The 67,608-nt window shown below is 42.0% G+C and overlaps 4 protein-coding genes and 1 pseudogene across 4 annotated transcripts; 3 read left to right on the plus strand and 2 right to left on the minus strand.

Moving 5' to 3' along the window:
- Nucleotides 1-10,934: 10,934 nt before the first annotated feature.
- On the minus strand, nucleotides 10,935-12,245 carry LOC122428090 (annotated as a pseudogene).
- Nucleotides 12,246-28,391: 16,146 nt separating this feature from the next.
- On the plus strand, nucleotides 28,392-29,330 carry LOC122437113 (olfactory receptor 2A12-like). The gene has a single exon (XM_043461652.1). It carries the CDS (start codon nucleotides 28,392-28,394, stop codon nucleotides 29,328-29,330), a length of 939 nt encoding a protein of 312 aa, XP_043317587.1.
- Nucleotides 29,331-40,332: 11,002 nt separating this feature from the next.
- Nucleotides 40,333-41,310, plus strand: LOC122437110 (olfactory receptor 2A5-like). Its single transcript, XM_043461648.1, has one exon. The coding sequence runs from the start codon at nucleotides 40,333-40,335 to the stop codon at nucleotides 41,308-41,310; it is 978 nt and encodes a 325-aa protein (XP_043317583.1).
- A 10,952-nt stretch (nucleotides 41,311-52,262) lies between these two features.
- Nucleotides 52,263-53,210, plus strand: LOC122437112 (putative olfactory receptor 2B3). Its single transcript, XM_043461651.1, has one exon. The coding sequence runs from the start codon at nucleotides 52,263-52,265 to the stop codon at nucleotides 53,208-53,210; it is 948 nt and encodes a 315-aa protein (XP_043317586.1).
- Nucleotides 53,211-57,737: 4,527 nt separating this feature from the next.
- Nucleotides 57,738-59,197, minus strand: LOC122437109 (corepressor interacting with RBPJ 1-like). Its single transcript, XM_043461647.1, is given in 2 exon segments — nucleotides 57,738-58,229; nucleotides 58,232-59,197. Coding segments are annotated over 2 exon segments (1,263 nt in total). The 5' UTR covers nucleotides 59,127-59,197; the 3' UTR covers nucleotides 57,738-57,861.
- Between the last annotated feature and the right edge of the window lie 8,411 nt (nucleotides 59,198-67,608).

Below are 67,608 nucleotides of genomic sequence, written 5' to 3' on the forward strand. Positions count from 1 at the left end.
GAGTGGTGTTCACCAAAGCGCTATGTTCTGCTTCTGATGAACACAAAGGATGCTCTTTCCATATTAAAGTGCCACTTGCATTGAGTAAGTAATATCTCATGGCCAGGCTCCAATAACCTGCAGGGCTCAGCCCCCAGTTAGCTCCTCTACTTCACAGTTCAAGGAGATTTACAAGATTAGAGGTACTACCATTTTGGTTAAATTCACCTGGTTTGTGGTTTCCGACAGGCAGAAGAGGTGACTGGTACAAGGCCATGTCAGGCAGGCTAGTCCTGCGCAAGTTTCCTATATGTAGCAGTCAGAGTTCACTCAAGAAAGCTAACTTCTGAACATGCTATGGATAAAGAGCTTATGTTAGGAATTAGACCTTACACAACTGTGCCAAGAACTGGGGAAGTGTCATTGGAGGATCAGAGTAAAATCATCTTGAACCGCTGGTAATGTTAGACAAGTCAGAGCTTGTAAGAAGATCTGAGAAGCTCCAGATCCAGTCACTTAATAGATCATTAACAGAGGTCTTAAAGAGGCTTCTGGAAACCTATTATTGCCTTTGAGTGTCCATAGCCAAGCAATCAGTTGTGGTCCTGGGGTTCCTGTTGGTCCCAGGGCCAGCATTTAGTAAAATAAGCTTACCAAGGAAAACAAGGACAAACTAAGACCCAGTGATCTTCAGTGTCTAGCCATCACTTTATCTGATCATGAAGACTTTCACTCCAACATTAAGAACTGCTACTTCACTTCTTCAGGCCAAATCCTAAAACATACAAAGAAGAGGATTCTGGAAAACAGGACCCACCTTTACCAGTTAAGGATTATTTTAGGAATAATGTATGTATTTTAGGAACTGAACCTTACACAATTGTGGGAGGAAGTGTGACCCAAGTTGACAATACCACAATCCAGTCGCCCTTATGGCAAAACATCTTTATTCTATATTTTTCATTATAGTTTCCTCTTTTATTAGGAATTATTGGGAGTAGTTTTCAAATTTCAAATATGAGGAGGGACTTTTGTTTCTGGACATGATTGAGTAAAACGTATTAGAACTACCTTCCCATTATTAAAAAAAAAAAACCAAACTATAAAACACAAGAAAATCTGTAAAGCAATGCTTTTCAGACATTGGACAACAGACAGTATATATTAGTTTACCGGGGTTGCCATAACAAAATACTATAGACTGGGTGATTTAAACAAGACAAATTTATTTTCTCATAGCTCTGGATGCTGGTACAAAAGTAATTGCAATTTTGGACTGTGATTTTTAAATCATTATAACTAAGCTCAAACATACCTTTATTAATCAAAATATGAACCATTACAATCAACACATTTCTGCCAAAGAGAAATAAGTTTGCTTATTCCTGTGGCATAAAAATCCATGCCTCAGGATTCAACAAACTCTTGGAAAGCATTTTCTCTCTCCTGCTGGTTGTGGAAGCAGTCTCCCTGCAGAAAGTTATCGAGATGCTTGAAGAAGTGGTAGTCATTTGGCAAGAAGTCAGGTGAATATGGCAGATGAGGCAAAACTTCATAGCCCAATTTGTTCAACTTTTGAAGCATTGGTTGTGCAATGTGCTATTGGGCATTGTCGTGGCGAAGAATCGGGCCCTTTCTGTTGAAAGTGCTAGCTGCTGGTGGTGTAGTTTTCAGTGCATCTCATTGATTTGCTGAGGATACTTCTCAGATATAGTGGTTTTGCTGAGATTCAGAAAGCTGTAGTGAAACAAACCAATAGGAGACCACCAAACAGTGACCATGACCTTTTTTGGGTGCAAGTTTGGCTTTGGAAAGTGCTTTGGAGCTTCTTCTCAACCCAGCCTCTGAGTTGGTTGTCACCGTTTATCATATAAAATCTGCTTTTCATTGCACATCACAATCCAATGGAGAAATGGTTCTCTGTTGTTGCATAGAATAAAGAAGACGACTCTTCAAAACAATGGTATTTTTGATTTATGGACCCCTGATGAGGCAGCCACTTATCAAGCTTTTTCACCTTTCCGATTTGCTTCAAAGGCCGAACAACCATAGCATGGTTGATGCTGAGTTCTTTGGCAACTTCTCAGGTAGTTGTAAGAGGATCAGCTTTGATGATTCTCTCAGTTGGTGGTTGTCAACCTCTGACGGCTGGCCATCTTCAAGGCTCTTGTCTCCTTTGCAAAACTTCTTGAACCACCACTGCACTGTAGGTTCTTTAGCAGTTCCTGAGCCAAATGCATCGTAAATGGAACAAGTCCCTGTGCTGGGACTGAAATTCCTTCCCACTGAGACTTAGTGGAGAGAGGAGTCTTATGGCTGAGTGGCCACATCACTGTGTGACACAGTGACAATACTAATACAGTGTGTTTGTTTCCGTCCAAAGCGCTTTTATGTGCCTTTTATGTGCTTATTAATCTTATCCAAGGCTACTTATGGAGCAGAGATAAAACTGAGGCTTGGATATAGATAATATAAATGCTGCTAATACCTATTAGTGCCCTCGTAACTATCCAGGAGCTTCCCTGCTGGCTCAGTGGTAAAGAACCCACCTGTCAATGCAGGAGATATGGATCTGATCCCTGGTTCGAGAAGATCCCCTGGAGAAGGAAATGGCAACCCACTTCAGTATATTTGCCTGGGGAATCCCATGAACAGAGGAGCCTGGTGGGCTACAGTCCGTGTGGTTACGAAGGGTCGGACATGCGTTAGCGACTAAACGACACTATTTTGAAAGACCATGTACCTAATTATAGTATAAATGCTACTAAATCTATTACTATAGCAACAACCACATATTATTGAACACTTACTCTTTTAAAATTTTTTAATTGGAGGAAAATTGCTTTGTAATGTTGTATTGGTTTTTGCCTTACAACAACGTGAATTAGCCATAATTATACATATTGAACCTCCTTCCCCTCCCTATGTCCCACCCCTTGGTCATCACAGATTGCCAGGCTGGGCTTCTTGTGCTATAGATAGATAACTGATGAGCAACTTCTCACCAGTTATCTAGTTTAAATATATTGATGCTACTTTTTCCATTTGTCCCACTCTCTCCTTCCCCCACTGTGTCCAAAAGTCCATTCTCTACATCTGTGTCTCCATTCCTTACCTGCATATAGGTTCAACAATACCATTTTTCTAGATTCCATATGTATGTGGTAATATGCAATATTTATTTTTCTGCTTCTGACTTATTTCACTCTGTATAACAGGCTTTAGTTTCATCTACCTCACTAGAACTGACTCAAATTCATTCTTTTTTATGGCCAAGTAATATTCCATTGTATATATGTACCACAGCTTCTTTACCCATTCATTTGTAGATGGATATCTAGGTTGCTTCCACGTCCTGGCTATTGTATAGTGCTGCAATGAGCATCAGGGTACATGTATCTTTTAGAATTGTGGCCGTCTCAGGGTATATGCCCAGTAGTGGGACTGCTGAGTCATGTGATAGATTTATTCCTAGTATTCTAAGGAATTTCCATACTGTTTTCTATAATGGCTGTATCAGTTTATATTCCCAAAAATGGTGTAGGAGGGCTCCCTTTCTCCACATCCAATCCAGCATTTATTGTTTGTAGATTTTTTGATGGTGGCCATTCTGACTGTGCGAGGTAATACCCTACTGTAGCTTTGATTTGCCTTTCTCTAATTATTAGGAATGTTGAGCAGCTTTTTATGTGACCACTTACTCTTATCAGATGCTACACTGGGTGCTATACATAATGTAATTAATCCTCAGGACAAGGTAGGTAAGTCACTTGATTTGTCAGCAGACGTAGAGAGTTTAAGAGAATTAAATGACTTATTCATGCCACATAGCAAATAAATTGTGTAGTAGGAATTTGAACTTGCATCTTCCAGATTCCAAGTCACTCTACTATAGCATCTCTGTTGCAATACTGAATTTACAGGCTATGGACAGTCAGATTATAGAGTGTCTACAAGGCTGGGTGTAGGAACCAGGTGGTCAGAGGCCAGGACAGAGGCACAGTCTTCCTTGGATCCACTGGAAGGATGCTCCCCAACAAGTACCCTCTTGGGTCCTAATGGAATTCTAGGAGAGAAAGGCATCAGACTAGACTGCCTTTGTTAACTGCTGTAGTTTTCTATTTTACACATGATGCCACTCTTTCTTGTGCAACACAGAAAGCAAAAGACCAGACAGCCAGGCAGACTGGTGGCTGAATGCAGTCTCACTGGAAAGGAGCCTATTTTGTGGGTGGGAGGCAATGACCAACTGTGAGAGATGATCTAGTCCTTCAAGGTAGAATTCAAATTCTGAAGGGTGTGGTGATGAAGGTGAAATTCAGGGCAAGGTGAAGTACAGCTTGGGTACTGGGGGACTTAAGGCCATGCGGAATACTTTTACTTTGGTAGAGGTCAGTGGTGAATCCAGGTCAAGTGACACTTAGTGGTAAAATGGTATCTGACTGCCGGAGAATGGCCTGAGCCACTGCATGGGAACTGAGCACAGAACTGGATGGGTCCTGGTATGGGAGGGATTCTGGAAAAAGCATGTCATCTTAAAGGATAGGTCCCCAAGGCAAAGACCAAAAAAGTCCTGTTAGCATCCATATAACTGGAACATGAGGTTGAACAAACCAGCAGCTGAGCATGCCTGGATGTTATCTCAGAGTAAAGGGCCGGAATGCTTAGGTCCCCAGAGAAATAGCACATTTATTCAGGTAAGATGAAGTTTAGGGCTAACAAGTATCAACCATAGTGCTTGGTTCCAACTATGAGGAGAAAGTAGGCTAGCCAAAGATGGGATTGGATAGGGTGATCTCATACCCTAGTTTTTATGGGATGGTTATGGTTTGTGCCTATTATAGATCAATTAATTCCTGTAATTAATTAAAACCCTCCCTTTCACTCTCAAAATGTGTCTGAATTTGAACATTGTATGGTTTCGAGATTAGAAGGCCATGGACCTGGTAATCACCTGATATGGGATAGCCCTGCCCATGGAACATACAGTAGATATTGTGTAATATACTCAAAAATTTAAAAAAAAATTTTAATTGAAATAAGGAATCAAAAATTTTATATGGAATCACAAAAGTCTCTGAATTGCTAAAGGAATATTGAGAAAAAGACCAAAACTGGAGATACTACACTCTCTGACCTCAGACTATATGTGAAGAAGATAAAAATACTAATTCTGAAAGATACGTGAAACCAATTTTTTATAGCAGTATTATTTATAGTATTCAAGATACGGTTGTAGATCTTGATGTATTTTGTCACTTGACAATTTGTTCAATTCTCTGGATATGGTTCTGAAGCCCCAGAAAATACAATGCCTCTCTTTCTTTTGCAACACAGAAAACAAAAGACTAGACAACCGGACAGACTGGTGGCTGAATGCTGACTCCACTATTTCCTAGCCATATGGCCTTGTGCAAATCACTTCCCCTCTCTGAGCCTCGTTTTCATCCTATTTAGAATAGAAAGCAGGCTGTGACTGTTAAGAAGGTACCTGTAAGATGCTTAGCACAGGTTATGGTACACAGAAGGGGCTCAGTCAGTGGTATGTCTTCTGACAGCAAAGAGTGAGCAATATTAAGGGCCAGCCCTGATCTCTGGTGTGACACCCAGATATCCTGTGGTAGGGACAGGAACCTGGAAGCCTGCATCCACAGTGGAGGACCCCTGCCCAGGCCACACATTTCTCTAGCTAGTGGGAGGAGACACTGCCTGTGTGGTGGCAATTTCCCTCCTCCCTTAAAGAGAGTAGGCCTCATGAACGTGACATTCTTGGGATTTCAAGCAGAGATTTACTGTTCAAGAGGGAACTGCACCTCGTTAAACAGATAAACAAGTAAGGAAGTTTGTCTGATGTGACAGGCAGTGCTGTGTCAACTGTTTAGTGTTGTTGCCTCACTGAATCCTGATCTGGGTTCAAATCCCCGTTTGGTCTCTATTAGAAAATCAGGCAGCACCTGGGCTGCTTCTAAGGTGCTGCTTGAGTAAGCTCCAAGGGCCACCATCATCCCATTAAGGCTCAGCTGCAGGACTGGGTCGTCTTTGCATCTCAAGGTCTAGTCCTCTTCCCAGTCCTGGCCACCCTAGATCCGTTGCTGCTTGTGGCATGGGGTGAGTGGGGCCAGGTTTCCCTTGGCTCCAAATGGGGCGTTGTGAAGCTGTCTTGGGAAACCCAGCAGACACTTACTTAAGCAGACTTCTCTCTGCCCTGTCTCAGGGGCAAGCCTGTGGGCCAGCACTCCTCAAGAGCAAAGTCCAGTTTTCCCCAGTCTTTCTGCCTGACCCAGCAAACCCCCAACCAACCAAGAGAGCTTGTCTTCTCCATGTAGAACCCCAGGACTGGGACATCCAGTCTGTGTCTTGACCTGCTCACTCCCCAGGGTGGGTATCTGCAATCTCCCCTTTCCCAAGTCTCCTCTCAGGAGCACAGGTCCTGACCTAATTGTTTTTCTTCTATTTGCACCAGTTACATGTGTATCTTTCTTAAAGACCTGGTTGTACAGGAGTCCTTCTGCCAGTTTCCAGTTCATTCTCAGAAAGAAATACTCCATATATAGATGTATTTTTGATGTGTTCATGGGGATATGTGAACTCCTTACCCTCTTACTTTGCCATCTTGATCTCCTCCATCAAAGACTATTCTTTCTTCATGTTTATTTATTTCCATTCTCTGTTGTGATCCTCCATCTATCCACTTACTATGTCCATATTTTTCTTTGACAATTCTTTAGTGTGTTTATTAGACAAACTGTTTTAAAGTCTTTCTGTTAATTTCAATATCCACATCATCTCTGTGTATGTTTCTGTTGACTGTTTTTTCTCTCATTATGAGTCACTTTCTCCTGCTTCTTTATATGTCTAGTAAAATTTGATATTTTGTAGGACATTATTTCAACTTACAAGATGCTACAGGGTTGATAGTCTACATTATGTTGTTTCCCTTCAAAAAATGTTGAATGTTGTCTGACAAAGTGCTAACTTATTGTCATATCAGTTTGATCCTATTGAGGCTTTGCTTTTGGCTCTCACAGTAAATCAGGAGTAACTCTTCCTTTAAGACTGAATAGCTCTGCTTCTAAGATAGAGTTATTTTGGGAGCCTTGAGTATACGGTGAGTTATCTCCACTTTGGATGACAACTTCAGTGTCTCCCTGCATGGTACAAGCACCTGAATTTTCATTCACTTCACAGACCCAAGTAGCTGTTTCTTCCATGTCTCATTTCACCCTGTGTGTATGCATGTCAGTGACTGGCTAATGGCTGAAGGAGGCCTCTATGTAAATTTCCGGAGTTCCTTTTCTGTAAAGTTTCTCCTTCTCTCAAGCTTGTGTTTCACAAATTCCTCACTGTCTCAACAGCGCACAGTTCTGATCTTTGTTTCACCCAGTGTGGGGATTGCTGCTCTCTGCCTGGTTTCCACTTACTTGTGGCCACTTACCTGTGGTACTCTTGGCCAAAAGTCTCTTCTGCATATCCCCTTTTTTTCAAGAATGACTGACTTACTCTGTATTTTGGACTGAATTGTGTCTGCTCCCTACTGCTCCAATTTCATATGTTGAAGTCCTAGCCCATCAGTATCTCAGAATGTAACCATGTTTGGAAATAGGACCTTTTAAGAAATGATTAAATTAAATTGAATTAATGATTAAATGATTAAATTAGATTAAATTAAATTAAGTTAAATTGACTTGACTGTGGACTGTCAAAGGCAACAGGTTCCCAAGGAGCTTTTTAAGCATTCCCGTTATGGCCTGTTAAATGACTGGATCTGGGGCTTCTCAGATCTTCCTGTAAGCTCTAACTTCTCTACCTTTGCCCAGTGATTCATGATGAATGAATAATGATTTTATTCTGATCCTCCAATGCCCCTTCCAGGTCTTTACTTCCCCAGTTCTTGGGACAGTTGTGTAAGGGCTAATTGTTAAAATAGACTTTTTTTACCCATAGCATATGAAGTGGCTCTCTTTTTTAAGGGAACAGTGACTGCTACATATAGCAAGCCTATGCAGGGCTAGCCTGCTTGGCACGGCCTTGGAGCAGCCACTCTTCTGTCTGGTGCAAACCTTGAACCACCTGAATTTAACCAAAATGATAGTACCTCTGATCTTGCAAAGCTTCTTGAACTCTGAACTACAGGAGCTAACTGGGAGCTGGTCCTTGCAGGTCATTGGAGCCTGGCTATCAGATACCACTTACTCAGTACCAGTGACACTTTAATGTGGGGACAGCATCTGTTGTGTTCATCAGAAGCAGAACCTAGCACTTTCTGTGATCGCCACTCCCATCACCTGCTAGTAGCTAGGAGATAATTATGCATCCCATTAAAGACACAGAGGAATCTATAACTGCAACCAATTTTGATAGGTACCACTCTGGGGACAGGTGAGGACTCCCTGTAAGAGGAAAGTAATGGAGGTAGGGGTGATGTGCCTGGTGCTCCTGCTCCGCAAATCTCTAGTAACCATGACCCTCAGAGTTGGAGATAGTGTTAGAGTCATCCAGATTGGTCTCCTGGGCTCTGTGGGCCTCACCTCTGCAGCCTTCTTGACCAGGTTCAGACTGAAGGACTGTTTCCACGACTCCATTCGGTAGCCTTCTGGTGAGCATGAGTAGATCTGGGATTGAGTTGAAATCTAAGTTGCTGATTTTTCAACAGTCAGTTGACTTTATGTTTGACCACACATTCAAACTGAGTTGAACTTAGAATACAAACCTGGCTGACTGCATAGAAATAAACTTTTTACTTTTTTCCTGCAATGCTCTGGCCACAGACTGGGCCTTGGGAAAGTCCTGGCTGCCATACAATCAGGGACTCAGCTAATTACTATCACATGGTTGTGTGAAATATACATGTGCTTTTCAGGTCAATCTGTACTCCCATTGTGTTATGTTCGTCGCTCAGTTGTGTCTGACTCTTTGCGACTGCATGGACTGTAGTCCACCAGGCTCCTCTGTCCATGGTATTTTCCAGGCAAGAATAGTGGGCTGGGTTGCCATTTCCTTCTCCAGGGGATCTTCCCCAAGCAGGGATTGAACTTGTGTCTCTTGCGTCTCCTGCATTGGCAGGCAGATTCCATACCACTGTGCTACCTGGTAAGCCCTATTTAAGTGAAGTGGAAGTCGCTCAGTCATGTCTGACTCTTTGTGACCCCATGGACTATAGAGTCCATGGAATTCTCCAGGCCAGAATACTGGAGTGGGTAGCCTTTCCCTTCTCCAGTGGATCTTCCCAACCCAGGTTCAAACCCAGGTCTCCTGCATTGCAGGCAGATTCTTTACCAACTGAGCTATCAGGGAAGCTCATACTCCCATTAGAAATGTATAAAAACCAGTGTTTTGTTGTTTTCTGGCCATCTCTGGCTATTGTTTAAAAATTCTTCCAGTTTGTAAAGGTGAAAAAGTGGTATCTCATTGGTATTTTAATTTGCATTTCTTTGGTGTCTACAGTGGTATGATTTTCCCATATGTTTATTGTTACTTGGGTATCTTTTTAATAATGTGCTCATATCTGTTTCCAATTTCCCTGAGCATTTTTTTTTTTACCAATTTGTTAGAGCCCCTCTGTGTTAATGATTTTATTCACATGTCTGTAAATATTTTGCATCTATATGCCCTGTCTCATTATTGTCCCATAAATTTGCTTTATTATTTATGCAACACTCTGGCTCCTGGATAGAAGGGTTAAGTAATATCTTTAGGGACATTGTGAACCTGCACCCTTGGCATGGAACCTGGCCTCTCATGGAGGGGACAGACATTCACATTATATTTTTTGGCCAGCCCAGCTGATTTTTTCTGAAAAGAGTTTCATAGGCAGTGTACGTCAGCAAGAAGCTAGGAAAACAGAACCCAAAGGGTCTGCATGTTAGTTTATGGGACATGTTTCTAGAACCACATGGGAATTGCTTTGTTGTGTGGAGAAGTTCCTGTGACAGCAAGTAGTCAGTAAATATGGGTGATGCCCAGACTGGTGAAGCCTAGGGAAGAAAGCAATCATGTTTGTAAACATTCTATGAAAAATAAACAGATTTTCAGAGAAAATCCCTTAAGAAAAATGGGAACCGAGCAAAAATTCCCCACCTAATTTTTAACTGAACTTCCTTTTTTTTTCATTGTCACATTATAGTCATTCCTCTCCTCTCTAATTTCCTACATTCTTAAGTGGACAGAATCCCTTTTCCTACAGATTATCTAAGAGAAACTATAGTTTTAAAAAATGGACATTATTAGAAACAAGGAGAAAAGGGAAATCAAGAGGTATAAAACTAAAAAATAACAGAAAAAAATGGTCATAAAAAAGAATTTTCATATAAGGTTTTGCATATACGCAAAACAGAAAAAGAGACACAGATGTACAGAACAGACTTTTGGACTCTGTGGGAGAAGGAGAGGGTGGGATGTTTCGTGGGAACAGCATCGAAACATGTATATTATCAAGGGTGAAACAGATCACCAGCCCAGGTGGGATGCATGAGACAAGTGCTCGGGGCTGGTGCACTGGGAAGACCCAGAGGGATCGGGGGGAGAGGGAGGTGGGAGGTGGGATCGGGATGGGGAATACATGTAAATCCATGGCTGATTCGTGTCAATGTATGGCAAAAACCATTATTGTAAAGTAATTAGCCTCCAACTAATAAAAATAAATGGAAAAATTTAAAAAAAAAGAATTTTCAACTTTCTAAGATAACTTCAATTGACCCCAGATGCTCTAACTGGCACAGTTTGTAGATGGGTTATATAGGTTAATTTCCTTTTCTCAAGTCCCTCTGCACCTTAAGAATCTCCACTTTACAGTTTCTGAGTTTCTTCCTCTTCCATTCTTCCGCTCCACCAGCTTTTTTCCCTCTTTCTCTTTAGGGATCCAGCAACTTTCACAGATCAGGAAGGTCATTTCCATTTAAGGATTGATAATTCATTCCTAGTAAAACTAACATTTGCTAAAAGAAATTATCTATGCCATGCTCTGTACATTTTGTGTATTATCTCATTTAATTTCTCTCTGAGGAGAGATACAAACCTTTGAGGAGTTAAATGTGCTGCAAGAATTCACATGCCTAGTAACTGGTAAATCCAAGTCTCTCATCTTGGTCTCTCTGGCACTAGAGTCCAGGCTCTTAACAACTGTTAAGAGCAATTGGATCTTCCCAATCATATTTGTCTCAAACCACAATGCCATAGAAAATGCTGATGATCAAGCACCTTGTTCTCTCCCTTTGGGCCAGGGTGAAGAGTTAGCTTTATGAAGACCATCTCTTCAGGACTGGTAGAAGAGTCTTCGGGGTGAGTGTGCATCCTACATTGTATGGCTCCCCACATCTTCATCTTTAGAGAGTCACTCTGGGACCCTGCCCCTGCCCACCAATTTGAGGAAGGCCCTGTTCACATCTTTGTTCCTCAGGCTATAAATGACAGGGTTGAGGAAGGCTGTGGCAATGTTGTAGAAAAGGGCCATTTTCTTGCCATTGTTTGACAAGGAGTCAGAGCCAGGGCTCATGTACATGATAATGCATGGAATAGCAAACATGGTAACCACGGTGATGTGGGAGGCACAGGTGGAGAAGGCCTTGATCCGTCCTTGGGCTGAGCGGATCTTCATGATGGTAGCAAAGATGCTAATATAGACAAGGACAACCAAGGAAAGTGGGACCACAATGACATTGAAGCCTGTGATGATGTTCACCAAGTCATTGAGGGATGTGTCTGCACAGGCCAGCTTCAAGACCGCAGGGACCTCACAAAAGTAATGGTCAATTTCATTAGGGCCACAGTAGGGAAGTCTCATAGCAAAGGAAGTCTCATAGCAAAGCAGCCACACCATAGGCTGCACAGATGCCCACCATGAGAAGGCACACCCAGCGGCTCATGATGACCTTATACCGGAGAGGGTGGCAGATGGCCACGTACCTGTCCACCGACATGATGGAGAAAAGCCAGGACTCAGTGATCCCAAAGAGGAGGAAGATGTACATCTGGGCCACACATCTAGCAAAAGAGATGGCTCTCTTCTTGCTGAGAATGTGCACGAGCATCTGGGGCACCGTCGTGGTGGTGTAGCACATGTCCAGCAGGGAGAGGACACTGATGAAGAAGTACATGGGCGTGTGGAGGCGTGTGTCCTGGTGGATGAGGGTGATGAGGAGGCTGTTGCTGACAAGGATAAGCAGGTAAAAGACCAGAAAGAAGGTGAAGAGCAGAGGATTGGTCCTGGGGTTCGAGGCAAAGCCCAACAGGATGAATTCTGTCACAGCGGACTGGTTGAGCTCCTGCATTGTGCTCTGCCTGTTTAAACAGTTTGGGGAATATATAACATTTGGGGTTTTGGTGCCAATGAATTTTCACTCATTTTCATTTATGTCTCCTAATGGGAATTTTGGATTATTAGATGGGGGCACTACTGAATACATCCCCATAGTAGTTTTGTTAGGGGAAGCACACTGACTGAAACCCTCCACCCTGGCCAGGCACCATAGTAACCATTTGCATGAGTTGTTTTATGGCAGGAGGTCCTGCTAAGGAACATGGAACTAATAAGCCACCACCAACTGGAAGAGTTCAGGAAAGGTCAAAAGGAGACACCACACATCCGACCACCTCCCAGAATCCTTCTCTCTGGCATCCATCTTGGTTGAACAAGGCATGCACCACCAGGAAGGACTCTGAGTCAGAATGATTGGCTAAAGACAACCCAGAAATAAATCCCATCACCATAAAACCCAAGACTGCGAGCCATGTGGCAGAGCTGTTCTCCTGGGTTCTGTTACCCTACTGCTCTCCACCCAGGTGCCCTTTCCCAATAAAATCTCTTGCTTTGTCAGCACATGTGTCTCCTTGGACAATTCATTTCTGAGTGTTAGACAAGAGCCCAGTTTCGGGCCCTGGAAGGGGTTCCCCTTCCTGCAACAGTTTGAGTGGTGTCGGGGTTTCATTCAGATGTAAGCTGAGGGGCAGAGTGATCAAATGGTGAAGACCAAGTCTGAGAAGTGCTGTGTGCTGTGTTCCTTCCTGTCTCTCCCTTTCCCAAGATAGCTTTGCTTTTCTCTCTGTTATTCACCCCATTTTCCATTTTCTCTTGGGACAACAGAGGTTGTTTAGCCTCGATTAAAGATCAGAGTGAAGACTATTATACTCATTATTTATGTTGAGGTTTTTATCACTGCTAGAATTACCACTGAGGTTAGAATTGGGAATTCAAATCAATGCTATGTAGATTAAAGTTTATAGTTAATATTCAAGATTTAACTTTTCCTGGTGAAAGAAACTTTACTGGTATTCAGTAATTATGTCATTGATTCAACATGTCTTTACCAAATGCCTACTATTTGTTATAAATCAGAGGGGCAAAGAAGAGTTATAAATAATATAGGTGGGAAAGTGATTTCACAGAGTTAAATATGTTAAAGAGTTAAATGCAAAAAATAAAAATGTAAAGCAACCTAAGAGAAAATATATGAATGAATATTTATTTTATGATGTGACAGAGAAATGCCTTTAAGCATCACTTGAAGGTTCCAAGTCCTTCAGCCTCTTAGTGTTGATCCCTTTCCCTCTAATATGCAAACAAACCTGCACAGCCTTCATCTGACCTGTTGCATATTTCCCTAATATTGTGAGGGATTCTTGTGTATCCCTGGCCATTTTGCTCCCTAATCCTCACTCTCATTGTCTCCTCAACTCCCCTTATTGCCTTCCTCATGGAGTACTGACCTTCAGTGGTTCACCCTTATTCTCTTTCTCCGTTATGCCCCTAAACCTCACCAACCCAAGGATGTTATTTGCAAGATTTGTCCTGGATGTATTGATAAAAGGAAGATAGCTTACAATGCAGCACAGAACAGAAAACTATTTTTAAAATGAACATTTAATGTTGCAAAGTCCCTAAGTTATCTGTGCAGCAGTTTTTCCTCTCTAGCTCCCAGCCATCGGCATCTGACTAGAGACTGGTCTCCTTCCTGGAACCTCCTCCCATCTCCCCTTGTCTTCCTGTTCTAGGACTCTCCTTACACCTGTTACTGGGGCAACCAGCCATAAATCCAATTCCTTTAACTCAGTGCTTTCAGACTTCCCTGTGCTTCAGAATCACCTGGAGAGCTTGTCAGATGCTCCTGCGCTTCATACGGAGTTTTGATTTAGAAAGTCTTGGGTGGAGGTCGAGAATTTGCATTTCTACACGTTCCCAGGTAATGCAGATGCTGGGTCCACACTTTGAGAACAGATTTACTTAATTGTAAAGAGTAATTTGGTTCTATCTCAATTTTCCTGTCTCCACATTATACTCAAGCTGCTCACATTCCCCCTGCCTAAATGCCAATACTTTCTGGCTTTCTTGTGAGCATAAAAATAAAGGAAGAAAAGTAAGAAAAACATCAACATTTTTGGCTATATAATAAAGAATATCTTATGTAAATTAAAAATGAATAATAGTTGTTGCATATGTGTAATACAAGTGATTAATATCATTAGAATATAAAGGTTTCTTCTTTGTAAGGAAAAAACTCATAACCAAGAATGAGATATTAATAATCAATGCACAAGAGATTAATGAAAAAATGAATCCACCAAAGTTTAAACTTCCTAATAATTAAAGACTGCAAATTAAAACATCAATGAAACAGTTTTTAACTTGACATAGGCAAAAAATTCTTTTAAAATGATGATGCCTGGCATTGACCAGTTTGCAGTAAATGAGCAATTCTTATATATTGATTTGGAAATTCATATGAGAAATAAATTACTCTGTTCTTCTGCAGGAAAATGTGATAGCATGTATTTTCACCTTTAAGAATATTGCATATGGAAAAATGAGAGATGTGGGGAGAGATTTTTCATCAAGGATATTTAATTGCAGTATTACTTTTAATGAGGAAAACTGGATATAACCTAAATGTCCTATAACAGGGGATTGGTTAAATAATTTATGGTCTATTGATATGATTGAATACCTGATAGCCTTTAAAATAATATTTTGGAGACTATTTTGCATTGTGGAGAAATGCTCCAACAGACTGTTAAAAAGCAGATTGAATCCTGCTGCTGCTGCCCTAACAGTATACAAATTTATATGCACAGCATAAAAATTAGAAAGAAATATACCAAAACCTTACAGGAGTCATTTCTGGTGATTAGATTTACAAGTGACATTTATTACTTAAAGTTCCCTGAACTTTCCAAATTTCATACAATAAACAATTTTTATAATAAGGAATAAAATTCAAGTGGTACTTTGAATTTGGAATATATAAGGATTTGACTTCTTCATTCAGACTAGTTAGGTGAAAGAGTGGATGTGAGAGAGGAAGATGAGAGATGGAGAAAGACATGCTGGGCCTAGACAAGACTGGAAGAGACTGAAAGGGAGTTGATCCTGATGTCTGAGCTCATCCCCTCCACCGAGCTACACTTGGGAATCAGCTTATATAGTTTAATACAAGTACATTAGCTGCTTAAGGTAAGAGTGTTTTGGATAGGAGATAGGTCCTGAGTGATGGAGATCCTTGAATGAGATCCCTCGTGATGAGAGGCTGCCCGGTTTTTACCTTCAGCTTTTACCTTCAAGGTGAGGGCAAAGGGGATGTGGATGACAGGCTTCTGCCCCCCAGGACTCCTTGCCCTAAGATGAGTTAGTGTATTTGTCCTGTTTTTTTTCTTCTACACTTTGTGCTGTGCCTGCTAAGTTGTTTCAATCATGTCTGAATCTGTGTGACACTATGGACTGTAGCCCACCAGGCTCCTCTGTCCATGGGATTCTCCAGGCAAGAATACTGGAGTGGGTTGCCATGCCCTCCTCCAGGGGATCTTCCTGACCCAGGGATTATGTCTCCTGCATTGGTAGCTGGGTTCTTTACCACTAGCGCCACATGAGTAAGTGAAAGTCACTCAGTCATGTCCAACACTTTGTGACCCCATGGACTGTATAGCCCACCAAGATCCTCTATCCATGAAACTCTCCCAGCAAGAATACTGGAGTGGGTAGCCGTTCCCTTCTCCAGGGGATCTTCCCAACCCAGGGATCGAACCCAGGTGTCCCACATTGCAGGCGGATTCTTTACCATCTGAGCCACCAGGGAAGCCCCATATATTTATCTTCTACTACATACCTACCTTCTGCAGCACAGGTGAAGAAACAAAAGGCTCAATGTAGTTTTGAATTTTCACTTTTGCCATTTACTGCCATGATTCTGAGTAGGTAACTATTTCTTATCTGTAAAAAAAAAAAAAAAAAAAGACTGGGCATGGGGTTTAGCCACAGCCTGGCTTGCTCCCCAGAATGGTTGTGGGCACTGCTGTCCTGAGATTATAACTCTGCAGGGAAAGGGGCTGTGGGCGGAGCTCTCTCAGACTCAGGAGGTTCCTCCTGAGTGACATGTGGCTCCAGGGCTCTAACCAGGAGCTAAGTTCCTGCAGCCCCTTCCTACTGGGGAGGAAATACTTGGTTCTTGCTCAGGAACATCCCACAGGAGTTCAGTCCTGCCTGGTGGGAAAGAAACTTCAGGCTCCATTCTTCCTGATCATGAGAAGGTCCCCTGCCCACACACAGCCCAGGGGGACTAGAGCTACATTTGGTTCTTGGCCCAGTGTTTCCCCACAGGAGCCAGAGTGGGGTTTGGGCTGAAAGTTGGGAGACACAGGGGAGAGGCTGATGAGAGCAGAGCCCATCTGCAGAGCCTGGCTTCTGGGAAAGGCAGTCTCCTTAGGAGGGGGCACCAGGAACATTCCAATCCTCACTGTGTCTTACACTCCCCAGATGAAGTCTCTTCTTTCTCCTTCTTACTAGCCTTCTTCCTGGGTGACGGTCACTCTCCTCCTCCCCACTATTCTGATCCTGACCCCAATGTGGAGTTCACTGCAGCATCAGTCAGGTCCTGGAGGCCTCTTCCTCCACTGGAGGGGAACTCAGGGTTTGGTGAATATGACTTCAGCTCCTCTGAGAACCTCTGAAGGTCTGTGCCTGCTTCCCACCCAAGGGGCCTCCTCACAACTGTGGAGGGCTGTTCCTCTCCCACATTCCCCTGGCCTAGCCTGGAACTCGTCTCCTAGGCTGCCCACCCCAAGCAACCAGGATTTCCAGGTCTGTTATTCATTTCCCTTCTCAAGTGGCAGGGCCTGGATTCAACAAGCAGACTGTGTGGTCAATAAGCATTCCCATGGTTGCCACCGCTAGATTTCTATCCTGCAACTCTGCCTTTGTTCCCCCTCCTTCAGAGTTCTCACAAGTTTCCATCTGGGGAATTTAGTCTCAGCTCCTCAGTCCAGCAGCCAAAACCCTTCCTGCCCTGAATCTTCACTTCCCAGCCTCTCCTCTTGCAATTCAATGAAATCGTTGACATATATTCATCTAAGAAAAACCATAAGGATAGACTCATAAGTTCATTAATAGTTCTATTCATTCAAAGTCATTATTCTCTTCTATCCATCAAAGAGTGAAAAAATAATAATTTTCAACAGTGGAAACAAATGAAAATGGAAAAGTGTTAAAACCTATACTGAGTGAGTAAATCACGTGACAGAAGAATAAATACTGTGTAATTCAATGTTAAAAATCATGGAAACAAAAATACAATGTTTAGGAATTGTGTTATGTTTCTTAAAAACATTGATAAAGACAATTTTTAAAAATTTAGGCCCTGAATTTTTAACTGTAGTTATCTGCAACTCTAAAGTAATGGGTATTTGTCTGAATCTATTATAAAATTTTAAGACTAAACATATATGGCTTTTGCAATAAAGAAACATAGTAAACTGAGAGAAGATATTTTCAGTGCATGTAACAGACAAAGGATATTATCCAATATATAATAAATAACAAATTAAAGGTAAACAGTATCTCACATTCACTGAATACTTACTATTTGTTTTTTATTATGATAAACCCTTTACATGTGAGAGGGTAACAGGCAGGAAGGCTAGGGGTCTCCAAATGCAGGAAATAGGCTGCAAGTGTTAGACATTTCTTATCTCTCTTAAGCAGCAGGAGGAAACAAACAGGTGTCAGATTTTTTTCCCTTCTCTATACAAATTTAAAAGGAGATTTTGTTTAAGATTCTGTGTTGCCATGACAACACCTGGTTCCACCTGAACTTAACTTTTCTCAAATCTTGAGCTAACCAATGTGTTTTTCTTATGAAAATGTTTTTCCTCAGTTCAGTTCAGTTCAGTCGCTCAGTCGTGTCCAACTTTTTGCGACCCCATGGACTACAGCACACCAGGCTTCCCTGTCCATCACCAACTCCCAGAGCTTACTTAAACTCAAGTCCATCGAGTTGGTGATGCCATCCAACCATCTCATCCTCTGTCGTCCCCTTCTCCTCCCACCTTCAATCTTTCCCACATCAGGGTCTTTTCCATTGAGTCAGTTCTTCACATCAGGTGGCCAAAGTATTAGAGTTTCAGCTTCAGCATCAGTCCTTCCAATGAATATTCAGGACTGATTTCCTTTAGGATTGACTGGTTGGATCTCCTTGCAGTCCAAGGGACTCTCAAGAGTCTTCTCCAACACCACAGTTCAAAAGCATCAATTCTTCAGCACTCAGTTTTCTTTATAGTCCAACTCTCACATCCGTACATGACCACTGGAAAAACCATAGCTTTGACTAGGTGGACCTTTGTTGACAAAGTAAGGTCTCTGCTTTTTAATATGCTATCTAGGTTGGTCATAGCTTTTCTTCCAAGGAGCAAGTGTCTTTTCATTTCATGGCTGCAGTCACCATCTGTAGTGATTTTGGAGCCCAAGAAAACAAATTCTCTCACTGTCTCCATTGTTTCCCCATCTATTTGCCATGAAGTGATGGGACTGGATGCCATGATCTTAGTTTTCTGACTGTTGAGTTTTAATCCAGATTTTTCACTCTCCTCTTTCACTTTCATCAAGAGGCTCTTTAGTTCTTCTTCCCTTTCTGCCATAAGGGTGTTGTCATCTGATTATCTGAGGTTATTGATACTTCTCCCGGCAATCTTGATTCCAGCTTGTGCTTCATCCAGTCCAGCATTTCTCATGATGTACTCTGCATATAAGTAAGCAGAGTGACAATATACAGCCTTGACGTATTCCTTTCCCAACTTAAAACCAGTGTGTTGTTCCATGTCCAGTTTTAACTGTTGCTTCTTGACCTGCATACAAGTTTCTCAAGAGGCAGGTCAGGTGGTCTGGTATTCCCATCTCTTTCAGAATTTTCCACAGTTTGCTGTGATCCACACAGTCAAAGGCTTTGGCGTAGTCAATAAAGCAGAAATAGATGTTTTTCTGGAACTCTCTTGCTTTTTTGATGATCCAGCAGATGTTGGCAATTTGATCTCTGGTTCCTGTTCCTGTTCCTTTTCTAAATCCAGCTTGAACATCTGGAAGTTCACAGTTCATGTACTGTTGAAGCCTGGCTTGGAGAATTTTGAGCTTTACTTTGCTAGCATGCATTATGAGTGCAAATGTGTGGTGGTTTGAACATTCTTCGGCATTGCCTTGATTTTCTTAAGCTATGTTAATGAACTATGTATTTACCCTAGACTCTGTCTTCAAGTCAGTTCCACCTAAGACTCAGAACTGACTTGACAAACCAGTATGTTTTACTCCTGCAAATGTTCTCTTAAGCTATGTTAATGAGACTATGTATTTGCTTGAATAACTGCCTTTCTTCAAGATTCATGTCAATAGTTTTATGGCCCCAGACAACTCACCTTGTGTCAGTGTTATCTCAAAACGCATGTTGTGGGTGAGAGGCTTGGTGCCAGTCTCTGAGTTTTGAGACATTTCCTTTCTCTAATTAGTAGCCTGCTAGTAGCTATATAACATCAGCTAAAGACTAGCAGGGGGGCACTCTTTCTGCCCCCTTTTTGTGTCTATGTCGGAAGCTTTCTCTTTTATTCTTTAATAAAACATTACTACACAAAAACTCAGATTAAGCCTCGTCACTGGCCCAGATCCAATTCCTCCATTTTGGAGACCAAGAATCCCAGTGTTTTTCAAAGCTCAGCAACAACCTTTCACACATATTATCTCATTTAATCTTTCTAACAACCCTCTGTGATCTATAGTATATTCTTCCCATTAACAGATGAGGAAACTTAGAGAAGTTAGGTAACTTGCCCATCATCACTGAGTTAATAACGGGTAAAGCTGAGGACAAAATATAGCAGTCTGACCCCAAGGCTGATTTAACTATGCAATAATACCAACAAGCTTATGAAAAGATGTTAAATTCACCAGCAATGAGAGAACTCTGAATAAAACAGGAAATTATGTCACCACTGTCTAGATATGAGATAGAAACTTTAGAATGGTGGAGATAGATAATACTATCAAGTGTTGAGAATGAAAGTTTTAGACTCATATAACTACTTAGAGGAATAATTTAAGAATATCTAGTAAATTTGAAAGTTCTAAACTCTGCCACATTCACTATTACACATAAATCCTGGAAAAAATACTTACATAAGGAGAAATGTCTAAAACATTTGTGGCAGAATTGTTTAGATAATGAAAAACTGAAAATAAACAAATATTCAATAATAATTAGATAAATTAAATGTGATACATACATTAAATGCTTGTTAAAGAGAAATGGTTAGGCCTATATGTGTTCAGTAGGTAGATGTCAGAAACATGACTGTTGAGTTAAATATTTTCAGAGTGGTACTGATTTCTTGATATATTATCAAATTTTAAGTTCATACAAAAATAACTGTATGTGTTGCTTATGGATACAATTATATTTAAGGAAAAACTTAAAGACACACTAAATAGACATGGATATAATGATACTGGTAGATTCAGAGGAGTTGGAAATAATCAAAGCGCACTTCAACTATACCTGTGTTGGGGCCAATGTGAGGAAAGCAGGGGAGACTCCATCTTGAAGCCTGTCATCCATCTTAAAGACAGAATGTGAACTGGGCCTGAACCCTGTGCAAGAGTGAGGAAATCACTACTAGTGAAAACCAGGTCTCCTGGAGACTTCCCTCCCTACAAATGACAAACGGAGATTGTAACTGAGGTCAGGCTGCCCCTATTAGATTAACCATGGAGACATTTCCCCTTGATGTATAATCATTGTACCCCCCTCTTTTAACCTTAATTGCTTGTTCTCCTAGCACCTACTTGCTGTAAAACTCAATCATATACAACAAAGAAGTTGCTAACATGTAGCCAGTCATGTAGTGGGGGGTATAAAACTGGGCTTCTCAGAAACATTACGGTCTTTGTTGGGAACTGATTCCCTTTGGACCCCCTGGCTTAATAAACCGTACTCCGCTTTCTTGAGTGTCCTCCGAGGTGTGTTTTGCAACTCCGGATTCCACAACATCCGTAATTATTTAAACCTTTTTTAAAGAAAAAAAAAAAGACTCAAATTAATATGGCAAAATATTAAACATGTTTTTGCTATACTCTTTTCTATAAATTCTTTCTGCATATTTCTGACTCTGGCTCTCCCATTATATAAATATACATAGAGAGATGCAGATAGATAGATAAACATACATGTATTTTTCTTTCATGAAATATACAGTTTTATTTTCTGAGAGTAAAAGTGATGTTTAAAATGTAAAACCAGGAAAGAGTCATTTTTACAACCTGAGTCAGACCAGATTATTAGCCGCACTGTTTCACAGATGTGTTAAAAATAATTCTAGCTTATATTTTATAGCACCCAGTGCAAAAAGCAATGCTAAAATTACTTGTGAGTGCTTGTCAGACAGTAACGCCAGACTGTTCCTACGTAATCTGTCTACTCTTTATGTCATCTTCACCCCAATCTTTTAGACTGCAGAAAAGCATGTATGCATGTTGAACGTTTGACTATGATTATATTGAACTGATAAATAATTTTCCAGAGGTGAGGCAAGAACCCAGGAAAACCAATAAATCAATGGCCTTGAGCCATAAGGGCATCCTTGTTATAATAGAAATTCTTTGCCTTCAATACTCAACCAAGTCCATTAATGGTAGCAGTTGAAAATTTTTTAAACCAATGGGGAGGACTTCAATGTAAGAGTGGCCTCACCTTTTCTGGGTATCTCATAGATACAGGAAGGTTCAGATTGGTTGGAAATTATGTACTTTAATGATACCATATGAGCCCCATCAGATCTGTCCATGATTCTGGAAAACTCTGAAACATCCTGAGTCACAGACTGTGCCTCTCTGGCCAAGTACTTTCAGAAAGGCCCTCTTTACATCTTTGTTCCAGAGACTGTAGATGATGGGATTGAGGAAGGCAGAGATGACATTGTAGAGGAGGTCCAGCTTCCTGTCTCTCTCTGGGTCATACCAGGACCTAGGCCTCATGTACATGATCATGGCTGGCCCATAAAACATGGTGACCACAGTGATGTGGGAAGCACACATGGCATCTCCCCTGGGATGTACGGATGCTTAAGGTGGAGGCAAAGAGGCAAACACAGGAGGCCAGGATGAAGGAGAGTGGGATCAAAAGAGGGATGAAACCCCAAATAAAGTCCAACCAGTCATTGAGGGATGTGTCTGCACAAGCCAACTTCAGGTCTTTAAGCACTAGCTGCCTGGACCCCCTGCTTGGCGCCTACAATAAACACTGCACTTTCCTTTACTACAACCTGGTGTCAGGAGATTGGCTTTACTGCTCAAGTTAGCAGACCCAAGTTTAGTATGGCAATAGAATTTCTTCCTTAAAGTTCTGGTAGAATTCACAAGTAAATCCATCTAGGTCTAGAGTTTTCTCTGTGAAAAGATTTTACTCAACATTCAATTTAAAAAATAGATGTATGGCTATTTAGGTTTCTTATGTATTTTCAAATGAGCTTTGATAGTTAATACTTTTCGATGAATTTGTTCATTTTATCTAAGATATATATATTTTTCGGAATTAAGTTCTTCATACTATTCTCTTATTAATCTGTTAGCTTCCTTCATCCTCTGGTGTTTCCTCATATGCAAGCACTGAGCAGCCCTCATCTGAAGACTGGAGAGGGGCCTTCTGCAGACTCCTGGGCTTACTCTCCGTGAAGCTTTCCTCTTTAGTCCTCTGCTCTGAATTCTAGCCACCTTGACCTCTGTCTTAATCAATTCAAGCTGCTATAATAGACTACCACAGACTTGGTGGTTTAAATTACAAGCATTTATTTCTTGCAGTTCTGGAAGCTGCAAGTTGGAGATCAGGGTGAAATGCTTATCACATAATATTAAGTTTTTAAAAGGCAGAACACTTGATTCATGAGGATTTGCCTGCACAACCCAGGAAACCCAGCTAACAGCTGCTCAGATTTACAAGAATTCATTTTTTCACTTAAGAAGAAGACTTGAGGCAAATGGCATCATGTATTAGCTCACAGATGGATAATGTTGATGAGAGGACCCTTGTGCTTCTCTGAGCTCTTTCCTCAGGATCTCAAGACAGGTGCCCATTTCCACTTATGGCATCTCATTCATGGTGATAGAAAGGAGGTTTGAGGGAAGGGGTTTGTATCATAGTCACTCTATTCCATTTTTGTAGGAAAACAAACATTTCACTAACATTCCTCAGCTGAATTCCTCTGGAACCTTGCTGGAAAGGACCAAGTTATGTCACTGCCCTCACTCAGAGGAATTCTGGGAAAGGGGGAAATGGAACCAATGTCTGGGCTTGGTCCATGATGTATTCACTGCACCTAACAAGGGTTGTCAGCAAGAGGATGGTTCTCTCAGCAAAGAAGAAATGGATAGTCATTCAACTAGTGTCTGCCATGATAAAACGTATGTAAAGTGTGATGTCACTGAGGTGAGGAAAAAAATTCACTTTCATTTAAGGATAGGAAAAAATATGAGAAATATCCACAAGTCATAACTAAAATTTTCTTTGTCGTGTGGAAGGAACTAGAAGGTAATTATTTTCTCCTTTCTACCTTCCTGGGTCTGTGAATTTTCCTTGATGAACACAATCACTGTTGTAACTCAGAAACAAGGGAAGACTCTCTCAGGAGTTATCCTGGGTGTGAAGGAATCCAGACTGAGAATCAGAAATCTCGATTTCCCATTCAGCCTCCACCAATTTGCAGCTCAGGTAGAGTCTGGAGAAACAACTCAAGACCCTGAAAAGTCTGCAGTTCAGCTTGGGGGAAGAGGTGTTAGTAAAGCAGAGGGAAGGGCTGCAGGTGAGAGGCTTGGGTGGTCCTGACTCGTCATCCCCACTGCCCACCTCAAGCAGAGTGAGCTTGCGGCCCTTTACAATCAGGCAGGCCTAGACGGGGATCTCAGCCGTTTGCCCTTGGAGAGGGCTTTGCATGGCTCTGAACTTTAGTGTCCTCTTCTTGAACGTGGAAATGTGCTTCTTGTACAGAGTAGTTGGAGGACTAAACGGAATGATGCCTCTGAAGTGCTGGGCACACAGAAGGTGTTCAGTAAATGTTGGTTCCTTTCCTCTCCTAGCCCCAGGAGAACATGTGTCCGACAGAAGCCCCCAAAGAGCTTTCTGCCTTTAAAACTTGTGGCTCTTGAGTTTAGAGTGAGTTAGTCAACCACCTCCCACTGTACGTGTGACTCTGTCCTTCCTACCCGAGAGGCTGTGAGGCTCCCTGCCTCCGGTCTGACTTGTGTTGGATCATGACAGTGGGTTCAGTGCTGGTTAGGAGCAGAGCCTAGTGGTCTGACAAGAATCCCAGCTCCGCACAGCCTGCTTAGTGCTCCAAGTTTCCTTTTCTGTATCTGTAAAATGAGGGTAATAATGCTGCATGAATTTAGTGTACATCAAATGTCTTGCCCATAATCACTACTCAACACAAAGAAACCCAATGAGAAGTCTTGTTATGTTACAGGGAACACAGCTCCATTTCACAGAGAGGAAGCTAAATGACTTGGCCAGGTCACAGTGACCGGGTCTCTCTGACAACAAATCCCTGTGCATCGGATGTTTCCCCAGAGGTTGTTCCTGGGAGCCCTTAGCCACTGAGCAGAAGGGTGGGGCCATCCCTGTGATGCCAGCAGGAAGTCTGCTGGGGCTGCTGCCTGGCATTAGATGCAAGAGATGGGAGTCGGGATCAGCTTAAGCAGAAAGGGCGGGATCAGGGCATGAGAGCTTATCAAGGGGAAGAGGATGACCCAGACAGCCCCACTTACCCTCATAAGGAGAGGTGAGACAGGTAAGCCTATGGCATTGAAATGCAGACTGGGGACTCAGGAGAACAGAGGAGAGGTGGGAGAGTGCATGGGCAGACTCTGAGACAGAGGGGTGCTTTAGAGAGCACACCACTGGGGTCATAATGGACCAGTACTTAGCTTTAGCTCAGAATGAGAAAGTATTTTATGAAGGGTAGATTCAAGGCTACATAAGCTTCCTTGAGAGGTAATGAGCCTGCTGTCCTTGGAAGAATGTGAACAGGAGCTGGAACATCTTTTGCCAGGTAGGTTGCAGAGCAGATGTGTGCCCTGGTAGGGGCTGGATTCTCCAAGACTGCCTCCAGCCCCAAGGTCTGATGAATCTCTGAAGTTGCCCAGAACAGATCTGGGGTGTCACCAAGGACTCAGGGAGAGACCTGCAACACAGAACACAACAAAGCAAGATGCTCTGGACTGCTTGCTCTGGACCTGGGCCCGAAGTTATCCTGAGCTCAGCATCAGCCACTGTAGTCTCAGGCCCCTCCCAGACACAGACCTGAGAAGGACTGGGTGAGCCCTATTTGACTGGGAGGGGAAGACCAGGGCTGGGTCAGGGTCTTACTCTGAAGGTAGCATCTGTCTGCAGTGTGTGGGGAGGCTGAAAGTTTCTGGCATTTGTCTAGGTGTGCCCTGGCAAGAGTGGGTGGATGAAGGTAGCTGCTGCCCCAGGCTTCCTGCCAGAAGCTCCTGAGAGCCAACACTGCTCCCTGGGGGTAGGCTCCAAGGGCTCTCTGGCCCATGGATTCTGTTTCCAGTTTTCGACCTTTTTCAGTCTAGCGATACTGCCCAGTTCTTTTTCTTCTTCCCACACTGAGAGATTCAGAGCACTTGGTGCCAACTCTCCCAATCTTCCTCCTTCAACCACCTTATGCCCTGATTTCTCCTGGGCAACAATCTTCTCTGCATCTCTGAGGAACAGGAACGAAAAGTGTAGGGAGAGAAAGAATGTCTATATTCTTTCTTTCCTCTTTTTACCCTGGCTTCTCCACGTCTCCCTGTATGTAGATCATTCAATAAGTACTTACCAGGTCTTACCATCTGTCAGGCTTTGCATTAAGTAAGGAAGTTACTGTGGGGGAAAAGTAAAATTATGCACGGTGAAGTCAAACTGCTAATGGGTGATATGTCTGATCTGCAGAATTTCCAAGTTATCTTGGGCTTGCCTTAAGTTAAGACAGAACCCAAAGAGCTGGCCAGCTGGCATCCTGGAGTTCTGGGTCCTCATCTCTGTGACAAAACCCCCCTGTGACTTGGAATGCATCTCCTTTCTATGTCTCCTCCTTGTACCTGGCATAACCCCCTTGTGACTTGGAATGCATCTCCTTTCTATGTCTCCTCCTTGTACCTGGCATCTCAGGCCACTGTGATGTCGTTTCAGTCCTTGCAGCAGCTAGAGATCTCTTTAAAGTGTCTGATCGACCTTGGAGTCTGGTGAACAAAACTGAGCCTTGCTTTAAGGAGTGAAGCCAGGGTATTTGTCTACCTCTCTTAGTCTTTTCCCTGTAGGTAAGGGAGTCACCAAAAGATTGAAGGGGGAGCCCAGTCAGATTTTTGTTTTAGAACAGGTACTCTGAAGGCCAGGGCAGAGAAAATGGGCTGAAACCAGACTCTTAAACAGCAAACACATTCATTGACTATAAGGGAAAACTGAAAACTTAGAAATGGCAGCACCTTTGTCAACTCTTGGCCCCAAGGGTGAATATTCTCATATCTTTGGAATTCCTCTAAGGAAGAATGTGGCTTATAAGGTAGATATTTTTATTCCCATTTTACAGTTGAGGTAACTGAGACCTAGGAAGTAAACTAACAACCCAAGTTCACATAGTGAGTAAAGCCAGAGACAGGATTCAAATAAAACCCACTGTCTCTAAATCTTTCACCCTTTCCACACTCTTGTATGGTTTCTCTTCTTGTAGACCACATGCCCCAAATACATAATACTTTCTATGGAAACTGAGGCCAACCTGTGGGTACAAGGTGACCTACCAAGTCTCTATGGTGAAAGGGATTTAATAAGAATAATTACCTGTCAGCTACTGGATAATGTCTGTGAAGGTCTTAGAAAAAGGCATAGCATATGGGAGGTTCCAACTGCGTGCAATCCTTTAAACAAAGTCAAGAAACCATCCAGTGTAGTGAATGTAGACACAGGTTCTTGTGAAGACTCATTAGTGGTATCTGAAGGAAAACAAGCAGATTGGAGAACAAGTAGGATGAGTCCAATAAAATGGTGCCAGGAGAAGGAATAATACTGACAGCATCAAGATTGCTTCATTCCCTGAGTACTGACAGTACACATGACACCTCTTCAGTGATGCTGGCTCCTTCCTGTTCTCCATGAAGAAATGAAGGTTCAGGAAGGCTAAGTTGTGGAAGAGCTAAGAGTCAGTAAGAAGTTAAAGGATGGAATGAAATGCTGGCTTTTGTGGGGAGAAGAAGCAGAAGGTAAGCATCTAGGGGAGTGAAAATTGACTGTGAGCACCAAATATGGTGAAGTAGTTCTCAAGATGTTTGCTTGCATAGCTTGGACCTGAATCCTAGTCCCTGTATATGGAGAACCATCCAGAAATGCAATTTACATTTATTATGTATCTGTCGCATTAGGTCCTCTGTATGATGCTTTCATGCCAAAATACCATTCAATCTTTGCAGCAAATTTGTAACAAAGAGATAATTACTCTTATTTTGTACTCAAGGAAGTGGCCTCAAAGGGTTAGAGGGCAGGGTAAAGTGCTTACTCAAGGTCATTCACTTAATAAACCTTAAAACCGGGACTTAGCACTCAGTGTGCCTTCTAACACACCACGACTTGTGATGGAGTAGGTGTTGGCCAGAGAGCTGTCCTCACCGGGAGCAATCTGAGGGTATAATTAAAGTGGAAAAATAAACTGATGTCCTCAACAAGACCAAGTAGTTTTTCTCACTGTAATGTGCCAAATTGCATATCTGTATGACAATGTTTATCTGTAAACAGCTGGCTGCCTTACTAAGGAGAAGAGGCTGCTAAGAGGAGGTAGAGATCACCTAACCAGTGCTTTCACCTCACAGCTGAGTAAAGTGAGGCTGAGATGGGCAATTGCTGGTGGGTCAGAGGCAGAGCCAGGCTAGATGTGGAAGCCCTTCCCTCTTCATAAATTTCCTGAAAGTGGTGGCAGTGGACAAGGGGAGGTAAAATAACCTGTCATGGGGGATCATGATGTTTCATTATAACTGGACACTGACCACTACCCCAACCCCATCAGCAACCCTTATCCTGGTACATAGTTTAGCTAATCTTCTGTCTAAATTGGTGTCTTACTTTTTCATTCAGAAGTAGAACACAATGCAAGAGACTAATCAGTCTTGTGTGACTGAATTCATCCTCCTGGGTTTCTCCTTCAGCCCCAGAACCACTCCTCTCTTCTTCTCAGCCTTCCTGACCACCTACCTGTTGATCATTCTGGGCAATGGTTTAATCATCATCCTCATCTCCCTGGACTCGCACCTCCACACACCCATGTACTTCTTCATTGTCACCCTTTCCATGTTAGATCTGGGCTATACCACCACAACTATGCCCCAGATGTTGGCACATCTGGCAAGCCAGAAGAAGACTATCTCTTTTGCCAGCTGTGTGGCCCAAATGTACATTTTCTTGGTGTTAGGCATTACTGAGTCCTGGCTCTTTGCCATCATGTCTATAGACAGGTATGTGGCCATCTGCCACCCACTCAGGTACAAGGTCATCATGAGTCCACGGCTGTGTAGGGTAATGGTCTTGTTCTGTGGACTCTGGGGTGTCGTCTCTGCTCTTGTCTACACTGTTTTTGCCATGCGTCTGCCCTACTGTGGTCCCAACAAGATCAACCACTTCTTCTGTGAAGTCCCTGCTGTCTTGAAACTGGCTTGTGCAGACACCTCAGTCAACGACCAGGTAGACTTCATTCTTGGCTTTAATGTCATCCTGGTTCCACTTTCTCTCATCCTTGTCGTTTACATCAATATCTTCATTGCCATCTTAAGGATTCGTTCAGCCCAGGGGCGGCTGAAGGCCTTCTCCACCTGTGCCTCCCACATCACTGTGGTCACCATGTTCTGTGTGCCTGCCATGGTCATGTACATGAAGCCCAGCTCAGAGGCCTCCCCAGAAGAGGACAAGAAGCTGGCCCTGTTTTACAATGTCATCTCTGCCCTCCTCAACCCCATCATCTACAGCCTCCGGAACAAAGATGTGAAGAGGGCTTTCCTCAAGGTGATGGGCTGGGGCAGGGCCCCAGAATGAGGCTGTGAAAGAGGTGCTGGGGGGTCAGAGGAACAAGACTCATGATACACAGTCAATGCCTTAAACAGTCATTCATATGACCCACCAGCACCAGTACCTCCCCGTCCCCATGCCCAGCCTGGAATCTCAACTTTATTCAGCCGTTGGGGACAGACCTACCACGTAATTTCTTACAGGCATATCAATCTTTTATTTTCATCTTGTTCTAGTCTCGGTGGTTTACAAAAGAAGGGTATCTGAGCCATTAAAATCTTTGATTGAAACAGAGGAATGAGCATTGGGGAATGGCTTGTAGCTGAATCTTGAGAAAGGTACAATACCCTCCGGAAACTGCACTCATGGTATTAGGTCAGTTGGAGAGAAGGGCAAGGACACAGACATTGCAGGATTCCTGGCCAAGGGAGGAGACAGGGTGAATGAGGCCATATACAATCTGGCCCCCATGGCCTTCCCAGACTCATCTCAGGTCACTCTGCTCCTCTTTCTCTCACTCCAAGTAAGCTGGATTTCTATCTTTGCCTTGAATGTGTCATGCTCTTTCCCATTCATTTCAGGGTTTCTACGTAGGCTATGCCTTCACTTCTCACCCTTAACCTCACCCCATTATGCCATTGATGTCCTATTCATCTGTCAGGTCTTGGATTAAACTGCAGCTGCTCAAAGAAGCCTTTCCTTGAGCTCCCAGAGTGGGTTAACCTTCCAAAGCACGCTGTACCTCTTATAATAACAAAGGCACATGGTTCTGAGTTCTCTATTAGACAGCAAGTTCCACAAGGCAGGGATCATGATTATCTAGTTGAGTGCTGTATCCCTAGAATCTAGCCCATGCTGCTTACCTACTGGCCTTCAATGGATATTTTATGAGTGAAGGCGTAACAGTCCACCCAGTCAGAGAGGGAAGATGAAGTCAGTGAGTGGAAGAGTTGATGGATTTGGACTAGTAAAATGTAAGAAACACTGGCAGATAGAAAAAGTATGTGTGCAACTCAGTCATGTCAGACTCTTTGTGACCCCATAGACTATAGCCTGCCAGGCTCCTCTGTACGTAGAATTCTCCAGATAAGAATGTCGAGGAGATAAAAAGGATTACATCTTGTTCAGCTATCATCACATGGAAGAAATGTTTTGCTTTTGTTATTAATAAAGATGAATTGAATCATTTTCATCATCAAACTAGCAAAGTTTATGAAAATGATGATGCCCAATGCTGGGCAGTGTGCAGTAAGACTTACACTCATGTTTGTTACTGAAAAGAACATTATTGGCTTTACCTTTTCAGAGCAGTGCCTTCCACAGAGTAGGCACTCAATATATCTGTTAAATAAGGAATTATGTCTGTACTTATTAAACACTTTTGTGCCAATAAAGTTTTAAGAATTTTATATATATTCATTTACTTAATAAGAATATCATATGGAAAGCATATAATAATCTGTATCATGAACCTTCACAATGTTATAATCGGGTCCAGAAATTTCACTTCTAGGACTTTGTCCTAATGTTAGAGTCCCAGCTTGCTGACTGAGAAGATGGCAGACTGATGTCTCAAAAGAACCATATCATCTATCAGGGTCTGGATACCAGGTTCTTTTGTAGATCAGAGATGGGGGGAGGTGAGGAAACAATATAAAAAGACTGTTTAATCTTGCAAATATCACCCAGAATGGCAAGTCTTAGGTAGGGAATGTGTTAATTTCTTCCTTCCTGCCATCTACACAAGTACAGAGTTCTGAACAAAGGCACTTTAGTTTAATAGTCAGGCAGAGGGGCAAGTCCCTTGGACTGCAAGGAGATCCAACCAGTCCATCCTAAAGGAAATCAGTCCTGAATATTCATTGGAAGGACAGATGCTGAAGCTGAAACTCCAATACTTTGACCACCTGATATGAAGAACTGACTCATTGGAAAAGATCCTGATGTTGGGAAAGATTGAAAGCAGGAGGAGAAGGGGATGACAGAGGATGAGATGGTTGGATGGCATCACCAACTCAATGGACATGAGTTTGAGTAAGCTCTGGGAGTTGGTGATGGACAGGGAAGCCTGGCATGCTGCAGTCCATGGGGTCGCAAAGAGTCAGACACGACTGAGTGACTGAACTGAGTGAGAGGGGCAAGATTCTGAGGCAGGCCATTATGTATGATTATAATAACGAAAGCAATGAAAAGCAAGTCAAAGTGACAGTTCCAACAGGGAGTCAGAACTGGCTTTTCCTGGCAACACTAAGAACAAAGTCAGAAACATGGACAAAGTTTTCTGTTCAAATATGTTCATCAAAGAACTATTGGAGGACTTCCCTGGTGTTCCAGTGGTTAAGAATCTGCCTTCTAGTGCAGGGGACGTGGGTTTGATCCCTGGTCAGGGAACTAAGATCCCACATGTGCATGCTAAGTCACTTCAGTTGTGTCAGACTCTTTGTGACCCCATGGACTCTAGCCCACCAGGCTCTTCTGTCTATAGGATTCTCCAGGCAAGAATACTGAAGTGGGTTGCTGTGCCCTCCTCTAGGGAATCTTCCTGACCCAGGGATGGAACCCCAGCCTCTTATGTCTCCTGCAATGGCAGGGAGGTTCTTTACCACTAGCGCCACCTGGGAAGCTCAAGATCCCACATGCTGTGGGGCAAAAGAGCATGCGGGCCTCAACTAGAGAGAAATCGTGCTCCACAATGAAAGGTCCCACATGTCATAATGAAAATCCTGCATACCACAACTAAGACTCAAAGAAGTAAAAAATAAAATAAATAGTAGAGTAAATATTAAAAAAGAATGATTGGAAACAGCTGCAAATATCATATGTCAACTTTATGAAATATTTTGCAGCTAATATTATTTATCATATTTAAAGCATTAGTCAATTACAGTGAAAAGTATGATATAATGTTAGGTGGAAAAATTCAAAATGTAAAATTGTATGTATAAAGTTAATCCAATTTTTATAAAATATGCATACATTCATATTTAAAAGCCTGAAAAGATATATATTAACATGTTAACATTGGCTCTTTCTGGGTAGTAAGATAACAATTGATTTTTATTTTTGGTCATATTTTTCTCTACTTTCTAAAATTTCTACATTCAGCACAGATTGTCTTTATAGCAGAAAGAAATAAAGATGACTTGAAAAATATCTGTTATCAGAGAAAAGAAAGTGAGCCATGATGTTGGCATCATTTATTCATTCATCAAATATTAATTGATGCTTACTGGCATCTCATGTCAGGCATAATGCTAGGTTCTGTGGATGCAGGCATAAATAATGCAAGTCCCAGTCTAGTCGGGGAGAGACACATACTAAGACAAGGATGCTATAAGATGCTGCTGGAAACATTCAAAGCTCTGAAAGAGTGGCAAGGGGGTGGTCCAGGCTCTAAAGACAGAGTTGAAGTTCTGCTGGGTCTTCAAACGGTGAGTAGAAGTTTGATAATTGGATTAAAGGGCAGGGAGCAGAGGTTGAAGTGTTCTGGAAAGGGAAATGGGATGCTGAAAGCCTAGAGACATGGAGGTTTTGGAGAATGGGCAGAGTGGCTGGAATGCTGTCCCAGACAGAGGAGAGTAGATGTGACAGATAGGGCCTGGCACATTGTGTTGAAGAAATTAGATTTTTTTCTCTAGACAAGCATTTTTCAAGGACCTTACTTGAAACTCTGGTCCTATGAAACATTTTGTGATGAAAAGATTTCTTGCCCAAATAGGCTTAGAAACATTGTTCTATTCATGCTTCATGCAATAGTAAAGAGTCTTGAGAATTCTGAGACTGTCTTTAGAGCCTGGACCACCTGCTTGCCACTCTTTCAGTTTTGAATGTGTTCCCAGCAGGACCTTATAGCACCCTTGTCTAAGTATGTGTCTCTCCCCCACTAGACTGGGACTTGCATTATTTATGCCTGCATCCACAGAACCTAGAATTAGGTCTGACATGCAATGATAGTAAGCATCAATTAATGTTTGATGAATGAATAAATAGGAAGCAAATAGGTAAATGAGCAATTAAAAACAAGGAAAATATAACACTGACTCTATTTAACATAATATTTATCAAGGTTGGATCATAAAACCCTTGCTTTCTGCAACATTTATTAGTTAAAGAAACTTTGTTGTTGTTTAGTGGCTCAGTCGTATCTGACTCTTTATGACCCCATGGACTGCAGCACGCCAGGCTTCCCTATCCTTCACTATCTCCCAGAGTTTGCTCAGATTCATGTCCATTGAGCCAATGATGCCATCCAACCATCTCACCCTCTACCATCACCTTCTCCTCCTGCCTTCAATCTTTCTCAGCATCAGGGTCTTTTCCAATGAGTCAGTACTTTGCATCAGGTGGCCAAAGGATTGGAGCTTCAGTATCAGCCCTTCCAATGAATATTCAGGGTTGATTTCCTTTAGGATTGACTGGTTTGATCTTGCTGTCCAAGGGACTCTCAAGAGTCTTCTCCAACACCACAGTTCAATGTATATGCAGAGTACATTGTGCAAAATGCCAGGCTGGATGCATCACAAGCTGGAATCAAGATTGCCGGGAGAAATATCAACAACCTCAGATTTGCAGATGATACCACTCTAATGGTAGAAAGTGAAGAGGAACTAAAGAACCTCTTGATGAGGGTGAAAGAGGAGAGTGAAAAAGTTGACTTAAAACTAAATATTAAAAAAACTAAGATCATGGCATCCAGTCCCATCACTTCATGCCGGATAAATGGGGGAAAATACCAGCAGAGCAGCTAAAACTTGGGTCCTGGTATTAACTGCCTAGCTGTACTCATCTAGCATGCCCCCACCTGGAGGCCTGAGTAAAGGGACAAAACTTCACACCGCTTCTGTAGTTCTGCTGCTGCTGCTAAGTCACATTAGTCGTGTCCGACTCTGTGCGACCCCATTGACGGCAGCCCACCAGGCTCCCGTCCCTGGGATTCTCCAGGCAAGAATACTGGAGTGGGTTGCCATTTCCTTCTCCAGTGCATGAAAGTGAAAATTGAACATGAAGTCGCGCAGTCGTGTCCGACTCTTCGCAACCCATGGACTGCAGCCCACCAGGCTCCTCCATCCATTGGATTTTCCAGGCAAGAGTACTGGAGTGGGGTGCCATTGCCTTCTCCTTTCTGTAGCTCTAGTTCCCCCCAAATCTTAGGATTCCTTTGGGGGCACATTCAGCCCTTCTTTCTCTATTCAGATGACTCCCTCCTTACTGAACAATCCCCTGAGGAATGGTATCCCTTAGGATTGGAAGGCTCCTGAGGTGACATCAGGATCTATTTGGCTGCACCCTTAGGGACTCTTTGATCCCCAATACCCATGGGCCTCATTAATACACCAACTATGTATTTCCCAGGGAGCTGCTGAGATGTGGCAACTTCTGGAGAGTAGCTAAAACAGGATTCTCTTATACCCAAGGCAGTTGTGGCACATGGGTGTGGAGGAAGGGTGTGTATTGGACTTGGGATAAGGTGAGGGTGAAAAGACAGGTAAGGGCATGAAAGACAAAACCAGAATCCTGGGACAGGTTCTCCCACCATATCGCTGTCAGCAATAGTCCTGACAGAGCATCACCTGTAGATGGTGCAGAAGCAGCAGAGCCCAGTGAAGAGTGGCCTTTGGAGAAAGACCTGGGTTGTGCCCTTTAATACTGTTCAATATCAGAAAAGCTACCCTGCTTCCCAATTTCCTTTTTTCTAAAGATTCATAATTTTTTAGAAAGACTTGTTGTGGGTTAAAATAGTAATAATAATAATAGCTACTCACTTTAGAGCAATACTCTGCAGGCTTAGTGTTAAGCAACTTTACATGTGCTGTTTCAATTAATCATTAAGACAATCCTTTGAGATTAGTGCTATCATTACCACAGGTTTCTAGAAGAAGATGTAGACACACACAGTTTAGGTAACACTCCCAAGGTCACTCTACTAATTAGCAATGGAGTCAGCACTCAAACCCAAGTCTGATTCTAGTGCCGTATGTGCTGTGTTCAGTTACTCAGTCATGTCTGACTCTTTCGGACCTCACGGACTATAGCACCATACTCTTAATGATTTTCTTATCCTGGATGTAAACTAATTGGCCCACAATGAGCACTTAACGAAAATGGTTTTATCTCTGCTTCATCCCCTACCTAATGACATGTCTAGTTGCACAGACTAAGGCTGGAAGAGAAGCACATTTGAGGAAGATAATACAAGGACTGCCTGTGTGTTCTTGATTTCATTTTTCCTGTTTCCCTTTTAATGTTATTTCAGTTACCAACTTGCCAAGAAGAGGATTTTAGTTATTCTGGGCATGGATAACCCAGGTAGACGTCACCGAAAAAGAAGACCTGGGTAGTAATTTTGAAAGAGAAAGTGATGGGAAACCATTGGACTGGGAGTCCATTCTTGCATAAACTCACTCTTATGCCATTGACATAACTTCACAAAGGCATTAATCTGACATTTGTTAGCAATGACCCATATATTGTGCTAAGAATTGGAGATAGAAAGGTAAGATATGGTTTTTCATCTTCAAGGAATTCCACAAACTGGTGTGTATATGGGTGTGGGGAATAATAAAAGCACATTAAAGGTGTATCAGAGCCCAGAGGAAGAAGAAGTTATGAGGAGACTCACAGAATACTTCCATGAATAGGATTTTTACCAAGAGATGAAAGCAGGGGAGGACATTTCAACTGGAGGGTGATTTAACATTAGCAGTAATAATAACTGACACTTATTGCTATAGTTTACATACACTTAAAATATTATTTAATCTTCACAAAAACCTTCAAGTTATATGCTATTCTCCCATTTTTGCAGATGATGAAATGGGATTTGAGATTAATGACTTTCTCTGGGTTGTGCTGTTGGTAAGTGGCAGAGTGGGACTCAAACCAAATTTGACCCCAGAGCCCTACTGTCTCCTTGGTTCATACTGCCTCATGGAAAATAGATTTGTGAAAGGATCTGGACTATTTGGAGGGTCATGAATGAGCTGGTTTGCCTTCAGCTGGAGTCAGCAAACCGTTCTTGTAAAGGACCAGATCGTAAATATTTTAAGTTCTGTGGGATATATATGACCTCTATTGCAGTTTCTCAACTCTTGTTGTAAGGCAAAGCAGCCACAGACATAAATGAATATTTTTTCAACCATATCAAAAAGCAAAAACCATTCCATTCCTAGATAGCAAGTCATATAAAGCACACAAGATGAATCAAAATACAGGAAATAAAGCTAGAATGCCAGGTAGGTAAGAATCAAGTTCCAAAGAGTTTTGAAAACCAAGCTAAGGAATTTAGGCATTAGCTCATAGATAGTGAGAGTTTTTTTTAAGGGTTTGTAAACAGAGGAATATCATGATCATCTCTGCCTTTTTTGAAAGTCATTCTGGCAGTGTGTAGATTGGGTTGGATGGAAAGAAGACTAGAACAGGAAAGATCAGGGAAGATACTCCTCTTCTCCTTCAGCGAAAATATTCTTCTGAAATGTTTCTCTTCTCCACTCTGTCTTGGATGTTGTATAGTCCTCCTGTGATTTAAATATAGTTGCTACTTAACAACTTTTAAAATTGTCTATATTTTCCCAATTTGATTCTTAGAACATTCTCTCAAAGACACAAGAATAAAGAACTTTAAACAAGAAAGCATAACAAAGATTTAATGCAGGGTTTATAATAGTGTTCTCCCTTCAGCTTGAAGTCTGCTATTTTTCCTAAGCTTTCTTTTCTTCTTTCTGGATAGAGACTAGGTGGGACCTTCTCAGGAGCAGGAGAGTAACCCCTCCTAGGTATCAATCATAGCTCCCAAAGGAGTTCCATATCTGCACAAATAAGACAGTAGGAACTTTAAATTATCTTTTGAAATTTTATATTACAGTTGATAAATACTGTATTCTCACTTTCTTTCAGACTTCCTTGGTTCTCATTATTAACATATGATTTTGTTTTGACTCTAGACTCTGTTATGAGGTTGGGTACATAGTGAGAAGTCACCCCTAAAATGATAGATTCTCTGAATCTTGGTGTCATTGAGCTTTAGAATCTTAGGATGTTTATGACAAAGCTTAATTTTAATGTAATACATCATAATCTCACATCCAAAGCAGTGATACTACACCTGAGTGACATGGCCTTATAGCTTATGCTTGAAAACAAAAAATGAAGATACTACTCATTATTGAGTAGTATTAATCACCACAAGTTTCTTGCTTTTTTTTTTTTTGGTAACTGAGCTTAAAATTTTCCTTTTTACAACTTTTGCCAAAATAGTTCTAATTTTCTTCCCTTCAGGAATATACAGTACACATTTCTACCTTTTTATGCATGACAACTATCAAAATATTTAGTGAGATCTCTTAAGTTCCTCATAAGTCTCCCAGCTAAGCTTTCTCAGTCTCTTCCATTCTTTCATAAATAACAAGGTTTCATGGATTCCTTACTGATAAGCTCTTTTCTCCGTATAGAGAAGCTCCAGTTTGTGTTTTTTCCTTCTAAATTGCAGGTTCAAGAGTTAAAAACAGTGCTCTGGGTGGCCCTTGGGTTTTTTGCTTAACTCTGATAAATATCAGTTTCCTTAGTTGTAAAATGCAGCTAATAGTAGGTATTGACTTTGTGGGATGACCATGGATAATGTATGTAAATGGTCTGGACCAGTCCGAGTTCAGAAATCTGTTGTTTAGTCGCTAAGTCATGTCTGACTCTTTTGCAGCCCTTTAGACTGTAGCCCTCCAAGCTCTTCTGTCCATGTGATTTCCCAGGCAAGAATATTGGAATGGGTTGCCATTTCCTTCTGCAGGGGATTTTCCCAACCCAGGGATCAAACCTGTGTCTCCTTTGTCTCTTGCATTGCAGCTGGATTCTTTACCGCTGAGCCACCAGGAAAGAAATCTCTTGATAGCTATGTAAATCCAAAGGAAAGCCTCAGAATGTGGTCAACTCCATTGCTAGCTCACTAGGAAGCAAAGTTCAGCAACAAGGATAGCTCCCCTAAGTACAAATAGCACCAACTGATGCCCTTAGTGGGTCAGCTTGGACTCAGCCCTTTCATTTATCCAACATTTAAAATGCCTATATGCTAGGCACTGCTCTAGAATCTGATAATATTCAATAAATCAAGAAGATAAAAATTCATGAATTCTTGTGAGGGAAATTGATGATTTCAAAAAATCATTTTATACATTAGAAGTTGCTAACTATTATGAAGATAGATAAAACAGAAAATGTATGGTGTATGGGATATTTCAGATTCAAACAGGATGATCAGGAAAGATTCAAGTCTTCCCTGCAAAGATGACAACTGAGTAAATTCTTAAATGAGAGAAGAGCATGAACCATATCCACTAACTCTTATACTACTGCAAACAGCCTCTAATGTGAGTATTAATATCATTTTTCTCATTTATCCAAGCCTGAGTCCTGTCCACGGCTTTATGTAGTGTTATTTTAACACAAATTGTGAGCTGTCAGCCAGCCTTGTCATGCCAGTGCAATGCTCTAAATGTTGAAATTCCGATCCAAAGTTTTGAGATTCTCTATGAAAAACACTTGATAATTTGCAATGTTTTGCAAAATGAACTTTCTGCTCTCTAAAAGTGTTGATACACAGGTCAGCTTTCTCTCACAGTGTTACCTGAAGTGGGTCTATTTTGTGTTTGTGTGTTCTTAGTCACTCAGTTATGTCCAACTCTTTGTGACCGCATGGACTATAGCCCATCAAGCTCCTCTGTCTATGGGATTTTCTAGGCAAGAATACTGGAGTGGATAGCCTTTCCCTTCCCCAGGAGATCTTCCTAACCAAGGAATCAAACCCAGGTCTGCTACATTTGCAAGAGGACACTTTACTGTCTGAGCCATCAGGGAAACCTGCTAAACCCTGCATGAAATTGGTGTGAGGGACACATTCGAGACTTGGACTTTGAGTCCTGGCTCCATCATTTACTCTGCCCAACCTTGGACAGGTGATTTTATGAAAAGGAAGTAGTGATATTGACCTCAGTGGGTTGTGGTAATAATCAAATGAGATTACATTTATTAAAACATTTTCATGGAATGCCATTTCAAAAAAGACTGTTTCCTTCTTTGGTGTCTGGAAAAGGTATGTATCCAGCAGTTATGGTTCTGTTGCAAAAGGACTAAGAAAAAAGGACTGGTCAGCATTGTGTTCTGCTGTCTAGGCCTGCCAAGGTGAGATGGAGGATTGAGTTCAAATCACACTGAAGATCCATTCCCACCCAATGCTCAACTCTCTCCTGTGAGCAACATGGCTGTGGAGGAGTCCTTACTAGTTTTCAAGAAAAGCTTCGAGACACACAGGCACCTAATTTCCAGGTAAATAAGCTTCATTTTCTTGAGAAATTCCAGGAGCACAGACATGTTCTCTAGGTTTCAATTCTTGAATCTCTGGCTGTCTTTATACATCAATTTATCTTTATAGTTGTAACCACTGCAGGTAATGCTGGAATGGTGGGAGTGAGGGAAATAAAGTTCTATAGGAAAGATTTCTTTTCCCAAAAAAGCTTCCTTGAAACTCCCCCTTTTTCTGAAAATTTATGGTATGTGGGTTTTCAAAGGTACAGCATCAGAGAGGAAGGCAAAGGCAAGAAGCAAGGGTTTTTGTTTGTTTCACATTTACACTGTCCTTGGTAGCACCTGCTTGTCTTGACATTTGAAAGAATGACTTTAGGATCTATAGAGTGCTCTACAACTTTCTGGTTTACCGTAAAACATTTTATATTTCCCTAGCCTCCTTCCTTTGATGTATGGGATGGGTATGTGTGTGTGTTCTTCAAAATAAGATTTATGCCATGTACGTTTTTTCCATAGGGCCCTTGGAACTTTATTAAAGCTAATTAGACAGATCAATATTATTTCTATAATCCCCACCAAGTGCCTATAGCAAAGTGAAGCCAATTTAGATAGAATGTTCCCTGGCATGGAGGAGGATATCTTGGTTTGATTGCTTGCTTAGTTCTGAGATGTCTTCAGTCCCTGCAGCTGTGGATCTTACATGGCATTCTCTCACTGAGACTACAAGGTATGTAGGAATATGTCCTTTTCTTTCCCCAGAAGGAAGGCCACCCATAGCCAAAGTTGGAAAAATCAAAGCTCTGTAACCGAGTTTATCCTCCTGGGCTTCTCCAGAAATCCCAGAACCAACTGGATCCTTTTCTTTCTTTTCCTCTTCCTTTACTTATTTACAGTCCTGGGCAATGGTCTCATTGTTACTTTGATCAGAGCAGATGCACGGCTCCACACCCCCATGTACTTCTTCCTCAGCATCCTCTCTCTACTGGATCTCAGCTATGCTACCACCACAGTGCCCCAGATGTTGATCCATCTAGTAAGCAAGAGTAAAACTATCTCTTATGTTGGGTGTGTGGTCCAGATGTATGTTTTCCTAACCTTGGGCATCACTGAGACCTGGATTTTTGCAGCTATGGCCTATGACAGATATGTTGCCATATGCCACCCACTCCATTATGGGGTCAAGATGAGCCAAACCCTGTGTGTACTCCTGGCAGTCAGCTCTGCCCTTTGTGGTCTCACCTGTGCCCTTGTCTACACAGTCTTTGCAATGAATCTGCCCTACTGTGGCCCCAATGAGATCAACCACTTCTTTTGTGAAATTCCTGCTGTCTTGAAGTTGGCTTGTGCAGATACATCCCTCAATGACGAAGTGGACTTTATCTTGGGCTTTATCTTGCTCCTGATTCCTTTGTCCCTCATTCTGGCCTCATATGTTCGCATCTTCATTGCTATTCTAAAGATTCGCTCCACCCAGGGCCGAATCAAGGCCTTCTCCACCTGTGCCTCACACATCACTGTGGTCACCATGTTTTGTATTCCATGTATGGTCATGTACATGAGGCCTGGCTCTGAAGCCTCCCCAGAGGATGACAAGAAGTTGGCTCTATTCTACAACGTCATTTCTGCCTTCCTCAACCCCATCATCTACAGCCTCCGGAACAAGGATGTAAAGAGGGCTTTCTTCAAGTTAGTTGGAGTGAGTGAGGACACTCAGTAGGCCACGGATGAGGGCTGTCTGCTGTGCCTCCGGTCTCTGTCTATGACATCCACACTTTCACTGAAATCACTGGACTGAAGAAGGAGCCTAGGATAGGGAAGATATCTAGAAAAAAATACTTTTGCATTTAAATAGGCTACTAGAAACAGTAGGAAAGAAAGAATTGTGTTCAGGGATGAAATACATCATTGACTTTCTGTGATTTTGAAAACGTCCACTCATTTCCCTGAGATTTAGTTTTTATATCTGTACAATGTGTTCCAGAATATTCTTTGGGCCTAAATAATAACTACCTTTATTGATCACATTCCACATGACAAACATTGTCTAAGTACTTTATATGTACTTTATTGTAATTCTTATAACAACTCCAGAGGTATGTGTTATGATCTTCTTCATAAAATTTAAAACAAACAAACAAAAAACTGAGGCACAAGATTAAACAAGTTGCAAAGGCCACCCAGCTGGAAAGTAACACAATTGAGATTTGATCCCAGGTTGTATAGTTCCAGAGCCCAGGTTCTTCTCTGTTATATTATGCCACATCTCAAGGAGTTAGGAGAGCTTTTTGAGGCTCAGCTGAGATAGTGGATAGGATACCACTGAGGAAAATTCAAAATATTGAGGATTATGATTCTAAGTCACAGCTATAGGGTCAGATCCATCAAGTCAGAGCTCTATTGGCTACTTTAGATCTTCCTCACAAGTGTTTCATAGCCTAAGCAAGTAGCATCTTGCAATGGAATAGTAACTTCTCAATAAATGTTTGTTGAGTGATTTCCTAGCCCTTCTCCATCCCTGGTCTGTCCACCTCCACACTTCTTCTTTTAGCTCTTCTTCACTTTCATGGATTCCTCTCTTATTTCCATTGTACCTACCCCACCATGGCTTTCAGCAATCCAGACCTTTATTTACAAAAAGAGTATGTTGGTTTCCATAACTGACTTACCCTTAAATTTCCTCTGCCACCTTAGAGAAGAGGGGGAAGGGCCCCAAACTTTAGCCTTGACATAATTTGATCTTGGAAAAACCACCTAATCTCTCTGGAGCTCAGGCCCCTATCCATAAGTTGGAGTCTGATATGGGGATAATGATCATATCAGACTCTGACTATACCATAATATTACTCTTAGGTTCAAGTAGAAATAGGCCTTAGAACTTAAATAATTGTATAAATTATCATTCAATAGTCATTGCCTTCAAAGCCAGATACCTTAGAAAATAGTCATTACTTTATTAACAGTAGCTTGTATTTGTCAACTAAAATGTTAATATCAGGCTTATTGTGAGGTCAGAATATATGAGTTAGATACTAATGATGGTAACTGAAAGCATATAAGGGCTTCCCTGGTAGTTCAGATAGTAAAGAATCTGCCTGAAATGCAGGAGACCTGGGTTTGATCCCTGGGTCTGGAAGATCCTCTGGAGAAGGGACTGGCACCCCACTCCAGTATTCTTGCCTAGAGAATTCCATGGACAGAGGATCCTGGTGGGCTATAGTGCATGGGGTCACAAAGAGTCAGACACAACTGCACAACTAACACTTTCTCTTTCACAGAGTCCTACCTTCAACACACACACACACATCAAGATTAGTGGAATGCAATCACATCAGTTTTCATTCCAATCCCAAAGAAGGGCAGTGCCAAAGAATGTTCAAACAACTGCACTCATCTCACACGCTAGTAAAGTAATGCTCAAAATTCTCCAAGTCAGGCTTCAAGAGTACCTGAACCGTGAAATTCCAGATGTTCAAGCTGGATTTAGAAAAGGCAGAAGAACCAGAGATCAAATTGCCAACATCTGTTGGATCATCAAAAAACAAGGGAATTCCAGAAAAATATCTTTTCTGCTTTATTAGGGGCTTCCCTGGTGGCTCAAATGGTAAAGCATCTGCCTGCAATTGGGGAGACCCGGGTTCCATCCTTGGGTCGGGAAGATCCTCTGGAGAAAGAAATGGCAACCCACTCCAGTACTCTTGCCTGGAAAATTCCATGGACGGAGGAACCTGACAGGCTACAGTCCATGGGGTTGCAAAGAGTCGGACACAACTGAGTGAATTCACTTTCTTTCTTTCTTTCTGATTTATTGATTACACCAAAGTCTTTGACTGTGTGGATCACAACAAACTGTGGAAAATTCTTCAAGAGATGGGAACACCAGACCACCTTAGCTGCCTCCTGAGAAATCTATATGCAGGTCAAGAATCAACAGTTAGAACTGGACGTGGAAAAACAGACTGGTTCCAAATAGGGAAAGGAGTATGTCAGGGCTGTATATTGTCACCCTGCTTATTTAACTTATATGCAGAGTACATCATGTGAAATGCTAGGCTGGATGAAGCACAAGCTGGAATCAAGATTGCCAGGAGAAATATCAATAACCTCAGATATGCAGATGACACCACCTTTATGGCAGAGTGAAGAGGAACTAAAAAGCCTCTTGATGAAAGTGAAAGAGGAGAGTGAAAAAGCTGGCTTGAAACTCAACATTCAAAAAACTAAGATCATGGCATCTGGTCCCATCACTTCATGGCAAATAGATGGGGAAACAATGGAAACAGTGAGAGACTTTATTTTGGGGGAGCTCCAAAATCACTGCAGATGGTAACTGCAGCCATGAAATTAAAAGATGCTTGCTCCTTGAAAGAAAAGCTATGACCAACCTAGACAGCATATTAAAAAGCAAAGACATTATGTTGCCAACCAAGGTCCATAGAGTCAAAGCTATGGCTTTTCCAGTAGTCATGTATGGATGTGAGAGTTGGACCATAAAGAAAGCTGAGCACCAAAGAATTGATGCTTTTGAACTGTGGTATTGGAGAAGACTCTTGAGAGTCCCTTGGACTGCAAGGAGATCAAACCAGTCAATTCTAAAGGAAATTAGTCCTGAATATTCATTGGAAGGACTGAAGCTCCAATACTTTGGCCACCTGATGCAAAGAACTGACTAATTGGAAAAGACCCTGATGCTGAGAAAGATTGAAGGCAGGAGGAGAAGGGAATGACAGGAGATGAGATGGTTGGATGGCATCACTGACTTGATGGACAGGAGTTTGAGCAAGCACCGGGAGTTGGTGATAGACAGGGAAGCCTGGCGTGCTGCAGTCCATGGGGTGGCAAAGAGTTGGACATGATTGAGCGACTGAACTGAACTAAACTGAATCGTATCAGCTGCCACAGTAACCAGGAACTAAACTTGTGCTGTCAAAGTAAATTTAAATTTATCTCCTCTGGGGTAAAATAAATATTAATTGCTTTGTAAAAAGCAATACAAGATAAATCTTGTAAATTGGCTACTCTCTACAAGTCTAATAGGATTCAATTATCAAAATATTCTAATTGCACTTAGTTGCTTAGAAACAAGTTTTATTTGTAAACCAAGGATTATCTGGATGTTGAGAAAACACTAAAGAGTACTAAATGCTAAGAGTGCATTTTGCTTATTAGCAACTTTCCCCAGGAGATAAATTTAAGGGAGTTGACAGCCTAGAGAGCTCTTAGCAATCCCCAAGCATTAAGGGAACATAGGCCCTAAGAGTGATATGGATGGATTGTGAGAAGGGAAGAGCCTACTCCAGTCCCAGGGTTTCTGCCTGAAGGCCGTAGCCTCTAAGAAGAGAAGTCCGGAGGAAAGAGGAGCCTTGATTTTCCTGAGGAAAAAAAAAATGAAATTGTCAGCAAGACATTCTGATTGTGTTTCCCGAGGGCTTATTAAGAATTGTTCTGGGGCCATTAGAAAGGATATGCGAGAGGACGTCCCCAGCAGTCCAGGCGTTAGGACGCCATGCTTCTAAAGCACAGGGTGCAGATATGATCCCTGGTTGGGGAATTAAGATCCCACATGCTGAACGGCATGGCCAGTAAATAAATAAATGAAAAGGAAGGGCATTTGAGGATTATCTGCTGACACCATTGGACCTTATTTTTCAGAGCTCTCAGGGCAGTAGAAAGCCACAGCAGGCCCTCCTAATTTCCCCACCTCCCAACATGATCCCTTACTCTGGCCAGTCCTGTCTCCCCAAGTCTTTGCATAGGCTACTCCACCTGGAGTGTCCTCCTCACTCTTGTCTACTATCCCCTTACTTGTTCATTAAGGCCTCGTATGGGTCTCTTCTCAGGAAGCTTTCTAACTACTTTCATCTAGGATGAAAGATTTTTTTCTACTCCCCAAACTCAGTGCCACCAACTAAGCTCTCAACTTTGGCCTCAGAAACACATAGAGATCTTAAAGGGTCTAACTCTCATCTCATCCCTGAATCCCTTTGACAACAAGAACTACTAACGCATCATTCAGATATATTTGCATAAAGCTATTTCAAATGTTTATGACCACAAATGTCCGTTTCCCACATTGATGATTTGAAAAAGAATATCTCAGTGAACTGGAAATAGAAGTAAATTTCCTTATTCTAACCAAAAAAAAAAAAAAAATCTGTATTAAAACCTCCAACTAACATCACAAAATGATGAAAGATTAAATGTTTTCCCTCCTAAAATCAGTACCAAAATAAGGATGCTGGCTCTCAACAATCCTATTCAAAATAGCACTGTAAACTTTAGCCAGTACAATAAGGCTAGGAAAGAGAATACAGGAAAGGAAGAAGTAAAATTGCATCTATTTTCAAATAACCTAATTGTCTATGTAAAAAATCAAGGATTCTACATTAAAACTCCTATAAGTAATTAGTTTAGTAATGTTACAGGGTTCAGGATGAACACATAAAAATCAATTTTACTCCTATATACTAACAATGAACAACTGAAAACTAGAATTAAATACATAATATTATTTATGATGGGCTTCCCGGGCAGTTCAGTGGTAAAGAATCTGCCTGTTAATCCAGGAACCGCAGGAGATGCAGGTTTGATCCCTGGGTCAGCAAGATCCACTGGAGAAGGAAATGGCAACCCACTCCAGTATTCTTGCTGAGATAATCCTGTGGACAGAGGGGCCTGGTGGGCTACAGTCTATGGGAGTTGCAAAGAGTCAGAAACAACTGAACAACTGAGCATGCATGAACATTATTTTTAACTCCATAAAAATGAAATTCTTAGGAATAAATTAACAAAACATAAACTGTTATATCCTTCAAAACAGCCTAAAGAGGGTAGATTTTGTAGTAATAGAGATAAAATAGGCATGACATCATCCATTAAAGAACTGTGACATTAGATTTACACCTGGAATGATCACTCTGGCTCTCATGTGGAAACTAAATTGAAGGAGAAGGATACCAGCTGCTGCACTCATTCAGGCAGGAACTGATGAGAAACTGAACTATTAACTAAAAGAGTAATTACTGAACATGAGAGGTTGGTTTTAAATAAGAGGTCTTTATGAGGTAGACTCTATGGGTCTAGGTAGCTCATTAGGAAATGGTGAGGTAGACAGAGGAGTCAAGGATGAATCCCAGGTCTGGTTAATCAAATGAGTGATGGAACCATTCACTGAGATTGGGAACAGGGGATTGGGAAGGGAGGTCAGGAGGACAGATAATGAGTTTAGTTGGGCTAAGGGAGCTTGTGGGACCCCCGTTATCTATTGAATTGATGAGGTTAGCGCTCAAGAGAAAGCTCTAAAGATAGGGATCTGAGTGTCATTAGCACTTCTGTAGAAACTGAAGCCATTGGAGGGGATGAGATTTACCCAGAGGAAGTGTGTAGAAGGAGAAAAGAGCTACAAACAGAATTCTGTCCAATACTACAGGTATCTTGTCCAATACTGCACCATCAGTTAAGTGGCAGAACCAGGATTTGATCACAGGTCTTTGAATTGTTCAAGGCTTTGCTCCTATGTTGGAGAAGGAAATGGCAACCCACTCCAGTATTCTTGCCTGGAGAACACCATGGACAGAGGAGCCTGGTAGGCTACAGTCCATGTGGTTGCAAGAGTCAGACATGACTTAGTGATTAAACCACCATTGCTCCTATGTGGAATATTTATCAGCTGTTCATCCTGATCCAGGTTCCATGAAGGATCTCTTAGGGCATATTCACTTCTCTACAGGATGCCACAGTCTTTTGAAACCCTAAGATATCAGGATATAATGCAGACCAGTACCCAGCAGGGCATGATGAAGACAGGGTCCTGGGGGATGAGTGCAGAGTATAGCCCTTTCCTGCCCCCCAAACCTATTCTTTATGGTGCATAGAAACCTTCCCTGGCTCGCCTGCCCAGCCACACCAGCCCCACCGCCATTTCTCAGTCCAAGCACTTGCTCTAATTGATACTCATATTTCTGGCCCTTTGAACTGTAAAGCTGAGTAGGGAGCGCCTGAAAGAAACAGGAGGCATCAGGATGGGAGGATCAGACTCTTGAGTGTTTGGTCTTCAGTGCTACACTGGGAGGGTGAAAAGTGAGTTTGGGGCTTGGAAGGGCTGCTGTGGGGCTTGGAGAATCCCACAGAGGCTCATTAAAAAAATTTGATCTGTTCTCCCTGAGGATCAGGAGCAGAATACTAAAGGAGGACCCAGCAGGCCCCCAATGCATCCCACCCTGAGCCCAGCACCAGGTAAGGAGAAAGGCCTGAGACAGGAAACTGAAGCATGCTCTCTCACTCCTGGGCAACCCTGTGTTCCCCACATGTCTGACTATGTGCCTGCCTGCTTCCACCTCCTTTCCATCTACATCAGGCCACCCAGGCCTGCTCCCTGATCTTTGTCCTCCTCTGTTCACTGATTTTTCTGTGAACAGTGATCTGTCTGTCTCTTTGTCATATTCTTTCCTTCTTTGTTTTCTGGGTGAGCTCCTCAACTGAGGGAGAGGAAAGTAGAAGAAAGTGAAGGCTGTTGTATGGAGCTGAGGCATTTGACTCTCCTCTGAAGCCCAATGAGGATACAGGTCAAGACATTGGTAAGGATAGATAAAGGTGTTGATGACAAGTTAATAGAAGTTGGAGCCTGGAAGGAGACATTAGAAGTGGGAAGAGCTGTGAAGTTCTCATTTGGGAAGGGGAGAGATGTAACTGCTTCTAAACAGGATATTGGTATCCTAGCATTCTTTTCTGGTACAGCCTTAGGCCAGGCCTTGGGATGGATGGAAAGAAGGCTCATAGTGGGCTTGGAGCTCCCCATTCACTTCCTCCTGGTCCTTCTATCCCTCTGCACATTCCTCATTCTGGTCCCTGAGTATGTGGCAAAGACTACCAGTGGGATGCGTACTGAGAGACTACTACGATGGTCCAGGCATCAGGCATCAGGTCCAGATGAAGCTGAAAGAAGAAGTGCATAGAAGGATGACAAAGTCCTAACTCCTCCAGAGATAGTGAACCAGAGACCTTCCTACCTGACCAGCAGGACTGGTCCCAGTGACACTTTGTTTGATCCTCTTATGGGGTCAGCAAGTTCACTATCTCCCAGGTCAGTTGATCCTATCCATGATCTGCCCTCACTAATGTAAGTTAGTTATATTTTGCTGGAACTTACCTCCCTAGTATAATTCACAAGTGCACTTTTTAGGACCTGGAACAAGTCTCATTCATCTTCCACATGAAAGCCTTTCAGAGAGTAGGCCCTCAGCTTCCAGAATTCTCCTACCCTTTCATTCCACATGGCAAACACCCTACTTGCCTCAACTCTTCCTCACATCATGTTTCCAGACATTTCATTATAACTTCTTTCAACTTACCTATTGTCCCCTTAAAATGTGGCCCCAGAAGGTGGTCTGGCTTCTGCAGACACAGTTCCATGACACCTCCTGTGATCTCACAGCATCTTTTCTCAGTTTTGTCACTTTATGATGATGTTTTAGAAACATCCTTGTATTGATCCCCTTTCAGTCTTCAGGTATTTCTCAGCTGAGCTGGCTATGTATGGCTGGCTCTGTGAGCACAAGGGAGGGACAGGGAACTTTACATTGGTGCTATAGCATTACTTTTGGCTGGCATACACTTCTTGTTTTATCCAGTTGAGATTTGAAATCTGATTTGCAATCATGTGATCAGAGCTTCTTCCTCACCACCTACATGAGATGTGAAGAAAAAACCTGTGAGACTGGTCCATGGGAATGTGATCTTGAATTTCCTGGTGGTCACAGTTAAATGTTGGGCACGACTGAGTGCATAAACACACACAGAGTTAAATGATCTGTATCCTCCTCATTCGTACATCTTCCCCTTTGTTTCTGCTCTATTGAAACTGCCTCTCAAGACTGGTGCTGTTAGTTTTGTTGCTGTCTGCTTCCTCAGAGACCATGCAATAGCACCTCTTTCCCTCTCTTTTGGATTTCCCCCAGTGTAATACACAGTCTGAACTCTCTTTTACCTTAAGAAAATGACAAAGGAAACAAAACACTCTGTCCACCTTATGGCCCAATCTTAGATATCTCCTCATCTCAGTCCTTCTCTTTGTAGTCAAGTTCACTTCTCATAACTCACTGATACCTGCTTTCTGCCTTCATCACTCCACAGAAATTTCCCACATCCAAGCCACTAATAACTTTGGCATTATTACATTTTTTGAACAGTTTTAATTCCTCTTGCTCTCTCTATAGCATTTAGCATCATATGCACCCTTGGAGATGGTGGCTTCCTGAACTTACACTGTCAAGCTCTCCTGCCTCCTGGGATGCTCTTGTTCAAGCTGATCTCTTCTCCTGTTGATCTCTCCAGTGTTCCTCCTCCCAGCTTGCATGTTTGGAGCTTTTGCACTCTCTCTGAGCTATCCCTGAGAGTTCTCCTCCATTCTGTGCCTTAATTACCTTCTAAAGTTTGATTTTCTGCTCAGATCTATTTCCTGAGCTCCAAGGCAATCTGTCTAACTCTTTGATGATCAGATCCTCAAGGATACTCAGTGTTTCAAACTCTGCATGTCTATAATAGAATTAATAATGACTTTCTGGCCATTTTCTCCCCCACCCATCACTCTTTCTTTCACCCCCACCTGTCTTGTAATGGTATTACTGTCAACTTAGCTTCCCAGGTCTGAAACCTCAAACTCATCCTTGTTTCCTCCCTCTTCCTCATCTTCTGTACCTCTCAGTTACCAAGTCCTGCACACCTCTCTCTAATCTCGCTTCTCTTCTTGGTTGTCTGGAATATTACCCTTCTGTCTTTCCTTCATACCTCCCAGCTGGTCTTTCTCCAATGTCTTTTCCTAACTTCCACCCAAACAGTGATTTTCTAAAATCTAAGCCTCAATGAATTACTTCTCTGCTTAAAACTCATCTGATACTTGACATGGCCTAAATGATCGAGTCCATGCTCATTACCAAGGTACACAATACCTTTTTCTTTCTATTGTTTGCAAACCAGCCTGCCCTCAGACCTTATCACATGTGTTCCCTGGTTGCACAAAGCTTTCTCTTCATTTGACGCTTTGTACCTACTACTCCATTTGCTTGCCAAACTCTTCCTTGATTTCTTTGCTTAGCTAATTCCTATTCATGTTTTAAGATTCACATCATGGGCCCTCTTCTTGGAAAAGTCTAGCTTTCAAAGGCTAGTTCAGGAGCTCCTTTAATGGGTCCCCATGACCCCCTATATACTTACTCTTGTCACAGCACTTATCATTTGAGTACCATTAATTGTTTATCTGTCTCCTTCCTATATGTGTTCTTTGCGGTAGAAGTTTTTTATTTCTGTATCCCTAGTGCTTAGCACAGAGCATTGACTGCCAGCCCATATTTCCATCAGAGTGCTAAATATATTGGAATGTGGTTTGTGTCTTTATTCTATTTCCCCCAAAAGACCGTGAACTTCTTCAAGATTAGGAATATACCATGTTTGTTTTGGTCTCTTTCAGTTTTTGTTTACCATCTGATGAACAACACCAGGAAGATAGTTTGACTGGCATGAACATCACTGAGCTTCCAGTTTGTGCCGGCAACAGTGCCGTGTGTGCCATGCATGTCATATATTACTTCTCACAGGTTCTGTTCCTATTCCTGGTAGATAGTATGTAGATTTTACAGAGAAGGGAATGAGGCTCAAGGAGATTAAATTATTTGAACAGGCCACAGTTAAAGTACCAAGACTTGACTATCAATCTTCTGATTTCAAATCCCATGTTCCTCCACTAGAACCACTTCCTATGACGCCACAAACGAAGAATCAACTCTAACTTTTGACATATAAACTAAACTCTGGGGCTCCCTGACTGTCATAAATCTCAACTCTAGGAGAAAAAGAGACCCCAAAGTACTGATTACCACTGGGAGGGTATTCCCATCAAGCAGACAGGGTCAGAGACGGCAAAGCCAACTTTAGGCCAAAAAAACAGCTATTACTCTGCCTCAGTGATAGTTTGAGGGTCAAACAGGTAGACTTATTTTCAGTTGTGAATCAGGCCAGGAAGAGGCCCAGTGGTGAGCAACTCCATCTGAAAGAAAATCGGATATGAGGAAGCTTCCAGAGACACCAAAGACTCAAGAAACACAGGCCTGGGTAAAATTTCCAAAAAATTTTTCATGTTTCTGGAATCATATAATCTTGCCCATATTTCTGACTTGCCCTGCCTATATATATGTAGTGATCCGAAGTTTAAAGCACCAAAGGAAAGAGTTTTGAGTGATTTGGTTTTTTACAGGAGGAAGAAGGAAACTTCAAATCTTTGTCATCACACTCTACACCAAGACTAAGGCAGAAGAACCTCAAGCAATGCACTGTGTGGTGGTGGCTCCTGAAGCACAAGAAAGGGTGCCCTTTCCTAATAAAATCTCTTCCTTTGTCAGCAAAAAAAAAAAAAGGACTAAGAGAGGGAACACAATGAGAAACTGGAAGTTTTGATGAAAAATTCACACTTGAGAAAATGAAAATCTCATAAAGTTTTCCCTCCCCTTCCCAAATTTAGCCTCATCCTAGATAGACTTCAGTCAATGACCTGGTATTAATCCCGAGTAGTATCTAAATAAAATCATCGGCCTTGCCAACAACTGAACAATCATGGTAATTGATATGCATCCTAAGCTGGGCCAATAGTTGGTTCATTTCTCTTTCTGCAGCTGAAGGAGAATGCAGAATTTCCTCTGGGAGAACCAGAGCTCTGTGTCTGAGTTCATCCTTCTGGGCTTCTCCAAGGATTCCCAAATTAATGCAATCCTCTTCAACATCTTCCTCTTCCTCTACCTCTCTACCCTTGTGGGCAACGGGCTCATTGTCACCGTAATCCACCTGGACTCCCGCCTCCACACACCCATGTACTTTTTCCTCAGTGTCCTCTCTTTGCTGGATATGAGCTATGTCACCACCACTGTGCCCCAGATGCTGGTGCATCTGGTCTGTCGGAAGAAAACTATCTCTTATGTTGGGTGTGTGGCCCAGATGTACATCTTTCTGGTGCTGGGCATCACTGAGGGCTGGCTGTTCTCCGTCATGGCCTATGATAGATATGTGGCCATCTGCTACCCACTCAGGTACAAGGTTATCATGAGCCCATGGCTGTGTGGGGCAATGGTGGCCTTTTGTGGACTTTGGGGGGTCAGCTGCTCTCTAGTTTACACTGTCTTCACTGTGCGCCTGCCCTACTGTGGCCCCAATGAGATCAACCACTTCTTCTGCGAGGTTCCTGCTGTTCTTAAACTGGCCTGTGCAGATACATCCCTCAATGACCAAGTAGATTTCATCCTAGGTTTCATCCTTCTTCTGGTACCCCTTTCCTTCATTCTGGCCTCTTACATCCGCATCTTTGCCACCATATTGAGAATTCGCTCAGCCCAAGGTCGGCTCAAGGCCTTCTCCACCTGTGCCTCCCACATCACTGTGGTCACCATGTTCTGTGGACCTGCCATGTTTATGTACATGAACCCTGGGGCCAATGCCTCCCCAGAGCGGGACAAGAAACTGGCCCTGTTCTACAACGTCATCTCTGCCTTTCTCAACCCCATCATCTACAGCCTCAGAAACAAAGATGTAAAGAGGGCTTTCCTCAAGCTAACAGGCTGGGGCAGGACCACTGAATGAGACCCCTGGAACACAGAAGGCTATGACCAGACCTGAAACCATAGGTTCTGTGGTCCTTCCACCCCATTCCCTCCTATAACCCTATGGACAGGCAAGAATCACTGACTGTTAGGGGAGATGATATGTGAAAGTAAGTACCTGGGTGGGACATGATGATGGCTCCAGTGGGCTGTCTTCAAACACCAAGAGACTAAACTATGGACATCTTGCCGAGGAAAGACCCATGTCTAATTCTTTCCTGTTTCCCCAGGGCCCAGCAAAGAGTCTGACAAATCAAAGCATTTACTGAAAGCAAATGTTGAGTAACTGAGGTCATGAAGATTGGACCTATTAAATCAACTCTAGGTAGATGGGACAAGATGTCTCATAGGACCCAGATTAGTGAACTTTATTTTATCTCAATCAAGAGCATGAACAGATCTAAAGAAACATAGTTTCAGGGTAAAGGAAAGGTGACCTTTGGAATGGGATTCAAGGGTTGGTGATTGTCCATCCACAATTTCCATGATGTGCCCCTGCTATGGCGAAGAGATACTTTGAGGGAGTCTCTCAGTACACAGGTAAAATGTCACCCAAAAGAAATTGTAGTGGGTCAGAGCTCATATTTTGCAGCAAACCATCACTTTATAGGACTGTTGTGAGAAGTCAATGTAGGTAACATTCTCAAAACAGTGCTTGATACACTGCTTGCTTTACATAAACATTGCCATTCTTCTTGTTATAGTTGACTTCTTTTTCCTAACACCTCAATTACCAAGCAAACAACTGAGACCATTTCCACTTACAGAGAGGAGCCATTCTGCTCTCTGGAAAGGGATAGCTAGCAATACAGTTGAAAAGGTTGGTATTTGTGTATACTTCATTCTTATGTGGATTTAGTGAGTTCAATAAATAGGATCTGTCACCAAGAAGCTTATCAGCAAAACTGTAGAAAAATAATATCCCTTCAAGATACCAAACAAAGAGGTCCTGATTGCAAACAACCACTGCTCCTCAGGGATACCTTCATCTATGTTCTCCCAGGGTAGAGCTTTCAAAATAAATATTTGTTCAAATCTGAATTGAGTAATAATGGTGTTAACAGAGTACTTTATTCAAGAGGATATCAACAGGTATGGAAGGATATAAAGATCATAATGGGTGCCGGCTTCTCTTACCAGTATCAGAGTCTTTTATCCATGGCTGTGGCCCCTTAAAGTCCTCAGCACCTTCTAGGAGGCACAGAAAAATTGCTCCACAGAATCTTAGGAATTGTACTGGCCACACAGCATCTATCATACCAAGAAAAGCAAGGAATACCTCAGTGAAGCCTGAGTCACAGAGGTAAGCTTTCACCTTGAGAGAATCACCTCCAAGTTTTGTTTTCACTCTTTCTACTACTAGAGAACAAACAGAAAAAGAGGCAGAAGTCCCTGGCATTTATTTTATCCTTGTCATCATCCTGATATCCTACAGTTTATAGAGCCATCCCAGACTTTCCCATTCCAAATTTAGCTTTGAATTTGAAAGTCTAAATCACCTAGTGGAACAAATGACAGGTTATTCAAAGAAATGGTGCCATGGTGAAATACTGTTAGATTCTTGCTTTGAACCCAAAGGAAATTTAAAACTATTAGGCTCCCTTCTGACAAATATTGGGCCTCTTTAGCATCAGAATTGTTGAATATACATTAATTAATAGTCCTCAGTAAAAAAGTGATGGTTCCCATGAAGGTGATACAGATTCAATCTAACTGAATATCAGTGAAGCTGCTTTGGACTCAATAAGAAAGAACTGATGATTGTGGTGTTGATGACAGTTAGGATGAATATAACCTGTAGAGAAAGAATAATGTTTGACCTTCCCACTCCACCGCAGGTTATAGAATGTTTGCTGACCATATTTTGAAAAGTAGTAAGGAGCGAGTCTTGAGGAGAGATCCTGGGGCACTGGGAGAGCAAGCAAGCATGTACAAAGACTGGCAGGATGCACCAAGCCCCCAAATCACAAAGGCAAAGGAAGGATAGGAGTTGATGACGCTATCCCAGCTACATCAAGATATTAGTGGTACAATAGGAAGAAATGGGAAGACAAAGGGTTTTGATTAAGCCAGAGAACAGCATGGTAGGATTAGAAGTTGGAGAGAAAAGAGAAGAGACTGTGTTGCAGAAAATTTAGAATTAAGAGTGGAAACTATTGAAAGAGTTTCTGAATAAGCCCATCTGAGAGTGTTGTCCCTAGGGAAATTTCAGATTTCTGGTAAAGAGATAGAAGGCAAATTCAGTGAAGAGATTTGGGGTGTGGTTTAACTTTAGGAAACAGGATTTTAGAGAGAAGTTGCAGGGAGAAGAGATGAAGCTCAGTATGGGATGGAACATGTGGGATACATGGATGCTCAGGGGCTGAATATTTTGGTAGGCCAATATTTTGTATTGACCATATTTTTGGCCAATACATTGGCTAAAGATGAAACAGATAAAACAGGCTTGGAAACCCAGCTCCTCCATTTACTAATTTTGAGACTTCGGCTGTGGTTCCTAACCACACTGAGCAATTGTTATTCAAGCTTCAGATTTTCTCTACAGTAAAATGGAGATAATGATACTTACTTTGAAAGGTTTAGAGAGACTGTAGCTCTCTAGGTCCGAAAAAGAGATACCTCTCTAGGTCCAAAAGGTTACAGAAGGGAAACTTGATGTAAAGGAGTGTTAACCACAATAAGAGTAACATATAATAAGCTCAATATGGTATCCAAGGGCCAAGGGATAGTAGCCAAGGAAGAATAGACCTGGGAGGGATTCAGACCTCTTTGGAGAAGGTATGGTTCAGGCACTGAATTGCAAAGGAGTTCACGGATATCTTCTGGTTCCTCCCTATAGCTCAGATGGTAAAGAACCTACCCGCAGTGTAGGAGACCTGGGTTCGATTCCTGGGTCAGGAAGATCCCCTGGAGAAGGGAATGGCAACCCACTCCGATATTCTTGCCTGGAGAATTCCATGGACAGAGGAACCTGGTGGGTTACAGCCCATGGGATTGCAGAGGGTTGGACACGACTGAGTGACTAACACTTACTTACTTACTTCATGGATTTAGACAAGCCAGAGTTAGTCTGAAGTTAGTCTGAAGCAACCTATAGGTCACCTTGCAAGTAAGCTGAAACTATATATTTTTAAGGTGAACTTATATATTTTTAAAGAAATATGAATTGGACATTTTTAGCTATTGGTTTGCTTGCATTCTCTGAATTCTGAAGCTATTTTAGTAGCTTTGGAAAGTTCAGTTCAGTTCAGTTCATTCACTCAGTTGTGTCCAACTCTTTGTGACCCCATGGTCTGCAACACACCAGGCCTCCCTGTCCATCACCGACTCCCAGAGTTCACTCAAACTCATGTCCGTTGAGTCAGTGATGCCATCCAAACACCTCATCCTCTGTCGTCCCCTTCTCCTCCCGCCTTCAATATATGTGAAATGAATAATAGATATGCAGTAACTGACAGCCTTAGAAAGAAGTGATAATTGTTCACTAATCATTATGCATCTGCTATTTATGTAGTGATTTATGGCCTGAAGAGCTAGCAGTAAGTTGCATTTACTCAGTTATTTGGTGAACAGTATTGTTGAGAAACTACTATTATTCAATTTCACCTTGACAGCTGAAGTCCATTTTGTAGTTGCTTAGTCGCTACGTTGTGTCCAACTCTTGTGATCCCATGGCTTTAGCCTCCCAGGCTCCTCCTCCATGGGATTTTCCAGACAAGAATACTGGAGTGGGTTGCCATTTCCTTCTCCAGGGGATCTTCCCAACCCTGGGATCGAACCTATGTCTCCTGCATTGGCAGGCAGTTTCTTCACTACTGAGCCACCAGGGAAGCCCCCCATGCATGCTAAAATCAAGCAAAACAAGAATACCCTGGACTCGTGTTGGGAACTGCTGGTTCCTGCCTGTCGTTCAATGTGTGGAATTGTATTTTAAATCAATGTGACAGATAATACTTCCTACACCCTGATTATACTTTATTTAAGGGCTGTAATGGCAGAGGATGTGATGTAAATGAGTTCTTTGAAGTATACCTCTCAAATTAAGTGAATTGATTCCATTTTCTATGCGCAAAAAAAAAAAAAGGCAGCGGAGGAGGAAAGAAGGAAGGTACATAGTTTTCAAATCCTTTAAACTACTTGTATCAATAACTTACTATTGTCTTTACCAGTGTGAACTGCTGTCAACCTGAGTTCTCTCTCTCTCTCTCTTTTTTTTTTTTTTTTGAGTAATAAGGGGTTTTTATTTCAGTATAGGGTACAATAAACATGTGTCAACAGAATATATTTTTACAGCCTCCAAATAGATTACTTACAAATATTTGCAAAGTTTATTCTTATGGGATTCATGTAGTTTTGTACTTGATGTAACAGTTTATAGAGATGAAAAATTAAAATAGAGCTTCTTATTAGAAAGACAACAGTATACAATTTAGCCCTTGCTAAAGGTATTCAAGAAAAAAGTGGAGATATTTTTATTCTCAGTTAACCGTCACATGTAAGTCTCTACTCTCTACTTCTGCTCCATTCGTTTGGCGTCACTCTAGTATGTTTATCTCCCGATAATGCTCTCTATGCACTTTCCCTCCTCTGTATGCATCCGTGCCACGGCATCTGATGTCACTTCTTCTGTCTCACTCTTCACTTGGACTGCGCCGCGGCCATTTCCTTATTTCTCTCGGCATGTAACCGCCATGACTTCTGCTTCGGCTTCTCCTACTCCTCTCATCCCAGCTCTGGCTCCTGCTGCTCCTCTCCTTTCTTCCAGATCCTCTCTTCTCTGGACTCTGGTCATGGCTTCTGGGCTTTCTGTCAGAATCAGAATGGCTCCATTTGCTGTTCTCCCCAGAACTCTCTTGTTTTAAAAACTTAGGCTTTTCCTTGTTACTGTGACTGCAAGAACGTTCTTCATCCCATTTTCTCTTCTTAGACTTGTCTGTCTCTTCAGAATCACTGTTGTTATTCCCTGAATGCTTGTTTTTCTTTCTTTTCTTCTTCCGTACTTTTTTCCTTTGCTGTCACTCTCACTGCTGCTTTCTGAACTGTCACTAGAGGAGGAGGAGGGGGAGGAGGAGGAGGAGGAAGAGAGTGGGGAGGGGGAGGAGGAGGAGGAGGAGGGCTTGTTTTTATGTTTTTTGTGTTTACTTCTGCTCTTCTGAAGCTTTTTCTTTTTTCTATCTTTTTTCTTTTTCTATTTTTTCTTCTCAAGTCGATCTAATTTCCTGAGGAGTTTCTGTTTTTGTTTGGTTGTTAGTGACTTTAAAAATTCAACTTCTGGATCTTCTTCACCCTCGCTTGCAACATACTCCTGTGATGGATCATTCGCGGTCAAGTTTCTCCCCAGTACATTTCGTTTCAGTGCAAACCCACTGTTCCTCATCTCTGCTATTAGTTCCGAGGGGTGCATCGATGGCCCTGAGCCATCAGTGGGAACTGAACTTGCATTAATTCCAGAAAGACCAAACAAAAGGCATTCTCCATCTGTGTTGACATGACCCCATTTGTGACATTTAATGCATCTCACATTTCGAACCTGATTACCAAAGGGCTGATCTCTGATGTTCATGTCATCTTTGGCATATTTTTCCCGCGGGGCCCCTTTCTGCCATTCAAATTTGTATTCGGTCTCTCCTTCTGTTTCTTTTTTCTCTTTGTTTTCTTTCTTAGCCCCTGGTGGAGCCTCATACATGAAATTAAGGCCATTCTTTACACGTTCATCTCCCATTAGCAATCTATTATCATATGATTCTTGTTCTTTTAGATATTGTTGCATTAACTCTTCTTGTTTCTTCTTATCATATGATATTTTCTGTTCTGCCATCCAAATTTTTTTGATGTTGGATTTAGAAGCAGGATGAAAGTCCTTCTTGCACATGAAATTGGCGAAGGATTTCCCCATTTTGGAGGCTGAGCTGGGGTATGCAACCCTAGGTCTGAGAGCAACGTAAACAAACTCTGCCACCTAACTGGAACTGCACCTCCTCTTTTCTTAAAACTCTCAATATGTCCCATGTATAATCCAAAATCTCTAATTAATTACTTATTAATTACTATGTGTGCTAAGTTGCTTCAGTCATGTCTGACTCATTGCAACCCTATGGACTGTAACCTGCATACTATACATTAACCCATTCAATATGGTGTAGATTGTCAAACATAGATCAGGGTAAAACACTGTGGTATTCTGAAAATGTGACCTGTTTGCTCAAAATTTTGTTCATTGAAATTAATTTACAAAAACAAAATTCACTCTTTTTGCACTAGAAAATCATTTTCATAATGCTACAAGAAAGGGAATGATGTAAAAATATAGATTTTTTTCTGCTTGAGAATATATAGTTCTCAGATATCTCTAGCTTCCTAAAAGTATGGTCTCTAAACTGGAATGGACAGAAGGGGAGTCAATAAGCTGCCTTCAACACAGGGGAAAGTCCAACAGCTAATGGGGCCTGCCCGCCTCGTCCTACCTGTACAGAGCTTCCAGATAGCATTTGAGAATGTCTCAAACATGTACCACCAGGGTTCAGCAGACATTAAGAAAAACCACCTCATCCAGAAAAATAATCCTATACAAGTGTATATTCTCACTATATGGCCGGCAATGTTCTAAGGGTTTTATATATATATTACCTCACTTAATGCTGACAGGAGCCCTCTTTGGTAGATACTATTATTATGTCTATATACAGGTTACAAAGTACAGAAAAACAGCAAGTATGAAGCAGAGCCAGGTGTTAAACCCAGCAGCGTGTCCCCAGAGTCCCCACTATCAACTTCCACATGGCTCAACGTGAAAAAAGGAGGCTGAAATGCACAGGGAGGGGCTGAGGAAACAGAATGAAGAGAAGAGAAGAAAACTTTTAAAAAACCAAAACTATAATTCATATCCTGAGAGATGTGATTGAACATATCATCTATAGAATAAGTAAGTGATATGAAAGAAGAGCAATCAGAGAATAAAGAACTCTCAGGTGATAAAATAAAAAATGAAAACTAAAATAAATATTAATGACATAGAAAAAATCAAAGAAATCTTTCTTCTAAATAAAACTAAATCAAAAGAGGTTCAAATCTGACTAACAGAAATTCCAGAGTTAGAACAAAGAAAATAAAAGGGACGTTGTAAAATAAAATTTCCCATAACTGTAGAATCTGAATCTTTCCAAATTCCCTTATTGAGGAATGAAAACAGGCCCACACCAAGGCAAATCACCACAGAACTTCAGATGCTGGGAGAAGGAAGCTTCTAGAGAGGAGAATGAGAACTAGCATGGCACTGACTTCTCAATGGCAGCACTTGGGGCTGTAAGGCACAAAAGCAGTGCCTGCAGTATTCTCAGGAATAATCCCACCCAGCCAAGCTAAAGGCAACTGCAGAGATGCAAGCAGATACAAGTCCATCTCCCATGTTCCCTTTCCTACCAGAAAGTGGTATACAGCAGAAGGTGCAAGCTAAGATAGGAAAACATGGGATCCAGGAAATAGTGGACCCAAAGTAGAATCTCTAAAGAGAGAGGGAACAGGTGTACGACAGATCTAGATTAGAGTGGGAAAATTATAAGGTGGGTAAGATGACAAAGCATTAAGAAGAAATAAGGATAAAGAAGGAAAACAAGGCACAGAGAAAGATATAAGGTGATAATTAACTCGAGAAAAAAAAAAGCTGTACTACAAAGTAAACTTTTTTATAGTATACCTAACTGTAAAGTGATTGGTATTTAAACAATCATAATGACATAAGCACTGATTACTGATTTATCTAAGATCATGATACAACTATTTGAAAGGATGATAAAGAGGAATAGGGTGGGGAGTGTACTAATGTACACCATTCATCTATCATAATGGGAAGGTAATTAGGACTTAAAATCACTCTTACGTGCAATATAAAAAATTGATAAGCAATAAATAAATGAACAAACCAAACAAAACAAACGCATAGATACAGAGAACAGAGTAACGTTTGCCAGATTGGGGTGGGGGTGGGGGTTGGGGTTGAGGAGGAAGAAATGGGTGAAAGGGATTAAAATGTATGGTGACAAACAGAAGGTAAGTCTTGATGGGGAGCATGTTGTAAGATACACAGAAGGGGAAATATAATGTACATGTGAAAATTATATGATGCTATAAATCAGTGTAACCTCAATAAAATTATTTTTTTTTAATTTTTAAAAGTTTTTTTTATGTGCGTCATTTTTAAACTCTTTATTGAATTTGTCACAATAGTGCTTCTGTTGTTTATGTTCTGGTTTTTTGACCATGAGCCATGTGGGATCTTAGCTTCCTGGCCAAGGATCAAACCCTCACCTCCTACACTGAAAGTCTCAACCACTGGACCACCAGGAAAATCCCCCCAAAATAATTTTTAAGCTAATTCTTTTTAATATTATTTAATTAAAATATTTTAGAATTTTTTTCTTCAGTATCATTGTCTTTGTCATCACCAAGGCCACTTTTTGACTTCTCTAACAGTTGTCCGGAGTACACCACTTACTACAGACTCTTTGAATCCATGTATGGTGAAAACACTGGGGATTTTATCCCAAGTTACAAATAACCATTTATATACTGCAACATTTGGGTTTGTTTGCTTTGGTCCTGCTAATGATATAAATGATTTCCACAACTTATCTACCTGCTCTCTTTTTCTTCTCTTTTTTTGCATGCAGTATGTTTTCTTGTAACAACCATACAAAAGATCGTTTGCTACATGTATGTAATATTTAAAGAATGATAATAAAATGAAGATCTGTGAACCCACCAACAGGAGAGCAAATAGAAAAATTACCACTTCCAGTGTGCCCCCTGATACATTCTTCTCATCCACGCACACTCTCTCTCTGTCCTGGACTTTGTAATTATTCTCTTATTCCTCTATGTAGTTTTACCACATATATGTATGGCTTTATGTAAGACATAGTTTTTTTTTCTCTATTTACCAACTTTATATACATGTAACCATAGTGTATGGATTCTGTGGCTTGACAACATCATGCTTTTGACTTTCATGTTATCTTGATCACTTGATAACTGAGTTCATTTTATTGCTCTCCAGTATTCCATCATATGAATCTAATGTCTCAAGAATATGCATCCATTGTTTTGTTGATGGACATTTGGGAAACAAAAGGCTTTTGCTATTTCAAAGCAGGTCACTGTAAACATTCTTGCATTCATGTGTATTCATCCACTTATACCGAGATTCTCCCAGTTGCATTGCCAGGATTAACATTACTGGGTAATGTAGTAGGGTAATTCACACTCCCACCAGGTGTGTATGAGATGGGCCCGCCTCTACAAGCTCACCACCCCTTCGCTATTCTCCTACTTCCTACTTTTGTGGTCATGTAGCTCTTGAGAGTCCCTTGGACTGCAAGGAGATCCAACCAGTCCATCCTAAAGGAGATCAGTCCTGGGTGTTCATTGGAAGGACTGATGCTGAAGCTGAAACTCCAATACTTTGGCCACCTCATGCGAAGAGTTGACTCATTGGAAAAGACCCTGATGCTGGGAGGGATTGGGGGCAGGAGGAGAAGGGGATGACAGAGTATGAGATGGCTGGATGGCATCACCAACTCAATGGGCATGAGTTTGAGTAAACTCCAGGAGTTGGTGATGGACAGGGAGGCCTGGCATGCTGCGATTCATGGGTCGCAAAAAGTCGGACACAACTGAGTGACTGAACTGACTGACTGACTGACTGAGTGATTGAGAATGGGTATCTTATGAAGATTAATGATATCCTTTCACATGCTTAAGGGAAATTCCTATTTCATCATTTGTGAAGTGTTTTAAGTCTTTTACTTACTTTTTTACTGTATTTTTTTTTTGGGTAATTCTCTTATAGATTTATATACATACTAAATATATTCTATGTGCTCATCCTTTGTCATATATATATTTCAAATAATTATATATATATACACATATTGCAATACTTTCTCCCAGTTTGGGGTTTGTATTTTTCCCCTCTTCACACTCACATACACACTCATAAACACAAACACATACATAAAAAGAAACACACTCACACACACTTTCAACTATGTGCACACACATAGTGCTTGGCTTCTATCCGGCACCTGGGACAACAGAGGGAACCTGTGGGTGCTGTGGGCAAGTTGAGGGACCCACTCAGCCCAGGGCGGTCAGGGAAAGCTGCCCAGAGCCCTCACTGTTCTGGTGGAGCAGGAGGACGGGATAGGAGGTGCTGAGGAAGACAAGGCAGAGAGAGGGTGGCTCAGGAGCCCAGGGCGTTTGGGAGGGATGGTGCCAAGCTTACTGCTGCAGGTTCTAGAAAAGCCCATGTAAAAATCAAAAAACAACAACCCTCATAGAGACCAAATTAACAGAGAATGAATTTAACATTTTCTTCAACCCCAACCATTGTTCCTATAGGCTTCCTAAGAACTGCTGGTGTGTGGAATGCAAATTCCATGAGGACAGGGGTTGTGACGTCCTGTCACCAGTGCCAGGGATCAGTGATGACAGTTGACAACCAACCGTCCCCATCAGCGAACTGCAAGGAAGCAGAGACAGTAGTAAATCTGCTTTAAACCCCAGAAGCTTCCTTGATTTCTCCCCTTTTCACCTACCCATCAAGAGGCTCTTGCTTCTTTCCTTATCACATCTTTCAACATCCCCCCCTCAGTGCCACCATCCAAGTCTAGCGCCTTCAGATATTAGGCCTAGGTCTTCCCCACTAACTGTTCCTCTTCAATCCAAGCCCCTCATCGGCACTCCCAAGCCATTCTTCTGAAAATAGTGTCACCCTCTCTTCTCCACCCTGGTCCTCGTCCCAGGTTCTTAAAAATAGGGGAGAGACAGATAAAACCTCATCACTTCAGCCACAAGATTCACTCTCCACTATTCTGATTCCTGACTCTAGTTGTAGGAGAGCCACCAGATAGACTCCACATCTTCTGGAAGGAACTCCAAGAGACAAGACCTCTTCCCCAGGCAGCCCCCTTCCCCACAAACCCAGAAGCAGGAAGCTCTCAAAAGTTTTAAGTTCCTTCCACCAGCCACATAGCTCCTTACCTCTTCCCAGATGGAGGGAACATTCCAACAACCTATGGGACCCTTCGCTTTCTGCTTGAAATCCTCTGAAATGCTGCCTGGAACTTTGGAACATTGGTGCATTGGTACTCGACCCCCTGCCTAGCCAGCCCTGTTACATCTCTCAGTAAATGCTTTGGAACCATACTACCACCCAAATTTGTGTCTAAGTGCTACGGGTAAAATTACAATCTCACTGGAAGTCCACAGGTCCCTAGTCATTCATTATTCCCAGATGCCCACATCTCATTAAAACCTCGTCTCATCCCCCAGATCTCCTCTTCTGCCTTTTCCTAGTTCTCCCTCTGTCTTCTCAACATTAACCTCACTATCAGCAATTACCTCTCCCAACATCCTCAACCTGGAATTTTCCCGTGGATACCACATGCCCCTGAGCTCTCCAAGAGGGAAGCTCCTTTCCTCACTCCTGGCCTAGGGGTTCCCAAACATTCTCATCCCCAGTGGCCTTTTCTCTCATCTCCTTTCCAGGCACCTCATGTCACACTCGCAGCAGAGCTTATCACCCATAAAACCGCATCACTTCCCCAGTAAGAATCTAAGCATTACCAGTGCACCTAGAATAAAATAAACACTTTTCATATGGATCTGTAGGATTGTCCTTTGCCTACTTCTCAATGTTATCTCTACCTCTCCTGCTCACTTGCTTGTGGCTATATAAGCCTTCTTCCAGCTCTGCAGACAATTCAAAGCCCTTTCCTGAAAATTCAAAGTCCTTTCCTGGGCCTTTCTACCTGGAATCTTCTTGCCAGAAATGCCCTTCTCCTGGCTCTTTGCATGGGTGATGCTCATCCTCGGGTATCAGCTAAATCTTAATTCGTGACCACAACCTTACCTGTCAGCTCTTGGAGCGAGGTTCCCTCCTCCATTTTTTCTATATCATATAGAACACCTGAGAGGTCTACAACTTCATTTCTCAGTAATTAAGCTTAATTTTTATTTTATCCTATCATTCCACTGGTTGGAGAAAAAATAGAAACTAGCATAAAATTTTAAAAGAAATTATATTCCAATTTAGAGAGAGAGAGAGAGGACCAGGGCTAGCTGCCAAGAGACAAAAAAAGCTTTCTTGTGTTTCCCTTCCTCTACCTGATGCTAAGCTCTGGAGAGAATACAAAGTGATGAGATATGCGGTGGTGATGGGAGTGGGGTGAGGTGGAGCCTGGTTCCCACTGAGAGAATCTCCCTCCTATGAGGCCATCAGTCTCCACAGGTCACTGTGGCACCTTCATTAGTTGTGATGTTATAATTTCAGGACTGTAAATCTCTCCATGTATCTGTCTTGGTTTCCACAGGACCCGGTATTGGTTGGGTCTTAAAGGATGCTCAAGAAATACTGGAATTGACTCTTCCGAAGACCTCTTGGTCACCAATGATACGTGAAAGAAAGTTGGATGTCCATGCTAAGTCTGATGCTGAGAGCCCCAAGTGGGCTGCACACGTGCAGATCATTTATTCTTCTATGGTTTCCTAGTTCATTTTAGGGTTCATAGAAGATTCACAAGTTTACTGCATTTGAGTTTCACGCACCCCACCTACTGTAACAGAATTTTAGAGACTCAGAGGTCTTAGAAACCGTTGAAAGTGAAAGTGAAAGTTGCTCAGTCATGTCTGACTCTTTGCCACCCCATGGACTGTATCCATGGAATTCTCCAGGCCAGAATACTGAAGTGGGTAGCCTTCCCTTTCTCCAGGGGATCGTCAACCCAGGGATCAAACCCAGGTCTCCCACATTGCTGGTGGATTCTTTACCAGTTGAGCCACAAGGGAAGCCCAAGAATACTGGAGTGCGTAGCCTATCCCTTCTCCAGGGGATCTTTCCAACCCAGGAATTGAACCGGGGTCTCCTACATTGCAGGCAGATTCTTTACCAACTGAGCTATGAGGAAAGCCCTTGAAGTTGAGGTGCTCAGTAAAGTAAGTCCCAGAGAAAGGAAGTAAATTGCCCAAAGGAACAAAACAAGTTAGCAAGGTTGGGACTAGAACTCAGGTCAATTAATGCCAAGTTCTGTGTCCTTCTACAAGATGATGCAGAATATACAACATCAGCTCCATGAACCATATCAGATCCATCCACCAAGTCTGGTCTGTGGGTTACATTGGCCCCATATAATACTGGCTTAAATTTCCTTTCTTCTTTTATAAATTTTTATTTGAGTATAATTATGTATAATGTTGTGTTAGTCTCAGGTACATAGTAAAGTGAGTCAGTTATACATGTATCTACAGTTTTTAGAAACTTTTCCCATATAGGCCATTACAGAGTATTCATTAGCGGCTTGATTTTCAAAATGTTGGCTACAGATAGATATCTATTGTTTACATGTACCACTTTGACTGCTTACATCACCTTGACCGTCTACTGTGTCCATGTACCACGTCACTTACAGGTACCATGTTTCATGTTGATTGCAAGTATTCTATTGGTTTCAGTGCCCCTAGAATAGGTTATTTTATCACCTCCACTATTTGCTGCTCTCACTGTAGAAGGAATATACATCCATCCCCACTGCCATGTGACCTGCATTAGTTTTCTGTGGGAGGAAAATACTTCCTGCCCTTTTGCCATGAGGCTTAACCATAGGATGTTTTTGACCAATAGGATGTGAGCAGAGAGATGAGTGTCACTTCTGAGTGGAAGCTTTAAGAGGTATCATACTAAGTGAAGTAAGTCAGATAGAAAAAGACAAATACTATATGATATCGCTAATATGTGGGATCTAAAAGAAAAACACAAATGAATTTACTTCTGATAGTTTCAGCTTAGCTCTCAAAATGATGGCTTACACCTTGTCTTGGGATCCTGGATGAGCCCCCAGGATGATAGACGAAAGTTTATGGTATTCCATTGGATTCGTGGTCTCCAAAGGAGACTTAACTCCAGGACCAAAGACAGTCTCAGTCACTCGGAGTTTTGTGTAGTAGAAATTTTGTTAAAGTGATAGTGACAGAAAAAAGTTTCTGACATAGACATCAGATGGGGGTAGAAAGATTACCCACCTCACTAGTGTAAAGCAGAGCATTGAATAATTTTCTGCTAACTGCTGAGAATAGAAAAAATACTTCAAGGCTGTGAAAATTTTGCCCAGACCCTTTCCTGTAACATACATCCTTGGGATGACATCAGCATGAGATTAGCCAGAAGGAACAGGTTAACCCAGAGCTCAAGGCTATGGAAGTTGTACCCAGACCTTCTCCCATAGAATACATTCTGAGCTCAAAAAAGCATGTCCTTGAGCAAGAAATACTGCTGCCTATGAGGCCTACATGTCCAAGGCAAAAGAATGTGAAAAAGAAAGAATGTT

The sequence above is a fragment of the Cervus canadensis genome, chromosome 2 (assembly GCF_019320065.1).
Source record: "Cervus canadensis isolate Bull #8, Minnesota chromosome 2, ASM1932006v1, whole genome shotgun sequence".
Lineage (NCBI taxonomy): Eukaryota > Metazoa > Chordata > Mammalia > Artiodactyla > Cervidae > Cervus > Cervus canadensis.

What these genes read in the sequence shown, in the direction of transcription:
- LOC122437113 (XM_043461652.1), top strand. Translation starts at nt 28,392, where the DNA reads ATGCAAGAGACTAATCAGTCTTGTGTGACTGAATTCATCCTCCTGGGT.
- LOC122437110 (XM_043461648.1), top strand. Translation starts at nt 40,333, where the DNA reads ATGTCCTTTTCTTTCCCCAGAAGGAAGGCCACCCATAGCCAAAGTTGG.
- LOC122437112 (XM_043461651.1), top strand. Translation starts at nt 52,263, where the DNA reads ATGCAGAATTTCCTCTGGGAGAACCAGAGCTCTGTGTCTGAGTTCATC.